General features: G+C 36.1%; 6 protein-coding genes and 3 long non-coding RNA genes across 15 annotated transcripts; 6 read left to right on the top strand and 3 right to left on the bottom strand.

Moving 5' to 3' along the window:
* On the top strand, positions 2942-7445 carry LOC18789782 (COP9 signalosome complex subunit 8). Its single transcript, XM_007223433.2, has 5 exons — positions 2942-3092; positions 3191-3270; positions 3576-3757; positions 6030-6137; positions 7024-7445. The coding sequence occupies exons 1-5, from the start codon at positions 2967-2969 to the stop codon at positions 7161-7163; spliced, it is 636 nt and encodes a 211-aa protein (XP_007223495.2). The 5' UTR covers positions 2942-2966; the 3' UTR covers positions 7164-7445.
* Positions 19931-26003, top strand: LOC18790293 (solute carrier family 35 member F1). The gene is made up of 11 exons (XM_007223277.2): positions 19931-20444; positions 20794-20888; positions 21690-21747; positions 22326-22520; positions 22681-22757; positions 22962-23044; positions 23364-23415; positions 24450-24518; positions 24749-24835; positions 24962-25023; positions 25455-26003. The coding sequence occupies exons 1-11, from the start codon at positions 20327-20329 to the stop codon at positions 25666-25668; spliced, it is 1110 nt and encodes a 369-aa protein (XP_007223339.1). The 5' UTR covers positions 19931-20326; the 3' UTR covers positions 25669-26003.
* On the bottom strand, positions 28191-35794 carry LOC18792342 (uncharacterized protein At3g49140). Of its 6 annotated transcripts, none has more exons than XR_002269751.1 (12): positions 35593-35794; positions 34823-34946; positions 33987-34218; positions 33703-33805; positions 33540-33604; positions 32796-32912; positions 32054-32149; positions 31251-31404; positions 30801-30910; positions 30376-30525; positions 29032-29101; positions 28191-28394 (listed from the first exon to the last, which is right to left on the bottom strand). XR_002269751.1 is itself a non-coding variant. In XM_020555101.1 (12 exons), the coding sequence occupies exons 1-12, from the start codon at positions 35624-35626 to the stop codon at positions 28362-28364; spliced, it is 1314 nt and encodes a 437-aa protein (XP_020410690.1). In that variant the 5' UTR covers positions 35627-35794; the 3' UTR covers positions 28191-28361. The 6 variants fall into 6 exon arrangements, 4 of the variants coding, with proteins under 4 accessions (XP_020410690.1, XP_020410689.1, XP_007223038.1 ...); XM_020555101.1 differs by having other exon boundaries at positions 29032-29127; XM_020555100.1 differs by having other exon boundaries at positions 28191-28646; positions 29032-29127; positions 33987-34206; positions 35593-35793.
* Positions 39332-41721, top strand: LOC18790840 (protein FAM136A). The gene is made up of 3 exons (XM_007225924.2): positions 39332-39528; positions 40035-40172; positions 41335-41721. Exons 1-3 carry the CDS (start codon positions 39400-39402, stop codon positions 41527-41529), a joined length of 462 nt encoding a protein of 153 aa, XP_007225986.1. The 5' UTR covers positions 39332-39399; the 3' UTR covers positions 41530-41721.
* LOC18788930 (F-box protein At3g07870) lies at positions 45811-46386 on the top strand. Its single transcript, XM_007224369.2, has one exon. The coding sequence runs from the start codon at positions 45811-45813 to the stop codon at positions 46384-46386; it is 576 nt and encodes a 191-aa protein (XP_007224431.2).
* On the top strand, positions 46553-49684 carry LOC18788150 (protein ROOT PRIMORDIUM DEFECTIVE 1). The gene is made up of 2 exons (XM_007222374.2): positions 46553-46983; positions 47551-49684. The coding sequence occupies exon 2, from the start codon at positions 47656-47658 to the stop codon at positions 48934-48936; it is 1281 nt and encodes a 426-aa protein (XP_007222436.1). The 5' UTR covers positions 46553-46983; positions 47551-47655; the 3' UTR covers positions 48937-49684.
* Positions 49961-51541, top strand: LOC109946650. The gene is made up of 2 exons (XR_002269749.1): positions 49961-50978; positions 51156-51541. It is a non-coding gene; the product is annotated as an uncharacterized LOC109946650 (long non-coding RNA).
* Positions 62105-64212, bottom strand: LOC109948780. The gene is made up of 2 exons (XR_002271257.1): positions 63308-64212; positions 62105-62725 (listed from the first exon to the last, which is right to left on the bottom strand). It is a non-coding gene; the product is annotated as an uncharacterized LOC109948780 (long non-coding RNA).
* On the bottom strand, positions 65904-68593 carry LOC109946553. Of its 2 annotated transcripts, XR_002269682.1 has the most exons (5): positions 68312-68593; positions 68047-68120; positions 67527-67599; positions 66816-67062; positions 65904-66716 (listed from the first exon to the last, which is right to left on the bottom strand). It is a non-coding gene; the product is annotated as an uncharacterized LOC109946553 (long non-coding RNA). The 2 variants fall into 2 exon arrangements; XR_002269681.1 differs by having other exon boundaries at positions 67527-68120.

Below are 71333 nucleotides of genomic sequence, written 5' to 3'. Positions count from 1 at the left end.
ATATTTAATGCCTTAATTTTGCTACAGCACAATTATGTCAAGTTGGTAATTGAAAAACAAACACTCGTTAATTGCGATTCCAATTTGCAAAAATCAAATGCCTCATTGGTAATTTCCAAACGACCTCTCCCATTTGATATTTCTCTTTTTCCATTATTGATCCGAACCAATCCATATGCTCCCATTTTTAATAAGATTCCGGCTAAAAGCATACAAGTACTGTAATGCACATCTCCATGAGTGTCTGGTAACCATGTATGTAAGGGTATGATCGGTGATTTGACAGCAAAAGCAATAAGTACCTAAAAGTAAAACAATGGATTTTATTGTACTTAACCATTCTAATCACACAAAACCTAAGGGAAATATTATTAATATATATACACATATCATTGCCAAATCTCGGAATACAAAATTATAGAACGCCTTTGTCCATAATAGTGTAATAGTAGTCCTTAATGTTGTAAGCCTTTGTGTTTATAAGGATAAATGCCCAATTTTATTTCTTCAAGGTCCACTTACCTTAACATTGTACTAGGGGTCCTTTCCTTCGTAAATTAGCGTATTGCAATATTAAGGATTAGGGTGGACCTTAAAGTTGTAACAGAGGTACACACTCTTGTAAATGCTAACCCAAATGTTGTAATTTATAAACTTAAGGATACGGTTTAGAATATTATGGAACACCTTTTTCTATAATAGTATAACAATGATCCTTAATTTTGTAAACCCTTGTGTTTACAAGCCTAAGGATCCATTTATACTCCTTCAATACTTACTTTAGCATTGTACTAAGGGTCCTTTTCTTTGTAAATTAGGGTACTAAAATATTAAGGATTATTGTGGACCTTAATGCTGTAACATAGGTGCACAGTCTCGTAAATGTGTACCCAAATGTTGTAATTTACAAACTTAAGAATCCATTTTACAAGTTTATTACATCCAAATTATTTTAATACGAATCCTTAATGTTGTGATGTGTTTACCAAAATAAAGACCAAATTCATCTCCAAGGTCCACTCTTGCCATAACTTTGTAATTGAGATCCTTTTCGGATGTAAATTACGATATTACAAGTATATGGATACACTATATCAATTTATGGAACATTGATGTCCAAAAGATTGTAAATTGTATCTATAATCTTGTAATAGGAGGAGTTTACAACATTAAGGATTCATATTACAGTGTTTGCACATAACTATTCCATAACATTATAATGGCTATCCTTAATCTTGTAGATTACAATATTTGGGTTCGAATTTACGCGTTTTTGCACATTGATTACAACATTAAGATTTACTTGAATCTATAATATTGTAATAGCCTAATTTACAATTAAAATGATCTCAATTACAATATTTTTGTTTGGTGGACCTTAAATAAGTAAAATTATTCCCTATTCTTGTAAAAACTAGAATTTACAATATTAAACACTCATGCTACAGTATTTGGGACTTGAGAGTTCCATAACATTGTAAATGTTATCTCTAATCTTGTAAAAACAAGGGTTTACACCATTAAGCAATCATATTATAGTGTTTGGGACATGAGACATCCATAACATTATAAATTGCATCTGTAATCTTGTAATAACATGGGTGTATAACATTAATGACTTATGTTACAATGTTTGGCACATGAAAGTTCCGTACCATTGTAAAGTAGATCCTTAATCTTGTAGAATACAATATTTGGGTTCAAATTTACGAGATTTTACATCGTGATTACAACATTAAGCCACAATATTGTAATAGCTTAATTTACAATGAAAAATATCTCAATTACAATATTAAGGTAAGGGTGGTTCTTGAAGAAGTAAAATTGAGTTCTTATTCTTGTAAAAATCAAGGTTTACTATGTAAGGACTCATGTTACACAGTTTTGGACACGAGAATTCCATAAACTTGTAAAGTGTATCCCTAATATTGTAAAAACATGAGTTTACAATATCAAGGACTCATATTATAGTGTTGGGCACATCAGCATTTCATAACATTGTAACGTTTATCCATAATCTTGTAGATTAGAAGAATCAGGGTCGAATTTGCAAGCTTTGACATTGTTATTACAACGTTAAGGTCCACTTTGGTCGATAATATTGTAATAGCCTAATTTACAATGAAAAAGATCTAAATTACAATATTCAAGAATTGTTGGACCTTGAATAAGTAAAATTGCTTCTTCTTCTTGTAAAAACAAGGGTTTACAACCTTACAGATTCATGTTACATCGTTTGGGACATGAGTGTTCCCAAACATTGTAAAGTTTATCCCTGATTTTGTAAAACCATGAGTTTTGAAATCGCCAATCAAGTAGTCGGTTTTCGCAAATTGGAATGGTAATTACGTATTATATGCTTGTTGATTGCCAACTTGACGACGCTGAGTAAAAGAAAAATAGGCAATTGATGGGTATCGATCTGACAGTTGATAAGTATCGATTCGGCAATTGATGGTAAAGCATTCTTTTTTGTATCAAAGGCAATTGCTAACTTGTGAAAATCTAATACTTTGTAACTTTATTTATGTCAATCTGTATGACCTAATACTTTATATTTGTTACAACTTGTATTTATTTTACCTTTAATCAATTCAAATGTTTCTTTTGGTAAAATCAACTTGTATATATAATATTTAAACTAAAAATTAACTTGATAAAATCCATGTTCTTTGATTGTAAATTATTTGTTGAAATAACGTTTATGTTTATATTTATATTTTTCTACTTTATGCACATAAAATTGTAAATGAATGGGAGATATATTTGTATAAATAGTAATCAAAATAAAGATAAGATGTTATCTTGATTACTTAAACTTGAAATGTAATATCACTACAAATAAATAAAAAGTTGACATGTAAAAAAAAATAATAATAAAATCTCTAAATTTAAGTATTGAGGTGAAGAATTACAGAGTTTAAATAGAAAATCTCTAAATTTATCATTCATAAATTTTGAACTTTATGCTACACAGCAACAAAATACAGAGAGCAAACAAAGCAGCCATGGATTTCTCTCTCCTATCAGAGGCCTTGACCTCCAAATCGTATGAAAAGGTCGCCGATATCTGTGACGAGCACATGCTTCAGGTTTGATTTGGGTTTCAATCCATAAAGAAAAAGTTCAAAATTTTCTGTTTATATTCTCACTCGCTTATCTGTCTCTGTCTCTCTCTCTGATCGTACAGGTCGCAGCCGAGGGCGTTGCTTTTCAGGACGACTGGCCCTACGCCATTCATCTTCTCGGTCACATTTACGCTGGTGATATGTGTGTTTTTTTTCCTTTCTATTTTTGTTTCATTTTAAATATTATGATTTACTCTTTTTTAATTCTTCTTGCTCCCCAACCCTATACCTCTATTTTAGCTTAATCTGCTATATTTTTTCCTGATGATGGTTTGAAGAGTAAAATATTGCTTTGCCATTCTGGGTTTTGATGAGATTTTCTACTGCAATTTTGCATTTTATTGTTAATGTTGTTTTGCTATTTGGGGCATCCTGTGTTAAATCTGATTTCGTTATTTTTGTTCTACATTTATTTAGAATTTGATCTGTCGGGTGGTAAATATGCAGTAATAGTATGCGGTTTCTTTGGAAATCAATGCCTGCCACTCTCAAAGAGGGCAATCCAGAAGTCATTGCTGCTTGGAAAATTGGCCAGAAGTTGTGGATGCGAGACTATGGGGGTGTGTATGAAGCTATTCGTGGGTATGATTGGAGTCAGGAAGCTCAAGGTCTTGTTGCAGCCTTTTCAGGCAAGTTTGTCTAGATCACAAAACAGTATTGTCTATGTTTTGTACATGTATGATAATATGTTTTTTAGATTTATGAAAAATATATCCACTCCAGTCAAAAGAGTGATATTGTTCAATGGTCAAAGAATGCTGAAGAATAGATTGTTATAGAAAGTACACCGTAGATCATTGGTAAACATTACTTAACATTAAACATGAGCCTTTTACGCCTATGCAATTCACAATGTTCTAAATTTGTTTATTTATTTCATTTATCTTGGAAGTACTAAAAAAAAAGCGTAGGGCTAGTCCGCTAAAGTGGGTTTAATAAGCCGATTTATAGCTAGCATGTTTTTGCAAGCTTTACAAAGTTGGAATATGTCAATACCTATCATGCCCAAGTATTTGTAGACGGTCCAAGGATTTGTTGAGAAGGAGCGAGGCTCAACATTTATTCATTAAGGTCAAGAGCTCCTAAAAGTCTATCATACTGTAAATTGATATATGAGTTATGAGCTTTAGGTTCACCTCCATTAGAAGAGGGTCACTTTTTCTTTAATCTTTTTACAATGTGTGCCCTGTTGAAGAAAGCTTGAGGATAAGTAGTAGGAAACTTTAAAGCTAGATTAGAAGGGAAATCTTGAAATTTTAGGTGCACACAGTTGAGGACCATGCCAGTCATAATACTGTCGTGTCTATGTGCCAGTTATAATACTGGAAATTTAGTAGTACTGTGCCTCTCTGCTTTGTGGGGGGTTGGGGAGATACTTTAATCCTATCCAAGGACTTAACATATCTGGCTGTCATGCTCTCAAATACAGGAATTTGATTTTGATTGGATGGCCATTTAGTTTTAATGATTTATTCCCAGTCCCCCAATCAAAAATCATTCAAGAACAAGGCGGTAACTTCTTTCCCTATCTTTTCCCTGCTGTCTCTCTCCTCTCCGTCGCTCTCTTTTCTCTGTCACTCTCTGTATTCTTTGTTACTCTTTCTCTCTCTCTGTCTCTGCCGCCGCCGCCTCTCTCTCTCTCCCCCCCCCCCCCCCCCTCCTCTTTTCTGCTTTTTTTTCCCTTTATTCGTCCCGGTTTCACCACGAAACCAACGGAACTGAGCCGATTTCTCAGCGAACTGAACCCTTCAGTTGTTGTGAACGTATTGGTCGTTGCATATAATGATTCTAAGAAGGAAATACTAAAGAACAAGCGCAATCTGACTTAAGACACAAGTTGTCAAATTAAAGATTTCAAAGACAATAATTAGTGTTTGATTGTGCTATTTAACAGGAGATAGAAAAGTCTACTGAATGGTGCGTTTCTGTTGGTTTGTGTAAGGGCTTCACTGCTTTAGTCTTACTTTTTTGGTATCCTGTCGTGTGGTTCTTTGGTAGGAATCATAGTTTAATAAATTGTACCACCCAAGCCCATAGTCTGACTTCAAATATCATTGGTTGTCTGTCTTATCTTTCAACTTTTATACATATTGAAAGCTGGTGTGGCCAAGATTGGATTATCTTCTGTTTGGCTAACCTTGCACAATTAAGGGGATGGTCTCCTGATTGCACATAAAAAGTATAAGTATGTTAGTGATTGTCTACTGAGAGGTGTTTATTTACAAACTTCTCTCTATATTTTTCAACTCACTAAGAGTTCCTTTTATCCATTATCTAGCACTTCGTTAATTGAATTGTCATATGCCAAGCCTTTCATGTCTTCAATGTTACTAGAATTAGTTAGGTGATATCATTGTTGCCTGTTCTAGTTCCTTCTGTAAGGTTCTTTCCAAAGCACAACGTTGTTGATGCTTAATAAAGTGCTATCTTCCAAGATGAAGACCTTCATGCTGTCTTTAGTATTTTTTTTTTATTATGTCTCTGGGATGATGATTTAGCTGTTCAAGCCATCGGACAGTCAGGATGAGGTTTATTTCATTGTGTCTTTATACAGTTCCTTTATTGATCTAGCAGTGGGAAGTGACAGTATTTACTCTTGTTTCAGTGGAGAAATATGTCTAAGCACTTTCCAATCTGGACCCAATTGTCCAGTTCAATATATCATGTCATGCTTATAAGTTCTATGTGGATGATTTGCATAACATAATCTACACTTGAAACTTTAGCTGAATTGAAAATATAAACATCTCTATAGTTTTGTGATAATTGTTGATTAGGGGATCAACACTCAAATAACTCTGTTTCCTTCTTTTTCTGGTGTTTAAGGGAGCTTTTAGAGTACTAATTCTTATGTTTTATGCACTTCTTGCCATCATTAATTGTCTTCTGAACTTCTTGCAGATCTTTACACAAAGAATATGTTTCAGCTCCTGCAGTCTGCCTATTCTACAATAAGCATCCAAGACACAGCTCTCTTCCTTGGAATGAGCGAGGATGATGCCACAACTTGTAAGCTTCTGTTTTCACTATTGTATATGTTCCAAATTGCTCTGGGGGTTAAGTTTCTTTTCTGAAAAAATGAAAAACAAAAATCTTAATGCTTTGCCCCGATAGTAACCTATTTTGTTCCTCTGCACATTAAGAAGATAGGGAATTGCCAAAAAAAATCAAAAAACCAAAATCTTTTTTGTCTATGAGAAAAGATAGTAGATGTGTATCATTGGGAAATTAACCATGTTACAGTTGGAGGTATGGCCTTTTTGAAGTATATTCGTCCTGAATAAGTAGATTCTCTGTAAAAAGGCTCCACTGCTTTAGGAGGGGTAATTTTTTAGATTTACAAACATAGGAATTTATTATCAAGTATGATAAACCAGTTGAAAAGTCACTAAGAAGCGTCAATGGATGATTGGAAAAAGATTAAAGGCAGCGGCAGAGTTGGCTTTGGTGTAATTTTGTTCCTACCTAATCATATTGTCTTGAATGAGCCCTAGCTGTCATATTAGAGTGGCAAGTAAATGTCTATGTTATGGTGGATTTGGGTGTTCTGTTCATACTGTTGGTCCAATTAAAATATAAGAAGAAAGGTGTACCTGCCTATATTTCGGAGAATTTGGATGTAAAATCTGGGAGAACTTCAGGAACCTTGATTAACTACATTTTTTCATTGCCTTTTCTTATATTCCCTTTATAAAACAGTTTTTTTTGCTTTGAAGGTTACCAAGTCTTCGATGACTGGACTTGATGACGACGCTGCTTGTCATCAATAATGACGTATTTCCTTAATAAAAAAGAAAATAATATTTTATTATTTTTTCCATTAATTGCGTACTTATGCTTTTAGGCCTGTTATCATTTATGTTGCAAATTCTTGAGATTTGGTTGTCATATGCAGTTGTACAACAGCAAGGTTGGGCTGTGGACCCTGCTTCTCAAATGCTTACCGTGAAGAAGCAGCCCATTGTTACAGAGCAGAAACTGGATGCCAGTAAATTGCAGAACTTGACAGAATATGTATTCCATCTAGAGCATTGAAGTAGCTTTTAAGAACCTGAGCTGTGAATTGTCTTTTCAGTCAGCTGCATACTTAGATCATGTTTAGAAGAGTAAACTGGATCTCAGATTTTGTATTTATGCAACACTAAGGGTTCCGAAAAGGTAAATTGCACAAACAAGTTGAGAACATCATCATGTTATCTTTGTGTAGCCAAACCCTGATTGCATGCATCTCTTACAAGTTCAAGTCTTTTGTAGTCTAGAGGGGAGGAAACCTGTTTTAGCAAGTAAAGATTTGTTCTTCTAATTGCCTTGTTTTCATGTAGTATGCTTTCACACCTGCCCTCAAATTTACTACTTTTTAGACATGTTATCTTTTATTTTGCACGACGGAGACTGAGTTCACCGATTACTCGGATACCTGGGATTGGTACTGGATGGCTAACTCTTTGAGGAGGAAATTGCGATGTATGCATTACCATTGTCATGTAATCTTTTAAAAAATTGGGAGACTTTAGAAAAGCCCAAAGGAGAGAGAAAAATTTTAAAAGAAGCCAAAATGGACAAATTTGCCCTTATTTATTTTTTGATTTCCTAAGGAATCCTTTACATTTGCATGTCTTTGGTTTGAAAGTTGAGAGGTTTTTCTGTCTTTTTTAAAAAAGCTTTGGCTTTTTCCAAAAGTGAAAGTTTTTTTATGGGTAAAACCTAAATTTACTTAAAAAATTTGCAGCAATTGACAGAATTCACAGCTTGGTCGTAGAATGGATTGGTTCATCGTTTACGCTATTATATTGCCTTTTGATCCAAATTCAACACGCCTGCCTGCTTGCTTGGGGAGATTTACAATTCTTCCTAACACGGTTTGGTAATTAAGAGCCTGCCACGTGGCATGTTTTAACTGGATAACATATAACTCGGAATGCCACGTTGCAACGTCCCGGAGCTTTAAAAGGTTTAATTGCTTCCCAAGAAAGAAAGTTCCCTTTATGATACGATTACTAATCACATATCATTAACTTAACAGCTGAGGTTAATTACAATAATAATTAATTAGTCTAACAACAACAGGAAGTTAAATTGATCAGATGCTCCTCTTCCTCTTCCTCTTTCTCTTATTTTCCTTTGCTGCAACAATGACAAGATTAAGAGGCTCTATCAACTTGTACAGTTCCGAAATTGACCGGAACCTTTTCTTCCTCGGTCCGAAACTCACTTCCTCTTCGTCTTCGTCTTCAGCGAAAAATGTAGGCGGAGCTGCTCTGCTTTTGACATCGCTTTCTTCTTCAGTGCTGCCGCCATTGCAGCACGACGATCCGCTGAGTTGTACGAGAAGCTCTATTGCGTTTACTTCCAACTCTGAGAAGAAATTATTTGAATTTGGGATCATCAATGGCTTCTCTCTGCTTGCTGCTGCTGCGCCCATTTTTAACATTAATTTGTGTGTTTTATAATTTATGTTCTTAATAATAATAAATTAGTTGATAATCGACGATCGATGATGAGCGATGAGAAGAAGTTGCAGGTGCCGTTTGCTTTATATAGACACTTACACACACGCATAGGCAGAGTAAGTCGGCGTTTGTTTGTAGCGTTTGAATTAGGATTTCCTAGTTGCACAAGGAAAAATGCGAAATGACCATTTTGGCCCTGGGCTATTTCGGTCCGTAACACTTGTCGGACCAATGAAATGCCTTGTTCAATCAATCAAAGGTGGCGGTTTGTCTCAAGGCCAAGTCCGTCGGTTAAGAGTAACTCCAGCGGTTTCACCGAGCCTTGGGCTGGGGGAAAATTTTGCCAAAATTTGTTTCCAGCAAGGAGCTCAAGCCCGAGCTGGGAGTGGGTCCCAGCAATCTGGGCTGGTCCGAGGGCAAGGTTGGCCCGAGCTCCAGCTCTCGTTTTGGTGCTGTGCACTACAGTACCGCTACAGTGCTCACGTGCTACAGTGCCGCTAAAGTACACGTGTCGTGCTCTGGGCTCTCCGATTAGATTTTTTTCTCCAATCCAACGGCAGTCAATTTTTGTGCAATAAAAAAAATGAAAAAAATAAAATTTAAAAAAACCAAAAAATTACTACCTTTTTTTTTTTCTCTATAAATACCAAAATTTTATCCGATTGAGATATGAATTTTATAATAAATATTGACACGTACGAACCCAAAAATTTTATCCGAAAATATTATCCAAATTAATTGTTTAGGTAAACAAATTTTTGGAAAAAACAAAAAAATGAATAGTAATTGCCCTTTGCCATAGCAATGAGTGGAAATACACAATACTATTTGCAAGGGCAACCACTATTCACGTGAATAGTAGCTGCCCTACCTCCCCCCTTGCCATGGCAAGGGACAAATATGTGGAGTTGCTCTAAGGGACAAGAAAATGTTTTTAGGGTTATGTTAGGTCAATTCTTACCTGCGGCTGAGGTACAACAAAATGTTTCTGTTTTTCGAGAGATACACAACATAATGGGGAAATTTTGGAAAGTACCCAAATTAATGTTAAAAGAGTTAGACTTTTCAGATTTGTTGCAACTTGAGGGGACTTCACACCTTTTTTCTAGGGATTCGAGCAATTGAAATCCCTCGAGAAGGTTCGAGGAAGCCTGCCTCAAGTAACTATATTTCTAAATCTTGAAAAAAGTTGGTTAAAAGTCATGAAGGTGTTAGAGAAATGGTTAGTTCTCCCAATTTCTCAACCAAAATATTTCTGAAGTGTAAATATCACATAATTGTAATATTGGATTGAAAGAGCTAACTTGTATGGTATTCTACCATGAATGAATTTGTAACTTTTTGAGGAGGAAATTGTGATGTGTGCACTACCATTTATGTTAAGTAAGTAAAATTTAACAAAATGCACCAATTGAGATAACTCACTCAAATATGATTTTCATGTAAGTTTGGAATGAGTACTTACAAGAGAGTAAGTCAAGTATTATATCCTACAATTGTTTTTGCCTTCTAACTCAACATGTAGGGGTGGGCACAATTGGATCAAACTATCCAACCCGATCATAGTGGGTTGGGTTGGCCTAAAAATGAGCGGGTCTTGGGTTCAGAAAATCATAAATCGCTATGAATGGATTGGAACAAAAACTTAAAAGTATGCTTAATTTTGAGTTAACCCGATCAAACTGCCCAACTCGATCACAAAAAGTTTGAGTTGAGTTGGGTTGTCTAATAATGAGTGGGTCTTGGATCCAAGAAATCATATATAAACTGCTATATATCGAGTTAGGTTACAAGTTGAAACTAAAATCGATCCAACTCAACTCATGTCCACCCAATCAACATGCGCGCTTGCTTGGAGATTGGAATTGTTAACATGGCTTGATAATTACAATCATGAAACCTCGACTCATTGGCAACTTGCATGTTCATAGAAATTTCTACCCTGGATTTATTGGTTATAACTTATAACCACTAGAATAATACACGTGAATGAGATGAGCCAGTGTTCTCAAATTGGGTTGAGTCCGTTAGGAAAAATTTCGCACAAAAAAAAAAAAATTGTACAAACTGAATCTAACTAATGATGAAAGGAAATCAAACGATAACCTTAAGAGAACATTCTAGAGTCCACCAAGAAAGATGAGAGAGCTCGGATCCCAAATGTACACACTTTGTATTTTACTATTGGTTTATGCCTATCAAGCTGCTCTTAAATTCTTTCTTCCATATGTTCTATATCAGTCCCCTCCGCTTCAGAAGAACTCGACCTATGTTCATGGTACAAAGCCTCATTATCACCATGGAACTCATATAAGTCAGCAACATGCAGGTACTAGAAATCCCCATGGAATATGGAAGATTCACCACATAAGCATTATCATTGATGCGCTTAAGCACCCAGTATGGACCATACTTCCTTGGCTTCAATATATTGTAGGTACCAATTGCACCAGGAACACCATCACAAAGTCTCATTCCTTAAATACCTTCACCCACCTATGTTTGTTTGTAGCTGCTTCGTATTCGGCATTAGTTTGCTCCAGCTTAATTTTAACCTCAGTTTCACAACATGTACTTCTTCTGCCATATTCTCACCTGCTACAGTTACACCATGGCTTTGAATCTTAACATAAATAAAATAAAATTGTAAAATAATCATTTACACCCACTTTACATTACCTGATTGTTCACATAAAACCTTGATCACGAGGTAGTGAAAAAACTAGGCCGTGAGGAGGTTTTTTGCATGGCCGAAAATTTATTTGATTAGAATCAAATCTTGTACACACATCATTTACGCATATTCTATTCACACCAAATTTGTGACTTGGTGGTGACATGCGTACGCACTCGACTAAAGAAGGAACAAAACTCCTCCCATCGATTGAAAAGGGGGAACAATCACATTCAATTGGACTATAAAATTCAATTTAACTACTCAAAATTATAAGTTAATTTGACAAAACTAATAAAAATCATATAATAAAAAAGTCCAAACCTCCATCAACATCTTACGAAGTTCACAATCGTACTCATTCATCAACAAAAGAGAAACCAAAAAGTTCATCATGATCTCACAAAACCAAATAAGTCCCCAACTTAATAAAAAGTAAGCACAAGTAAATCCAAGTCAACCATTATAAAACCAACCACAAAGAAATATTAACAACAAACTACACATTCATCAAATAAAATCCCACAATTTCAATGAGCTCTTATGCTTCCTCATTCATAGCTTCAATCAAAATACAAAGAGATGTTCTCTGTTTCACTGACAGACTCTTGAACAAGAACCCAACCATGTATAAAAGAAAGACATTACAATTATTTCAAAGAGAATGGGAACCTAACCATAAGAGAAAACCCTTTTTTATTATTTTTATTTAAAGAGAGTCATTAAATATGAGAATGTTATATATTCTTCATTATTATCAACCTCCTCATCTTGAACGGTGACTCTTTTAACTTCATTATCTTGAAGCTAACTACATAAAAAAAAATTAACATATAAGAGAAGCAAGAGAGAAGATAACTTTTTCCTTTTAGTCACTAACTCGCCGAGAAACAAGAGAGAATCAAAAAAGGAAGACGACTATGAATGAGGAGGAATGAAGAGTGTCGAAGGAGTTAGGGTGTAGTCATGTAGCAATGAAGAGCGACTCTACGTAACATGTGTGTAGGAAATAGTGAATCCGAAGACAGGAATAACAATACCATCTTTGGTCTATTGCCAATCATCAACTTTTAAAATTCAATGATCTCCACACCCATCCTTGATTTTCCCCTGAAATCTCCTCGTTTGGGGTTTGAGACCCGATAGGATTCTTACCATCCCAAGTAGAATTCAAATCTATTTGCACACAACGGCCCGAAGCTTAATGGAAATATAGCAAGTTTTTTTTTTTTTTTTAGTAGTTGGTTGGAATCATGGTGACCTCTCTTGGTGCATTTTCAGTAATTATTTTTTTAATAAAAGGTTTAATTGCTTCCCAAGAAAGGAAGTTGCCTATTGAAATAGTGATCGTTGATATATTATAATATTTGCCTCTCTACAAGCGCTCCCGCGATTATGCATCATCTGCAAAAAGGTTGAGGTTCTAATGTTATGTAGTATGGCAAAGTTATGGTTAAACTACACAATAATTGCTACCTTTGCAGAAGTAAAAAATTAAATGAACAAAAAAAAACTGAACATAAAAGTGGAAAGAAAAAATAGATCAGCCAATTCTTAATGAACAAAAACAAATATGTAAATTCTTAAATTAAGGAAAGAAAAGCTACATGAATGTTCCTTTTTCTTGCTACTGGCAATGGCATAAATGTTTGTAAATTAATTATATGTAGCAGGCAGTAGGACTTCATATGGTCTTGAACAACATGCATGATGATGGCCTTCAATCTCTTCCAAAATTCAATGAAACAATACAAGAAAACAAACAAAATAAGCAAGCTAGGCTTTGAATCACAACATATAAGCCCTTTCACATGTTATAATTTCTGAAGAAAGAACAACAATGCAATTGGATTGAACCTTTTAACTATTTTGATTCTTTTCCTTCATCTTCTCAGAAGCCAAACAGAGATTTGCATCTACAGTTTCCTGCAGCAAACTAAAATCAAAGGCAATTAAAAAAAAACAAACTATAATCAAAGGCCTAAATAAAATCGAGAGATATTATAATCCTTACTTTTAATTTGAAGAAAAGGAACATCACCATATAATCTTGTAATATAGAGAGAGGATAAGGCAAAAGAAAACTACTCAGAGAGGATATTTGAGTTATAAAGGAGGTTATGGAATTGATGGAGTTAGAGGATAGTTATGAATTTTTTTGTTTTGGGGGAGTTTTCGTCCAAATTTTTTTGGTGAAGTCTGTGACCTCAATTGTTTTTGGCCTTACTTTATAATAATAGAGATAATTGTGATATTAATTGACCAATTTTTCTAACCGAAATAGAAAATGAAGAAACCAATTAAAGAGTGAAGCGAAGAGAGAAGGTTCATCCTCAAGAAAAGTATGATATAATAATAAATAGATATCATTCACTTAAAAGGTGAGGCTAATTACAAGAACAACAACCACTTGGAAGTCTAATTAATTTGACATAATCTTCCTCCTCTTCCTGTTTGTTTCCTTTGCAACAATAACAAGATTAAGAGGCTCTGTCAACTTGGACAGATCCAAAATCGATCGAAATCTTTTCTTCTTCGGTCCGAAACTCGCTTCCTCATCATCTTCCATTTCCTTTCCTTCATCTTCAGACGCTAAGGCCTTGTTTGGTATCCTACTCAAAAGAGTAAATTAAAAAACTATGATTCTTTTTAAAAACATGAGTTTTCAAGTAGTGAATTTAAGATCTAAAAACTTGTTTGGTATTGAACTCCAAACTATTTTTAAGATCTAAAAAAATTGAAATTAAAATCATAAAATCATAAACCCTAGATTCCCAAATTGAAATTAACAAAAGAAAAGGAGAGAGAGAGAGAGAGAGAGAGAGAGAGAGAGAGAGAGAGAGAGAGAATGTGGAGAGGAGGAGGAAAGAGAGAGCGTGGAGAGAGGGAGACGCGAGAGAGCGTGTGGAGAGAGGGAGGAGAGAGAAAAAAATATATAAAATCTCACTTTTTGTGTTTTTAATAATGGGGTGTTTTTAATTTTTTCTTGGATTTGAGTTTTTAAAAATAGGCTTACCAAACGGGTTTTTGTGGTTTTGGACTTAAAATCTATTTTTGAGTTTATAAAATTGGATCCAAGTAGAATATCAAACAGGCCTTAATGTTTTGTATTTGGAGAACGATGACCGCACCTAATCATTATGATGAGAAGGAGGAGTTGCTCTGCTTTTGCTTTTGCTTTTGCTTTCTTCTTTAGTGCTGCCGGCATTGCAGCACGATGATCCGCTAAGTTGTACAAGAAGCTCTGTTGCATTTACTTCCAACTCTGAGAATAAATTAACTAAATTTGGGATCGTCAATGGCTTCTCTCTGCTCTTGCTTCTGCTTATGCTGCAGCTTGCTCCTGCTCCTGCTGTTGTTGTTTTTGATTTCGCTATTTTTAAGAATCAATGACAGATATTTGTTAATTATTTAATTATTTATTTATGTGTTTGAATTTGTTTTCCTGCTTGGATTAGGAGTTCTTTACTTTTCCTACTTGCATAAGGAAATATGCTGGAAGGTGGGAGCCGGTTGGTCCTCAAGGTGTAATGACCATTTTGACCCTCATTTATTATGACCTATAAGAGCTCACTGGACCAATGCCTTGTTCTATGTGCCACTTACCACCCCAACAACAAAATGATTTTTTTCTTCTTCTTTGGAATAGACAATAATGGGGAATTCTCTTGTATGGTTTTTAATAGAACAACCATAATTTCATTAATATATGGGCAAATATATACAAGAGATATACAAGAAGAATACATCCCAAATAGAGGTTCTTGCATACAATAAATCAAAAAACTAAATTTAACAACACAGTGAGTGATAAACATTATAAAATGAAACCCAGCTACTCAGTGATAATAGATAGAGGATAAAAAAAAAGTCTTTTCAGATGTTGAGGCCTGAAAAATCCAAGGTTGGGCCCAAATATATTTCCAGCTTAGTACGACACTTAATTAGAAAAGAAGTCCAATTTGGGTACGCAAGAGTTTGTCGTGTATGCTTGCACGAGTTATGATCCATGCGCCACGCCAAGTAAAATTGTAATCTGCCACGCAGAAAGGTAGTAACAAGCCTTTAAAATGTACTAGCTCTATGAACCCGCGCTTATTATCCCGTCGAGTGCCATTTAGCCCAGCCATAGCCCATTATAATACGGCAAAACTCGAGCACAAGCACGCCAAATAATACGCAACACCAAGCGAAAAACCTTTACTTTGGCACCAAGTCACGCTACAAGCTTAAGTGGGCTGTGGTATGGATGGTTACGAGTATTTACGGGGCCCATTAATGGTCCAAGAAGTAGAAGTTTTGGGCTGCTTGGGAGCACAAAAACTCGAGCCTATTTCTTGAGCCCAAACATATGGGTAAGCATGAGAGAGAAAAAGTGGCCCATGACCTTAGGAAGTGGCCCAGCATCTTGAAAATCTCCAACACATTACTAGAGCCAAATCCAAGACAAACCATTGTTAAAACCAAAGGAAATTCACGTGTGCAGGCAACTGGGAGTAAAACACCCTTCAGACCAGCACCTTTACCAATTTCTTTCCTCTACCAACTCGTGCCAGAAAATAAGAAAGAAAATGAGGAGAAAGCGTTGCCAGAGATGGAAGGTGCCGTAGAGACCATCTGCAGGAAGACTTTAGAGCTCCAAAAAATCTTGTCCCAGTGTGTTTGGATTAAGGAAATTTCATAAAAAAAGGGTTGACTCAAAGGAAGTAAAGGGAAATGGAGAAGAAGACTTGGCAGAATTGGGATAACCAACTAAGGTTTCTTGGTAAGGAGCTTCCAATGCCTATAAAAGGGGACATTTTCTACCCAGCAGAACAACACATCCAAAGCGAGCAAGCATCCTCACTCACTGCTAGAACCTTCAATTTCAAGCCCTGTTCTCCTATCTTCTTCTCTTCTCTTTTGGCAAATCATCCAGAGCACGACCAAGTAATCGTCAAGCTGCTAGAAAGTCTTCTCAAGCCAACCATCCTTTCATCCTCCTCTCTTCCCTCAACAATTCTTCCCACATTTCCCTCTCCTCTAGCTTTGAACCTTTGTTTCTCATAAGAAATCCAAGCTTTCTCTATCTAATACTAAACTCATGAACGCTCAGCTCCCATGCCATAAGCTTCTCAAGCCAAGCCATAATATTGATCTGTAAGCAGTTGTTTGTCTTATTGGTGAAAGAAACCAAAGTGCTTCCTAAGACTCCATGAACTTTTCGAAGCACTCTTGGGGCCTAATTCTTGAACTCAGGCACAGGGGCAACTTCATCCATTTGCTCTTTACAGCAGCCCAGGCCCATCTGTAGCTGCTGGAACAAAAAAAGCCCCTACAGCAGAACTAGTGCTTCATAGAGATCATAAGAACAAAATATTTTGCGTGAATAGTGAACCAGAAGCACTAAAAGCGAAAAGGCCTTATTGCTCAACATCTTGAAGGAAACATGCATCTAATGCTTAGGAAATGAACTTTAGCCACAACCTATACAACAAAAACATTCTAAATGGCGGATTCATTTTGTTTATACTAGTTGAGATAAACCTTTTTCATTTTAAACCATATCTTTGCCTAGTCTCTTTGAACACAAATAGAAAAGGAAAAAAAGGAATAGATTTTTACCCTTGATGACCTTTTCTTTGATTTCTAAAAAATGAACACCTTTGTTGGAAAGGCCTTTTTTTTATCTTGATTTTGACTCCTTCACTTTAAGGCTCCAAAATTGGAGTCCTCTACCTCACCACACCAAATGCTCCTAGAGATGAAGAGAAGGCAATCAAGAAGTATAGATGGTAGTCTACTCTTTGATTGGATCAATTTTTGGTTAATGGAAGATGAGATACAAAGATGATCACTCATCAACTAAAGTAGGAAACCAAAAACCCTAGCTAGGTTTTCTCTAATACTTAGTTTATATAGGACAACACAAAAAGGAAAGGGGAGAGCTCTTCCTTAGTTGCCAAATTTTTGGTGGGTATTGGGGCTCCATTGGTCCATGGGTCATGTCATCTTATGTCACTTATCCCTTGGGCTCAATAGACTTTTGGGCTATTTTGTCCATTTCCTTTTTAAATCATATTTAAAAGCACAATCCAATATTTCTATATGTCAATATTAATTCCATAATTAATCTTTTAATTATAATTTAACTATTAAATTATAATTATAGCCTTATTTAATTGACCCAATCGAACTATTTGACTTTGGTCAATTGCTCTGGTCAACATGTTGACTTTTGACTGTTGACTTTGACATTTGATTATCAACCATTGACTTGTGTCTCCTCATTTCATTTCTCCTCATTTGTACCTCTAATAACATTATTTGAGTGTGCAGATCCATAGGTTCCCTTTAGCAAGGTAGTGGGTTGACTCAACTCCTCAGAGATGATGTACGAATTAAATTCCACAATTTAATTCTTCCTATTAATAAAGGTTAATTGAAACCTTTTAGGACATCCACAAACCATGGTTGTCGCCTAGCAGCAAGTCATGGTTATCCGAGCTAAATGAGACGTTGTGACAGAACCTATTCAAATTGGAATGACCGTGCAATTGAATCCTTCTCTTATGTCAATACTCCTTATTCACATTATTAGATCATGAAATCCGATTGTCAATATCCTAATATGAATCATTCCTTTTATATGATTATCCTAGTAAGATTTGAAGACTTCTTCTTTCAAGTCTTATACACTACTCTGCGCAGAGATTTGACCAATCATATCTTGGAGTATTCTCTCTCCTTTATGAGAGTAGAGATTCCTTGTTGTACATTCATTTGCTTCCATGACTCTATTGAGAATCCTGATGAGCACCTTTAAGCTATGCCTAATTCAGGATGACTGTATAGTGCCCTCAAAGATTAACAACATAGCCACAAAACATCTATGATGCCTCAGGTCTAAGGATTAGTTTGTACCATTGCAATTTATGAGTTCTAGCTTGACATGTGAGTAAAGACTTTCATGCTGTAACTCATGTGTTGGATCGCGTTTAATGTACTTGTTCTTCTACAAGCACCTACATACATATCGATGTGTCTCTACACTTAATGACTTGAGACCTTGCCATTCCCTACATATAGAGACGATACTGTGTGTACTGGTCTTTGCGGAATATTGACGCCCAATCAATATTCCTATGACCAGGAACATATTCATGATTTAGGGATGATGAGAAGTCTCCATGTCTGCAATCTCATTACATAGCTCTCATATCTACTTGTGTATTATTTGGACTTAGTTGTTCTACATATTAAAAGATAATATATGATGATTTAATGTATAAAACAACATTTCTTGTTTATTGATAACATAATATGTCTTTTATCAAAGATGCCTTTAACTCTAACTATTGCATAATTAGTTGATTTTAAGGGCATATTTCTAACAATTCCATGCATAGTGGACATCCAAGAGGGAGTATTGTAAATCCATGTTAAGATGGATGTCCACCATATACCCACCATACTTACTTCTCCCACTATACCTTTGTGATGTGATTGAAACCTACCACTTATGTAGTCAACTATGTATTTCCTATGCCTATAGATAGGCACAAAAAAATGAATGAAAAACACAAGAGATTAGATAAGGAGGAACTCATAGTTGAGCTCTTGAAATTGTTCTTCCATTGTTTTCTCCTCTTCCAAATTTCTCTCCAAAATCTTCTTCATTTTATAACATTTACAACCCTATTCCCAGCACCCAACTATGTTTTTTCTTTTGAAAAAAAAAAACACAACTATGATTCAATTGCACACTCAACGTCAACCCCCAACAACCAACTCCAAAAAGAGGCTTTCTGTCCACTCTTTTGTAATGATTTTTCAATTTTGGGGGAATGCAACTTTTCCTTTATGCCCCACTATGGACCACGGCCACGGACCAGCGCATCTTCAGGGTCAAAAAGGGAATTGTTTACATCAATCTTTTGCTCCAATCCTCCCCTCTGGTCGTCCTCTGGTTTATAGGGGCCCCACAGTTTACATACATGATAATGCATGCTTTTTAGTCGATATCACCACATCAAACTACTTTAATGATATTTATTTATACAAGACACTGTAACTGTTCGTCAGCCTGGTGGAGCTAGTCAAACATAAAAAGCAAGCACAATGTTTTGCTCTCTATTGTTTTGACAAAACTTGCCTTTTAATATAAGAATGTTTTTAAAAATTATTAAAATATTTAGTAATTTAATACAATATCATTAATTCTTTTGATTTCATAATGAGTTTCAGACTTGGGTGCCGTGAGGAGAAGGGGGAATCCACCACCACTTCGGTGAGAATTCATTGGCTCATTATGCAAAGCAAAAATAAATAAGGTACATGGAATGCTTGAGCTACAAGACTCTTGCTCAGTTATTTTTTTATACCTATGAGTCCTTCCTCAATTCTAGTCATTAAAGATTCTGAGTTTTCAATCATGTACTTTTTAATTAAAATAAATAAAATAAAAAAACTTCCTACAACACATAATATTATCTCGTAATATAATTTGTTCAATCTTCAAAAATTATTAAATTATAAATCCTCTTATCAGTTGCCAACTTGCCACTATATTCTGTGCATATGATTGTGTAGCAAAAGCTAAACGATAAATAGTTGGAAACAAAAGGACATAATGAAAGACTTAAAAAAATGCTTTTTTTTTTTTTTTTTGGTTTGAAATGAAAATTATTTACGAATCAAAATTGCTAGGCATTCCCCAAAATTCGACGGCTGGAAACACAGTCACAAGTGCAATGTAGAATTTAGGAACTCAGCTGAGCCGTTGGTTCAATATGGATTGCAGCTATACCTCGATTTCACAGTCCCTTTCACTCATCCCACCATCTTCCTAAGGCCCTTTGAGTTCTTGGGTCATACGCAAACATCAAACCTGCTATTGGGTGTTTGAAATTTGAGCAAATTCTATCCCTTTGGACCTCACCAACACTCGAGAGTGTATTTCCTATAAATGGGTCTTTGAGTTTTTGGCTTTTCACCGTTTTGTTCGGCGTATCTAGCCTTTCACACTGTTGGGTTCTTGCAAAACCTTTGAACTTAAGGTTGTTCTTGGATTTTTGTTTATTTATTTAACGAATATGATGATGTTCAAAGAGTTTTGGGTAAAGAAGACATTGGTAGGTCTCGGGTTGGGCCAATTTCTCTCGCTTTTGATCACTTCCACTGGCTTTTCATCCTCTGAGCTAGCCAAAAAAGGTTTGATTGTCTTATTATTTGTTTTTGTGCTGTATAGACTTTTATATTTATGGATGATTGCAGTGTGTAATTTTAAACTTCTGTAAATGCGAATAAGTAGTTGTGTGTGCAATGAGTGTAACAATATGATCAGTGTATGATTGCTAATGAGGGAAGATTCATGTTGTGGAATTATCTTGTTTCTATATTTTAAATTCTAGTGAAACTCTTCTTATTGTGATGCGTATAAGGTTGTCGAATCATGTACTCTTCTTTTCACTAAATTGTTTGTTGTGTTCCTTGTTCATTTAAAATATAAGGTCTTTTGAAGAGGACTCTGATTTGATAATTCATTTGGTGGTTTTTGTAGGAATTAAGGCACCTACTTCGCAGTCTTTTCTGAACTATGTGCTCTTGGCAATTGTCTATGGAGCTATAATGCTTTACCGAAGGAAACCACTTAAGGTTGTCTTTTGTGCCTCTATATGATTGCCTTTTCTCTTTATATAGTTGATATGATTTCCTTTTCTCTTTATCTAGCCAAATGGATACAATTTGATTCGAGAGACCTATATCTGACTACGTTTTAGTATTCTTAAATTTTATTGTATTGTAGTTTGTTAAGCAGCAGACTCAGAAAATGAATGTAGTAAAGATCAGTGTTATAAAAAACGCACCTCACTCCCTAAGCTTTGAGTTTTTGCCCCAAGGCACATTTTTTTAGCAGTTTACACAAAAAGCATATGCTTTTTGGCCAAGGGGATTTGTTAGACCCTGTAACTGTGACTCCTTTGAAGGGGATTTGTCAGAATTAGTGATTGTGGATAGTGCAGGTATAATTAACCAAATGATGATTCTTGGTAGTAGAAATGAAATTACCAAAAATAAGTGATATAACCTGCCCATTGGGATGATTTTCCATGCATCGATGATTGTCCAAAATGATGCATCACAAGCATATAAAACTTGTTTGTTTCCTGGTAAGGGGTGCCTTCCAGTGACACATGAGAAACTTGACTGATTTTAGTTGGTGGACGTTATGATTATGATGTCTGTCAAATGGTTTTGGGTTTTGATCTGAACACTGATGTTATTGGTTTAATTTAAGAAAGAGCTAATTCAGCTGGCTCAAAAGTCTAAAAAATGAACCTTAAAGTATTATTTTACGGCAGAATTATGAATGTAACCAACCAAAATGTTCTTAAATCATAAACATAAAAAAATGTATAAAGGCTTGTTCTTTATCTCATTTTGGAATATGTGCAGGCTAAATGGTATTACTATGTGCTTCTGGGAATGGTAGATGTGGAGGCCAATTTTCTAGGTATATATTTAACTACTCATATTTCGGAAATGTATCTCATTATTTTGAGTGAACTTATATCTTTTTGTTTTATCATTTTAAATTGGACTGGTATTTTGCAACTTGTGGAATCCTGAGGATGCATTCCTTACTTTGGAAAATTGCATTGGTCTTTTGTTCTATGCAACACCCTTTTTAAAAATGATATTTATATTATCAGTAATCTCACCCCCACCCCCCAGATTAAAAATATAAAAAAAGAAGATAAATTCCTGGCTCTCGTCACTGCACTTTATTATGACTGCCATTGGACGGATTACTTGAAAATGAAGAAATTCAGTAGTGAAAGATCTGGAAAACAAAACAACATCATATAAACAGAAATTTCCAATGCAACCACTGAATTAGAAGTACAGTGATACTGTAGTCAATCCTAACATGCGTTCTGCTTATTGAATTAAGGAACTGGATAACTGCCATTTCTTTAGTCTTTACCTATAAGAAGAGTTTCTGTTCGCCTTTTCTTGGTGCTAATTTGAAGATAAATTTGTTTGCTACAACAATTTCATTTTTAATAATTGATATCATTTGTTCTGCAGTGGTGAAGGCTTATCAATATACATCTATAACAAGTGTAATGCTGCTGGATTGTTGGTCTATCCCATCCGTTATGCTTCTTACGTGGGTTTTCTTAAAAACAAAATATAGATTTAGAAAGATAACCGGGGTGGTGGTTTGTGTTGCTGGCCTTGTCATGGTTGTTTTTTCAGATGTTCATGCAGGTGACCAAGCAGGTAAACAACATATGTCTAGTCCAATGTAGCTTTTTATATTTATCTTGGTTTGGTTGGTTTAAAACTTCTAACAGTAGATAACTAAGTTGTTGGTAGAGTATCATATGTATGTCTTTGTTGAGTGGTTTTCTGATGTTATATGCACCATTATGGCTTGTAGGAGGGAGCAACCCCCGTTTAGGAGATGTACTAGTAATTGCTGGTTCTACGCTCTATGCTGTTAGTAATGTCAGTGAGGTAAGTAAACATACAATCTTTCTGGTTTCCAGGAATGACAAAAAATTTCTTAATATGACAATGAGGTTGAAGCTTGTGCCTATTTCCATTATCATAGATCATGATGTGATATCTACTAAGCAAAGGGTTAACATGGGGAAAGTCTTCATAAAGATGCTACTTCGCTTTTGCATAGTTAATTCTTTATTCCCATTTCTTACGCAGGAGTTTCTAGTAAAGAATGCCGACAGAGTTGAACTCATGGCCATGCTGGGCTTTTTTGGTGCCATTGTCAGTGCTATCCAAATGTATCCTTTGGTTTTGGACCTAGGCATCTAATATTTACAAGAACTATGACTTCTTGGTGAACTTGTGGACATCTGGGATTTTTTTTAGTTGATTATGTTGATTGTTTTCAAGGTGATTCTGTGGCTGGAGAAATTGCTTATGTGGGGTTTTATTTGATCATTTATATTTACAGCTTTTAATGAATTACTTTACACCTTGATTGCCGTAAATTGTGCTTTGAATGTCATAATACAAAGAAGTTATCAATTGCAAAGTAGTATTGAGTGTTTTATATATGCGATTCTGTTTTCAAGTTGTAGCCCTTAATGATTTCTATAGAAGCATACTGGAGCGCAATGAGCTCAAATCCATTCACTGGTCAGCTGGGGCTGTATGTCTCTCTCTCTCTCTCTCTCTCTCTCTCTCTCTCTCTCTCTCTCACTCTCTCTCTCTCTCTCTCTCTGGTTGCTTTTCTACAAATTGTACGTTGCTAATCTCTGTGGTTGATTTTCTACAAATGGTTCAATGTCTATCCCTTTGGCAGAGACAATTTTCAATTGAAGTTGTCTCTCTCTCACTTAATGTGATAGATCCTGAGAAACTCATTGTTGATGGAAGAACTTCACTTGGTTGAAGGTCTTCGTCAACAGGAACACTATGGACTACCTGCAAGAACACAAGGGGAGAAGGTTACTGGAGGGGATACCAATGTGGTGCCTGCCAAATTGGCACTGATGGCTAAGTTAGTCTAGCTGGTGTATGGAGTAGTTTTTGCAGAGTATATATGATAGGCAAACTGATTTATATAGAGTTGACCATGTGAGAGGCCATTGTCGGTATGGGGACCAGGAGTACACTGCTGTCGTCTGACACAACTCTGCGATGTACATTCACTTTTTTATGAGGAGGCACATGGCCCCAACCATGAAGTAGGGGTCAATCAGCTGATCTGGACCAGTACAGTCATCTCGGATTGTCACAAGCTGGTTCTCGATAGCCGATAATCATTCTGCATTTCCCTCCACTGGTTAGATTGCACTGATCTGACCTAGCAGAGTAGAACCCATTGGTCAAACCTTAGAATTTGGTGTGGGCTGTCCCTAGGCTTGTTGAGGGATTTGTGGGTTGCTCAGACTACCAATAACACATATGATAGGTTCTGATATCATATCTCTACAATCCAGCCTATATGTACTCTAATACTAGATTAATGAAACCATGTATGACGGAATTTATTCCAGAGGAGAAATACTAATAGTTTCCTTCACCTTGGATTACATAAAGCAGTTGTTTTTTTTTTTTTTTTTTTAATTTTATAAATAAAGAACAAATTTTTTGTATAAATAAGAAATTTGAACATTGATGATGACGACTTACAGATAGTTATGCTTGCATTTGACATTATTTTGTCCATGTTAATGCCAGGCACTTCCTTTTGTTGGATTTTCAGTGGCCATGTTCCTGTTTTACTCATTTGTCCCAGTCTTACTAAAGGTACGAGGTTTCTAACAGTTGATGTGTGCCCCTATTTCTAACAGGGATGAGTTGTCAGAAGCTTGGTGTATGTGAACATTAATCTGTATTTGCTTTTCGAGTCTTACGAAAATTCATTTATAAGTTTTTTAGAAGAAAAAATAATGATAATTCATTGCAAAGAAAATGAATATTCTGTTATGTACTATTGTTATAGAACTTTATGTACTGAATTTTGTTTGTCCTTGCAGACTAATGGGTCCACAATGTTAAACCTCTCATTGCTGACCTCAGACATGTGGGCAGTCTTAATTCGCATTTTTGCTTACCATGAGAAGGTCTGTAAGCTAATTGTATTGGCATCATTATTTTTCATCATGAAAATCCATCATGAAAAATTCAGTCATCTGTAAGTTCTTTATATAAAATGTGCAATTGCCTTTCTAAGCCAAGAATCGTCTCAGGTTGATTGGATGTACTTTGTGGCCTTCGCTGGTGTTTGTGTTGGGCTTGTTATTTATTCAGGGTACGTAGCTTTTATTCTCTTTGGAGTTTCTTTTTCTTTCTCGTGGCTTGTGAATGAACCTCCTAAATGCGAATAGCTCAAAGCTTGTTTTTGTACTTTCGAGCATGTCGACTTGCACAAACAACCTCACACTTGACATAATTACAGCTGCTTGCATAATTGATCTAGGAAGTAACTAGGCGGAATCAGATTTGTGACAGGATGTTGTATTATGGGATTTATGTTGACTAACTTTGGTAGAAGCCTAGTAATTACACTAGACCTCAGCTTGAAAATAAAAACAAATAAAAAAAGATTGCTGCTTGCCACTTGTTTGGTGCTGTGATTCATAGTTTTTGTTGAACATGAGTATTTTTCTTTTTAATCTCCCTCTTATGCTAGCAGACGCTAATGTATGCTTCATTATGCATGGTCCTTTACATTGGGTACAGGGGTGACAAAGAAGAGGATCAACAGCGTGCTGATGTTGCGGATGAAGGTGCAGAGCGAAGTAAACATTTTGACGAGGAAGCTGCTTCAGTAAGTCGAGGAACAACAGTGGCCGGGAGCTCAAAAACAGGGGATAGCAGCAAGCATGAGATTACAGAAGGAGAAGTCTTTGACAACAAGAGCGTAGGAAAAGATGTTCAAGGGAGGAAATCATGATTAAGAATTTGCTTGTTGAAAATTCGATGGCCTTTATCTACGTTCCTGACTAGAGAAGATGATGTTCACTGCGGTAAAGGAAGTAATGTTGGCTTCATGGCATTGTTATTTGAACAAAAATTTGAATGATGGCTGTTTGAGGCATGAAAATTGTAAATGCACAATTTATTTTTCCCGCAAAATTTTGTTATTTTTAAGGTTTTGGGAATATAATTATTATTTGGTAGGTAGGTAGGTACGTAGGTTTTGCATTTTAATAATATGAGTGTTAATTTTCATGTCTTAATCTTTGCAAAAAATCACGCAAATCCAGAAATATTTGAACTATTTGATTAGAAGGTAGTCATTTAAGTGTTCCTTGAAAAATTGTCTATTTATTTCATCATAACTAAATGTCTTGATAGTTTACAGTTTACCTAATTTTTCTGAAAGATGATCTAGAATTTAATTAGACAGTTTAGATCATTGAAATTAAAATGGAGCAGCCTCAAAAACTTATTTGTGCAAGCCCATTCTATCTGAGTTCAATTCTCCTGTATGCAAAAACTAACAATTGAAGAAAAAGAAAAATACCTAACAGCCATTAGAACTCACGCCCACCCAATTCCGTCAACCACCCTGATAATATTACAATAATACATGTTTATTTTATTTCCCTTAACATTTATCTTTCAAAGCAATTACAATGAGTAATTAAATAATCTTATGCATTTATATTTTCACTTGGTCAAATTGGTTTAATGTCATTTTATTAACTTTGATCAATGACTTCCTATGTAGGCTTGTATGTTGTGAAAATTAACTCAATTTGCATGCCAAGAAGTGTTCCACCCAAAGATAATATGCTAGTGGCCAATTAAAGAACTTCAACATATCCATGAAGCAATGATGATGAAGGAAGAAGTGCAACTAGCACAAAAAGAAAAGAATTGAAAAGAATGCATGAAGTGTCACACCCATGCCAAAAGAAGAAAGGAAAAGAAGTATGGGATGGAAGCAAACAAGAAGAAATTGAATTCACATGCTTGTAAAAAGTCATCCAGTCCAAAGAAGCTCAAATTCAATGCATATTATCTAAAAAGAGGATGAAAGTCACAAGGAAAGGAAGAAAAAGAGAAAACAATTCAACAATGGAATTGATTCCAACCACACTAACATAGGCAAGATGAAGTGGAAGTTAGGTATTGCATTAAAATAGGAATGATGGTGTTGGAATCCATCATGATGTTTCTCCTTCTTAGCCCTATAAATAGAGAAGTCTTCAAGCTTCAAAACATACCAAGCTCACAATCTTCTCTTGAGCTCCCTCTCCTTCCTCCAACTCTTCTAGTTTTAATTTCTTTAGTTTTATTTTATGGGAAACTAACTCCCTAGCTAAGGCTAGGGAGAAAGCTTTTAATATGAGTATGTAATTTTTATTAGTCTTATCCAAACTTAAGCTTTAATGTGAATTTGTAGTTTTTCTTTTTAATTAATTGATGAATGTCTGATATTCTATTTCACGGGTTCAATCATGTTTTTCCCATTGTGTAATAAAAACTTTCATGCTTTTAAAGGAGAAGAGAATTACTAAAGATTAATAGAATTTCGATGAAGATTAATTTTTGATATTTTGTTGCCAATGGTACAAGTTATGCTTAGAATACTTCTAAAGGAAATTAAAAAGAGCTTTAATTATTTTGGACAACTACAATGGAAAATATTTTGTGGATCAAATTAATAAGAGTTGCATGCTTATGTTAAAAGTGGAACCCCAATGCCTTAGTGTTTTAATCAACGAAATTTTCTTTAAATCAAATCCTGTTTAAATCTACTTCTCTATCTTAATTGTTCTTCTGTTATTCTCTTTACAATGCTCTCTGTGAATACGACACTTGGACTTCCGAGCTACACTGCTATATGACACCTTTGCTTGGGTTTTGCAAAGTGGTACAAATCACATCCCACCTCCCTGGTCCCACCCCCCGGTGCAACGCAACCTCTCTCCTCCTTGTCTTCGGCAAGCCTCTTCTCTCCGTTTCCCTTGCCTTTTTCTATCTATATCGTTCTACCCCTTGATTCTAGATCCAGATCTATTTCATTCCCTCCCGATCCACCTCTCTATTTCAAAATGATTATAGAAGTCGCTTGGGCCAATTAGAGCGTGAAATCCCAAATACGAACCTATACTGCCCTCATTCTTCATCATATCGAAAATCAACACCCCCAATCTGATCAAAATCAAACAAAGTTTAAAGCTTTGCATATTGTTTTATATGGATCCACAATCAAGATTAAAACCTGCTCTTCTAGCTGCTTCTTTGAAAGAGAGAGGGATGGTTTATATTATGTTGTAAAGAGAAAAACGTGCAAAACCAGTGAAACATGACACAAAAATGAATTTCGGTTCGTATATTTACAATAGCATTAACCAGTTAACAGAAGTTGACAGAGGGGGCACATTAACACCCAAAGTTATGGGTGTCAAATTGCCAATTGTTTTCATTGGCGGTATTTGTGCAATTTTCCCTAAAACATACAAATAAGCAAACAATTTCTTTTCTCAAAACGAAACAATACAAGGCAGCTTGTTAATACAGCATCACTAAAATTGTGAAATTAGAAGTACATTTCCAGGTCAAAGGAGCTACAGATTATCATGTTCTTATTGTCTATCACCAAACACATTCTAGCAGAAAGAAGATTCTCTCCTATCAAGCTTGCAAGCTTATTGTTTCTTTCCAAAACTGTTTAAAACAACAAAGAAAAATGAAAAATGATCATCTGTACAGGATCAAGGCTAACGTACAAATAAGTAAATGCCCCCTCATTCAAGCCTGATGTTTATTCTGAAAATATTCCTTCCCAGTAGCACAGTGAGAGAATTAGTATAACTCGACGCCCCTAAAATTATTCCCCTGACTTTTCAACTTTTTACGGCGAGAACGTGGGAACAAAAGTTGCTGAATCTGTTTTTCAGCTGCAACTTCAGATGTAGCCTACATGTACACAAAATTCTTTAGTTATCTGTAAACCTAAGTTGGCTACTTTCGACATCAACCAGGACTACAACCCACTGCTTGATGCACACGACTAATTCTATGGACTTCTGTCTGTATCTCTTAAAAAAAAAAAATTCAGATAATGTATATGAATGCGCATGCCTCCCTCGAGAATAATAAAAAGGGTCAGGAAAGTAGTGACAAAACATCGCACACAAAGTAAGGACAAAACAGCATTCTCTCATCCCACACAGCTATGATCAAGTGGATGTATGAAATCACAACTGTTAAAGTCTACTGCATTAGTCCATATTTAGAAAAATAGCCCAACTTGGCATGCTTTTTAACTTCACAGAAAATAAATGCTTTTTAAACTGCTTACCCGGACTTTGAAGGGAAAACGATGAGTTTGTACTTCCAACCCTGAGAAGACTCTAACATCCATTCCAAGACTGTCAACCCCAATCAAATGAGCTCCCTATGAGAGAGATATTACAAGACCAGCTCAATTCAATTCAATTCTTTTAATTTCTTTAGAGGGCTGATATATATACATGATAAATCAACAGAACTAGAAAGAAAGAAAAAAGACTTAATATTTCAAATGCAGGTAAATCGAATTTCACTACACTAATAAGACAATTTGATCATTCATTCCTATCATAAATACTGTATTAGAGAATAACTATTTACATAGGGTAACATCTTCTTAACAGATATATGGCCTTAATGACATGTTATGTTGTCAAGGAATTCTTAGATCATCCTCTGGTTCGCCTGTAAAATAACAGCAATAGACAAAATGTCTACCGTTGTGGCTGCTTGCAGCTATTGCAAATCAGAAGGAAAACCCAGACGCATTAGTTTAGAGGCCAAAAGACTTAGAATCCCTTACTAGAGCCTTGAACAAAGAAATTTATGGCAAGAAGATAGATTGTTGAAGGAATAATAGAAGAATGGAAGCATCCACTTTTCATTCGCCTTCGCGTAAGGTAGATCCAGTCTGGTAAAGATGGATTATACGTCATTAGTCATCCTAGCATATGTCAACTGACATCTCAGTTTACTTCCCTACATGATGAGGACAATGGAAGCAAAGTCAAAATCCTGAGGAAATGAACTATCTGACATGACGTCCACTATGAATGGTCTCAGCCATAATTCTCTGAGTATCGGTCAGATTTACGACCAGGTTATAGATTCTGCTTCACCGAGAGCAGTTGCAAGATCCATAACCAAAGAGAGAACTTCAACATCAACCACTGCTACATTCTCTTCGGCTGGACCTCGGCTTCTATTAAATATATGTGCTTTGGATTATTAAAAAATATCGGCACTGAGCTCAAAGAAAGTTCTATGCTGTCAAATGCTCAAGGATTCCTTTCAAGCCACAGGCTACGAAAGAGGTACTGCCTTCGACATGTCACATATCTGCTTGCTAGCAAGCAAAAACTGTTTCCAGCCAGTTAACTCATTCCTATCACTCTTAGGCAACTCAGCTGACCTATTATGGTATACTTGATCCAAAAGATTCATCAAAGTCCAAACTCATGATGTTGTAGGCTTATGATATAAGGGCTTAATTCCCTACATACTTAAACCCTACACAGTAAGACACATGACTTCACAACACAAAAGAGAGACATCCTAAACTTTAGAAATGAGTATGGAGATAAAGGAGCTGCATATAACTTTAAGCATACAAAATAAATAATCAATTAGTTACCTCAACATGAAGTCCTTTCCTTTTGCATAAAGCTTTAAGAGCAACATCACACCTAATGCCTCTTTCATTGAAGCGATCTACAATTTCCAAGGTAGCGTTTACAAGAACATCAGGTTCTGCATCTTGAAAATCTTCCAAACTAATTGTAGACTGCAAATATCAGAAAAAAAAAAGAAAAATATTTATAAAAATTAAAGAATTGCGACATTTTATTTCTTATTAAAAAAAATTGAAGTAGAAAGTTTGTAAGGAAAAGGCATGTATTTGTGCACAATTGCCTGCATAAAACATAAGAAACATTTTCTGGATCTTTACTTTTAAAGACTTTAATATAGGCAATACTCTTAACACAACTGTTCCATTTAAAAGCACTTAAGGAAAAAAAAAGGGTAAAAGTTAAATAGATGGCAGTAGAAAGGACATGCCTGAACACCATATACAGAGAACAACTCTATTCTCATTATCTCCAACCTGTAGAGAGTAGAGCAGGTCTTGATTCGATCACTTTTGGAACTAAGGCTCAAACTTTTTCCATCTAAACAAAATGTTAATTTTAGGTCAACTAGAAATAGCCAACATGCATATAACCAGTAATGTCAATTACAAAAATAACTAGGTTAGGACAGTAACAAGATCTTCCCCTCATTGGATTTCAACAGCTGACTGATTGACTATTATAAATGAAAATAGACTTGACTAATAATATAGAAAGTAATGAGCATACATATCCAATATATGTCAGAAATCGAAAGGAACATACAAACTTGCACGGTTAAAAAAGGGGGGTAACATTACCACCAACCAAGTTGCTTGCCAGCATGATCCAGTTTTTCAATCTCAATTAGTTAAGCATCCCAGGATGGAACACAAAATACCTTTCCAGTCCGAGTTGTATCCATCGCTATCTTCATAATGAAATAGTCTTCTTACATAGAATTCTTCATCAGCAAAAGCAGGTCTGAGGCATCCTAAAATAGAGACGCCATTTGATGGATGATCCATTTTTTTATGGTATTCGATGTTGATGACCTGCAACAGAACATGCCTAAAATAAATCTTTCCATAATATAAGATTAATATCTAAAAGATCCACATATTAGAATTTTTGTTCCCATTCCTATATCCTATATTTTTGCTTTTGATCAGAAAACCCTATACCATATATGGACATATGTTTCCAACATCGAAATTTTTAACTTTAGTTCCAAATAGCCAACTTGGCCCAGCTTCTGAAAAAGCTTCCCCCACCACAGTAGCATTTATGCAGTCATTCTCTAAAAAAAATAAAAAAATAAAAGAGCTACAGCATATGGATCTTAAAGCAAGATATTGAAATTACTAATTTTATTATCAGAAAACCGCTTCCTAAATTTATACAAAAGTGACCACCCGAGATACATGGCATTACCAACATTAATAACTTTAGAACAGTATGCCAATGCCCTTTGGGCCTAGTGGCACCTCCAACTTAAGATTAAAGGTGAAGGCTGAGTTGAGGTAATGCCTCCACATTGTAAAAGATGATTGAGTTAATTACATACGACTGGCTATTAAAAGCAGTGATCAATATCATGCAATATAAATTTATTCTAACCCCTCCCTCAGAGATAGCTGGGTACTCACACTCATGATTAAAAAAACGTTTCAAAAATAAAAGTTACATACATCAAATAATCACCTTTGTCAAGCACTTCGCGAAATAAATAGGATGAATCGAGCTAGAAGTATCTGGCAACCCCCAGTCTAGAACATCAGAAACTTCAGATTCTACAACCTATTTTAACCAAAAGAGGCACGTCAACTTGAACATGGATAATTACGAAGGTAATGAGAAAAGTCTAGGATGAAAGATGGTGGGACGGGAGAGGAAATTAAATAGGGAAAAGAAAAGAAAAGAAATCTATAATGTTCAATGTCAGAATATGTGACCAAGAGATAGTAATCCAGAAAATAAAACTTCTAAGTCATCAAAGGAAATACGTGGTTTATAAGTGGGAAAAAGTTACCCATCCAGTCTTATTAAAATTTATATGGTCTTTGGCAGGATACAATGTCTACCCGCTTCCCTCTTATCTATATAAACATCGAATTGATAGTGAAATAGAAACTCTAAAGTATTTAAAAGTTTACTTAGCGTTTATTTTCTCCTAGTGGGAAAGGATTTCCTTGCTAATAATTTCGAGCCCAAGGCCTCTCAAAAGCACCAAGATGAGGCTAGGAATTTCTTTTGCATATTTTTCATATTTTTTTACCATCTTTGCCTATTTCTGGTCTGCAGACCAACAAAGTAATAAAATCTAATATCTTTTCTTTAACCTAATCACTGTTATTCCATCTATGTTTGTTGAACCTCCAAATCCAATCTCAAATAAAAGAGAGACTGTCATATTCTTCTAGAAAACAAGATTGCCTTTACTGACCTCGAGATAATCATCATCAAAAGGGATTTCATCACTATTTCCACCACCTAGAATGTTGAACTCACCAGCTATTCTTCCATCATCATATGTAGGGATATCCATCCCAAACAAAGCATTCTGAGGGCAAACACTCATATTAGAAATCAATTTAACAATTAGCACAAAAGCATAATAAAAGAAAAAGGATATAAAATGAAAAAATAAGTAAACAATATCAATTACACTAAAGTCTTAACTGTCTAAGCTGATACAGATGTCAACATACAAATGTTCCCACACTACTGTACTGCTTTGCTGCAGTCTAAAGTGCTAAATACATCCATGAACACATTAAAATATAAATATTGAAATCCAAACTCATACTGTCATAGGATTAGCTCATTTTCATGCAAATGCCTATGGCAGTCAATAGAAAATTAAAAAAAATTACTCTGATTGCATGCAAACTATGTTATTTGAAAACCGAAACGAGCAAATGAGCTACAGAGAGAGAGAGAGAGAGTAAATATTAAATTGTTGGAAACTTATTAACAAGTACCACAACAGAAAGCAAGAAAGAGCAAGAGAGAGAGACACAGAGAGATTGGAGGATATGACACCAAAAATGGGCACCCATGAAAAGTTCACAAAATCACTTAATCCTTTTTCCCCTTTCCAATGTAAATGAGGGCATTGCTTCTAAACTTAAACATCTGGAATTAAAATGAATGGGAAGAAAAAGTATTAAAGCAACCAAATCCTCACCACAGGGTTACTTGCTGCAGGATCCTCTAACAAGTTTGCATCATCAAAAATTTCAAAATATAAATCTACAGAAATAATTAGATTAACAAGATGGAATCAGAATCAAGAATAAAGTATACATAAAAACATTGACTTATGCACTTCAGAATAAACATCAAAAGACCTCCATAGTCGTCGATAACATATTCAAAATCAGCCCAGGAAATTTGTTCATGTGGTTCACAGTGTATCTTCCCCGGGAACACCAGCAAAGCACTGCAGTTCGCCTAAGGCATAAAGGAAACTTTTAACCATGCATGGTAATAACACCAAGTACATCAATTGTGGATGCTAGCTAATTAGTCCCACAAAAAGATACTTGCAGGTCATCATCCATGTGCCAACTGACTGACTTTTTTGGTACTCAAATTTTAAAATTAATAGAACAGCTGTATCAAAAACAGACACCTCAACTGTTGTTCGTGCTATTTCAGCAGAAGTGAGTTTGGTGTCCCGGACCATTTTGCAGACTTTCACTTCTTCAAGAGGATGATAACCTTGGTTAGTAATATAACTAGAGGAATCAGGAACAGAATCTGAGTAATCTGCAGCAACCAAAACTTTGGAAAGGCAAAGGTCATGTCCAATAGACAGCCAGTGGAATTGGGTTGATCCAAGTAAAGGATTCCTGCAATTAAAACTATAATAGAAAAAATAAACTTTTGACTTAACAGAACATAAATTTTGTAAAATAGACTTTGAATTCAATCTAAAATTAATAGCTAAAAAAAGGGGAAAAGTGAAGGTAATGGTTGGAAAAGAAAAAAAATATCCCAAGTCAAGTTACCGCACACACATCTTACTCATAATTCCATAAATTTTTTTCGACGAAAATAAAAATTCCTATAATTTTTATGTAGAACATTAAATTCCTCATGTCTAATCTGTAAACATCATACCTGAGTGCAGTGATCACATGTAGGAAAGGAGAAGAAAAGAAAGCTGAGAAACTCTACATTCACCCCAATAAGAATTGTATGTGCACCCAAAGTTCTAAGCAAAATACACTCATGTTTTTTAGTCGGTGCAAAAGGTTAATCACGTTCATTCAAGCAGAACTATTTTCATCTGAAGGAAGGTATTCTTTTCTTTCCCTCCCTTACTCAGGCAACCGCTAATAGTTATCCTATTAAAGGCATATCATACTCAGCACAGACTAAACCCAAATATTCCACATGTTTTGTAGAAATAATAATGCCACGATATATATTGATAAGATCAATCAATTTTAAACTAAAGTACACCTTACGCCTGGAAGATCAAGGGCTCTTCGACCATCAGAAGGAGGTTTCATCCAACTGTTCGAGATCCCATGTGTTGTAGAACAACAAACCCTTTCTGCATGGCATGAATGGCAATGAGAAGAACCTGAAAAATCCATTTTAAAAATTTTCAAAAGAAAAAAAATGTCACGAGCGCTGCAAAATTGAAGCTTCCAAGCAGGAGGAGCTAATGGAAACAAAAACCCACGAGGCTAAAAGACAAAAATTAAATAAATCAATAGTCCAACATAAGATTAAAACTAATTGCCAAGAAATTTAAAGGAAAACTAGAGGAAATCAGCAAGAAATCGAAATTTCAATAATATAAACTTATTCTTCATTAAAATCTGAATATTACAATTATCTTTCTTTTCTTTTATCTTTTTGTTTTTGCTTGTATATGCTCACAGTAAGGGTGAAATATGATAACCAAACCAAGAATCAACTCATATTCTCATCAATTCTCAGTCCCCGTAACTAGCACTTGCAATCAATCATTTTTTTGCATGTGGGTATTTCTTCAACAACTATGATCCTTCAATAGAAAGCTGATACAACCACTCAAGCCAAGCTTTTTCTAAGAAAATTGTGACAAAAATCCAAATGGGTTTCTGCCAAGGCATGCAAATCAAACTGGGTATTTCCCATATTGCCGTTTCATCGACTCTCAGCTCCCAGTAAAGCGTGATCCCACTAAATTAAAATAAAAACAGAAACCCAAATGGAAAGAAAGTCATATGATCGTGATTTACCGAAGGGAAGAGAAGTAGCAGCTGCAATTGCCATTAGAGACGGAGAACTGAGTGATGGAGGATGTCGTATGATGAGTATCGATGTCGTTGTACATTGGGGTGCTTTACAGTGTGATTAGGCCCTCCACATGTTTCTGCTAAGCATTTTAACTAGCCTCTCATCTCAATAGGTTTTTTCTTTTGAAAACATAAAGGGGAGTTTATCATATATTCCAGCATATTCAAAGGGAGACAAACCGGTCCATATTTCAAAATTAGGCAAAAGACGCGTAAATTTTGACATTAAAAACTTCATGAATTACATAAAATGCCACGGGTATCAAATACATGCGAGCGAGGCCTGCTATGAATCGGTTCAGGATGGTAGAGGGCTCTTCCATTAATCGTACTGAAGTTTTTCATAAGCTAATTTCTCTTTCATTAACCGAATATTATGACATTTACCCTCTATTTGGATGAAGTAATTGAAAATTACATAGAATTGTAAAATGACAGAATTTATATTTCCATCATTTTAATTTTTGGCAACTGAAGATTTCAGTGTTTAGATTTATGCATGTCGAATTTTGTAAATGACAGAATTTTGTAAATAGCACTATGGAAATTGTGAAATGACGCCTATATTTGTGGAAATTAAACTCGGAAATTTGATGCCCTAATTTCCACGGTTTTTTCCTCACGTCATTTAATAAATTCCACGCTTAAGTTGTCAAATAAGGGAATTGTCAATTTCTCTTCTTAAATTCCCGACTTTTAGCCAAATTCTAAGTTATTTTCCTTCATCCAAACGAAGGATAAGAGAGACAAATATTCGATTTGGGTTGGTTCGGTAGGTCAATAGCACCGTTTAACAAAAAAACATACTAATTATTTGGAAACACAAGTTTCTGAACAAATATTTCAATTCTCCATGTAAAATTTTTTATTTTTTTTTAAAGTCTAATTTGTTCAAGTATGAAATCAAATAACCTAAGAAACATAAAAAAAATACATACTAAAATAGCAAATAATGTTACAAAATAACATAAAATTAGTTTAAATTGAGATGTCTTACATGTAGTATTTAAATGATACTGCAAGGAAAAAGTGTCATTATGAGAGTCACATTCATAATTTACCTACAACATATGCACCTAGGTTCAAACTAACAACATAAACTAAATGAATTAAACAAAATCTAAAACAGAAAAAGTATGATGGTCTATAACAATTATTTGGAGTAATTATGTTCAATATAATTTCCATATCACAGAAACCCATGCGAGTATGAATTTTCTAAATAAAGCATAGATAAACACATAAACAAGGAAACCCATATTATTTATCTATATATATAAAGCAAAAGGCAGAGAATGGTGAAATATTCAAAATACCCGAAAATGCCCTTGGTTAATGCAAACATTAAGAATTGAAATTATTAATTAAATGAGGATAATATGGTAAATTCATAATTTTTCGTATTAAAAAAATTAAAATTAAAAGAAAATTCAGATAATGGGTCCTATTTTTATGGAACACAAATATCCATTATCTTTTTTAATTCTAAAATAAATTTAAATTTTTTTAAAAAAAAACCTCTCACATGCGCGGAAGCGCGTGCAGAGAGGCTAGTGTATTGTAAACACAAAACCTTCATATCCATCCACTAATAAGTTGACACACATATTAGTATTTAAATAATAAATTAATTATAAATATCAGTTTCGTATGGATTTTCATCGGGTTAGGGGTATTTTTACCCAATCTTTGAACTAAACGTTTCGGTACAGATCATATCAGAAGAATTAGAAATAAAATAATAATAATTTAACCACTGATACACGAATTTTTCAGTTGAGATACCCACCCCTAATGTCAGCGTAGTGGAGTGGTGATTGAACCCAAAACACTATCTGGCACACACTTGGATTATTTATTCTTTTGTTCTAGAAAAACCCATAGCATATTTATAAAAAAAAAAAAAAAAACAAAGGATCTCAGCTACAATTTAAAAAGGCTTTTTTATTTCAAATCATCGCAAAGATTCGTAAAACTATTACCCTTTATCTTTAAGCTTTTTTTGTTAAATTAATGGTCCTTAAGGTTACTCTCTCCAATTTGATGAAGATTTTATTGGATTGTATTTGAAAGAGTTACGTTGAAAGACGGGTGAGTCAAAGGATAACATAGGTTCCTCTCCATACGAATCCGAGCTATTAGACATGTCAGGTCCACTCACAAACCCATCGAAGCACGCTTCTCGACCATGTCCAGGGCAAAGGTCAACCATTACCCAGCCGATCAAAAGACCTAGGCTTGTCCCAAATGCTGGTTTGAGTTAGGATCATGCAAGAGCCCCTTAGTTTCGTCTCTAGTTCGATCTCGTCTTGGCACCCTTAACCATGTTGGATCACTATCCACTTCATTTCCGATTGTCACCATTGAGGATGTCGACCCTGATAATGAGTCCATTCGTTATAGCGACATCAAGATTTGGAGGCTTGCCTTCAGAGGTCGAACTAGAAGCACCTTACAACGAGTGAAGGGCTATTGCACGATCCTGAGGAATGTGACATCGTTCTAGGTTGCCTTCTCCATCCTAGTGACATTAGGGAATGGAAAGACTTGGATGATCATGACGTTGCATTACTGCAGGGGCACCGCTTAATTTCGGTATGCTTTAATATTGTTTGACTTGTTTACTAATTTATGAAAATGTTTTGCTGATGGCTGAACTTCGTTTGGTGGAGTTGTCTAGGGCATAGAGGTGCAAGGATGAACTTGACCACATGATCAAGTCTCACAAGCAATTAGAGCAACAAATTAAAGCGAGACTAAATTGACGAAAGGGAAGGATAAGATTTCTCACCACTTGGAGATCTACAGACCTGAGATCAATTTTATGTTATTTTATTTTGTTGTATAATTGATTTTATGTTGTAAATTTTATTATTATTAATTTTATTGTGAAATTATTATAAATTACTATATTAACCATACCACATTATTAAAATTGATGGAATTATGGATGAAGATGACGATATGGGAAAACTTGGTCAAGGAGCAATGTGGGCCACTTTGTCTTTTAGGGGCAATGTAGGATTTGACTATTGTTTCAGGGATTCTATTTAGCTCTCCACCGTGGATTTACCGACTCAACCGGAGATGCACTTATGTTTTTACATAGTTAAAAAAAAAGAAAAAAAGAGAGGCTAAAAGTCACTTTTTGTCCATGTAGTTTGGCACTTCAACCACTTTTGATCCTATAGTTTCAATTCCGTCAATTTTGACCCTGTAGTTTCGTATTTGTAGCAATTCTAGGACTAGTTAGTATTCCTGTCAATTTCTTTGACAGTGCAATGAGCAATTTCATCAACCCAAAATCCTTGAGCATAGAAGCTTGTCTGAAACTCCCCCTAATTTCATATCAGGGCTTGAAATTGGTCATTTAGATTTAAGATTCTTCAAAAATTGGGATTAGTGGTTGAATTTCGAGCCCTAATATGAAATGGGGAGAATTTCAAACAAGCTTTTACATTCAAAGGTTTTGGGTTTACGGAATTGCCTCTTGCATTGTTAAAAAAATTGTCAAGAATACTAACATGTCCTTGAATTGCTACAAATACAAAACTACAATGGCAAAATTGACAGGTCAAAAGTATTTGAAGTGTCAAACTACATGCACCAAAAGTGACTTTTGGCCCAAAAAAATATTAATATATACAACCCCCCAATTTTGTTTACATTCATATATAACCACCCAAAACCCAAAACCCTAAATACAAGGCTCTCATAGCACACAACCAAAGCCCCGAATTCACAGAGAAGATGAATCACATAGCAGCAATGGAAGAACAATTGGTATCAGAGAGAATAAAACAAAAGCTAAACCAAGTAAATCTTGCTGCCCAAACCCATCTCTCTCCCGTCCAAGACCATGTCAATTTCACCCTTCAGGTATATATATTTGATGAGCATGTAATCGTTATGTTTTTTTATTGGTTTTCGATGGATTTTATTATAAAAGTGTCCTTTGTATGTTATGGATTCGACGTTACTACTCCATTATCAGCTGTCTGGTAACACCAAAAAGATGGTTATGTTTTTGTTATTGAGCTGCGTTTGGTTGCTGAGAAAACGTAGTAGGAAAATTGATAGATTCAGTTTGCAATTTGATTACTGATGCTAGAGGAAACAGAAAATCATTCAAATTTGCGGTCTGGGGCTTCCTTTTATTCTTCTTCTTTTCATTTTATTTGATTTTATCAGTCTTTGTTGTATCCAAATATCAAAAAGCTGAACCAAAGAAACCCAATATTTGATTCTTAGTTTATAATATACTAAGCATTAATATGGTTTCCTGATTTTCTGCTAAGACTTGGGATGCGAACTTGGTGATACATTGCCTCTGTGATCACTGGTAATATTTTTCCACTCACATTTTAGTTGATGAATTTTTGCAGCAAGCCTACTTCAAATGTGCATATGAGTGTTTTGATAGGAGAAGAAGTCAACAAGAGATAAGCAATTGTGTCGAAAATTGCAGTGTTCCTGTTGTGACTGCTCAACAGAGAGTTGAGGGTGAGATGGCCAGGTTTCAAGTAAGTACATTTTTTTCCTGCATCTCTCAGTGGTGAAACTCCTTCCATTTTCTAGCTTATTATGTTTTGAAGTAATGCATGCTATAGGAGGTCTCTGTCTAAGATCTTAGGATGATACTTGACAGATAAATGAATTTGAAGGAGAGGAGTATATTTATGTGTGTGTGTGTGTTCCATTATGATTTGATTTCTGATTCAATGAGATATTATCTTGTTTGTTTTTTATTTATGCAACCCCATCTATATGTTCTTGTTGTTTCTCAATCCTCTTGATATAAGCAAAAGCAGAAACAAACTTTATGAAATGATGTCCCAGTAACAGTGTACTGTATTTCTTTCTTTATCAAACCTTTAAATATCGACTACTAGGTTGCAAATGCTACTTACATTCACCTGCGTCTCAAAGCTAATTAGGAAATCAAACAAAATGTGTAAGAAAAGTGAAAGTTATAAAGCATAGAGTTTGCTCAACTTTATGGGTGAAAATCGTAAAGAAAATATTTCAATGAATCAACTTCAGGATTGTGAGAATCTTTATACAAACAGTAGGAGGATCCTTAATCTAATTATTGGCTAAAGAGCTACCCTTTCCTCCCCTATAACTAACTCTTCCGGGTGATAAGCAGTGTTTTCAAAGGCATGCTTTGATATTTATCAATCAGCATGGTGCAGGTCATTGAACTCTTTCGTTATTTTTTAGTTTAGTGCTGAATTTCTTAGTGTCATCAAATTAATTGAAAGTGCAATGAAAAAGTTGAGTGCAATATTTTAATGTTGTCAATGCGTGCCCTCATCAATTACAGAAGTTTTTCATTTTCAGCTCTGAACTGAGTTATCAATCATGCCCTTAGTTGTGTGACCCTTAATACTGCTGATGAGTGTATGGAGAACATAATCTGTTACATAGCATATGTAATATTATCAATTTTAATTTCAAAGTTCAGAGGTGATTATGATGATGATCTCACATCCTCTCATAAGCAGTGTTTTCTATATTTGTGTTCACTTTATTTTCCTGAATATTTGTGCTTCAATTTTTTTTTAAAATCTTAATACTTGGTGACGCATAAACCAGATACAATTATGCACACTGAAGTATGTTTTCAGGTTGTCATTCTAGCAAACTACTTCTTGCTCATGAAAATTCTTATGTTGGATGCAGGAGAGGTTGAGTAGGGCATTGATGGTCTGTCAAGACAAGCATGATGTAGCTAAGCAACAAAAGGCCACAAATACACTGAACAATTTGGAGTCATGTGTTGAAGAGGCAACCCAAGAGAGCATAAAGACACTGCCACATCTTGCCGAAACATTGAAGGCTTCCTTGTCGATCAACAGTTCAGTGAGTAATAATTAACCTATCAGCCCGTGAGAATTGATAACGGATATCAAATTTTTTGATGCCTGAAGGCAAAGAAACAGTCATCTACTTTTTTGCAATTTATCTTTTGTTATGGGGAGGCAACCCCTGAGACCCGTCTTGTCGATCATGAAATGCGGTGTGCATAAATGGAAGTGAAAATAACTAGACATTTGGTTCATCTCAAAATTGGTTTGGTAGAGCGCATTTGCACCTCTAGATTACTGATTTAGTTTTCCTGCATGCTGATTTATGCAACAAGAGTAAGCTGGCACTCTCTTAAGCAAGCAAGACTAGGTCACCATTATAACATAAATGAGAATCTAGCAATTGAAATTCCCGTAAAGTACTATAATATGATCACCCACTAACTACAGTATTGAAGGGATACTTGGTTGGAATGATTCTAAGGAATGTCAATAGTCGTTCAATTTCCCAGTTGGACATGGCATGCTCTGTTTTATATTTCTTTATTTACAAGGGGCCTAAACCAAAAAAAATTCTGTATCCATGTGGTATGCTGACGTGGTTTGTTGAATTCGCTCATTGTAACACATGTACAATTGTGTATCCGATACATCATGTGGTATATATATATATATATATATATATATATATATATATATTTTAGAGAAATAAACAGATTCATTCAGATCCAAACACTATAGAGGCAAATACAAAATATACATGAAGAACATTGCCCCGGAGGAGGGTTCTTGCAAACAATAAACCATACAAATAAGCAAGACAATACAATTAAGTTTCTTCAAAAAAAAAAAAAAAAAAAAAAAAACACTCTCAAGAACATATCATCTTCCTGGTCACTAAGCTTAAAGAAAAACTTCTGGGCCAGTGGAGGATTAGACTCATCTTGTAATGCCCCAATTTTACTATTTTACTCTCGAATTACCAAGAAGCAGGCCAAATAGCAATGACGGCAAGAGAGGCAACAATGTTATTGTTGGGACCAAGAGTAGAAAATGAGCCCGTTAGAGCACTTCCACCCATTTGTCATGGTAAAGGGCTATTACTATTCACATTAATAGCGGCAGCCCTTGTAAAAGGCTTGTGGTGTGGGATGAGATATGAGTAGAAGATTTGTATAGAGTTTTGGTGTGGGAAGTGAAAAATATGACTAAGTATTTATTTTAAAAAAATCTGAAAATTTTAGTACTTTTAAAAAAAAAAATTTAGATTTTAAAAAAATTTTTGTTGGTTGCTGATGTCAGCAAACCCAGGCTTGTGCAAAGGCTAGTTGTGCCTGAGGGCCAGCCCAGGCTTGTGGGCCCCACACCCAGCTCGGGTAAAAGTGGCCTGCTGGAACGCCATTTTTCATCTTGGGCCTCCCCTTGCCCCAGCCTGAGCGCAACGGTGTAGTTGCTCTTAAGAACCATTTGGGTTTTTGATGAGTTTTGTGCAGAAGATTAGGTCCAAGGGAAGAAATACGTGTTGGAGTTGACCAAGATATGGATCCAAGTAATTTCAGCTCAAACCTATCTCGTCCCTTATTTAAAAGATTCGACATTTTACTGTCCCATGCCTAAATTTTTGGGCTGGGCTGGGATGGGCTGACGTTTCAAATGTCAAGGCTTGGGTCCACACAATGGGTCAAGCGTAGACAGTCTTGGTTGGTCAGGTCGATTCGAGTCTTTTTTTATTTATTTAAAAAAATCATTTATAAATTTTTTATTACAAAGGAATGCGAGCATCACCATCAATCAATGGGGATTTAGAGAGATTGAGAAAATTGGAGCTTGAAATTTGAGAGAATATAAAGGAATAAGAGCACCGCCAAAGGAATTAGGATTGAGAGAGATTGGAAATTTTGAGCTTGAAATTTGAGAGAATAAAGCTTGACTAGTTAGAAAATTGAGTAAAAAACTATAGTATTTATTTCATTCATAGGCAGATTGGGTCGGGCCTAGAGGGGATCAACAGTTCAGCTTGCGGCCAGGCTTATGCTTTCAAACTCTTAGCCCAAACCCTACCAAATCTTAGAACATGTTGGACTAGGCCGAGAGAACGTAAACAATGAGTTGAGCCGGACTTTACCCCATATAGTCTCAAGCTACCCAATTAGGCTCATGAGCCGCAGGCCAAATGACGATTGCTAGGTAGCAATAACAATAATGAGCATAGACTTAATCACATTGACAAATCAAGAGATGAGTTTTTTGCACAATTAAAACCATTGACTTAATCAGGTTGTTATTTAACTGCAATCATTATGTATTAGGAAACGATTTAGTATGTAGATAGGTAATAATTCACTGAATAGGTTGCATATTATATGGATTTCAAAACACATTAACTAGACCATTGCGTCTCAGTATTAAAAAGCAAGAAAAAACCATTACCTTGGGGCTGTAATCTGTCCCTATATGGATCAAACAAAGAGAAATAAGCAAAAGATTTAAGAAACAAAGGTTTGGAGTAGATATTCATGAATCCAAATATGATACATTTTCTAAGTCTAAAATTCGTGCAGGCCCCTTGTTAGCTAGCTCTCAATCCCATCCTTGGTGTGGTGTTGAAGAGCCACACCTTAAATCTAACACAAACTCTCCAGGCAACCTCACCATTACCCTCATGAAGAATGACCAACAGTGGTATCAATCCAAAACAAAAGTTGGTGAAGACTTTCTGAGAGTGAATACTGTAGAAAACAAGACATGGTACAGATGAAGAAACATCACACAACATGTTCAGTTTGGACACAAACAAGTGGAGGCTTGGGTTTCGGTTGTGTTGGTGTTTTTGTTGGTACGAGCTCCAACACGAACATCTAGCTTTAGAATCACCAAGAAGCATGACAAAATAGCCATGATCGCAAAAGAGGCAACAATGTTATTGCGTGGATTGGATTAGAAAATGAGATAGTTTTTGTGTGCAACGTGTAGAATAAGATAGTTTTTTTTTAAAAAGGAAAAGCATATATATTGTAAGTATAGTTGGTTTTCTTTTTGCCAAAATAGAAAAAAAAAAGAAGTAACAATTTCATTACCATGTCTTTTTTAGTTATTATACACACTAAAAACACTTCTGATAAAACTTCACCAAACACTTTGACTAGTAAAAGCACATTAGAAACGATTTTTTTAAAAGTACATTAATACCAAACTAACTATAAGGGCTCGTTTATGACTGCTTCTTCTGCTCATGAGTGCTTCTAACAAGAGTGCTTGTATTAGAAAAATCTTGAGTTTTCATAAAAAAATCCAAGTGCTTTCTAGAAAAACACTTTGGAGTGTTTCCTAAAGAAGCACATAGCAGTGCTTCTCCAGAAAGCGTTTTTATGATCCAAAAACGCTTCTAAACTTTTTTGTCAAATGCTGTCAAAAGCACTTTTATTTGTCATAAAGTGCTTTTAATCTTTCTAGAAGCACTCTCAAACAAGACCTTATTTGGATTTTTGATGAGTTTTCGAGTGAAAATTGGGTCCAAGAGAAGAAATAAGTGCTGTAGTGGACCAAGCCCATGCCCAACTAAATACACTTTTCCCACAGCTTTTCGTTTGATCTTCACAGCTCGTGAAGATTTCAGTCGGTAAACCAAGAATGAAGCCCATGAAAAAGTCAAGGTCATGATGGAGCTGCGGGAAAGTCAAGCTCGAGATGAAGCTTGACAGCGTCGTCAAGGCAGAGGACATGTGGGTTCTGAATTTGGGGCAGCAGTGCGAAGGGAGAGAGAGGAGTATATTTTTTGCGGGAATGTATCAATAAAATAATAAAATAATAAAATATGAGTATATTTTTTTGGCTTTTTATCACAAATAGTCCTTAACGTTTACAAAATTATCACAAATGGTCCTTAAGGTTTTTTTGTGACATTAATAGTCCTTAACGTTAGGGATTTTTATCACAAATGGTCTATGTCATTAGAAATTCTGTTAAGTGTATGATGTGGAAGATAAGTGGAGCCCATATGTCCAATCACATAGTGACATGTGGATCAAATAAATAAATAAATATTTTTTTAATGAAAATCCATTTAGCCTCTCTCTCTCTTTTTCCCTCTGCCCTCTCTCTCTCTCCGCCCCAAAGATACCTGCAACTTCCACAGGCAGGGTATAGTCATGGACATCCTCTTAAGGCTCTCTGTCAAGACCCTCTTCAGCTGCAGGTGCGTGTGCAAGGCGTGACTTTTTATAATCTCTGACCCTCAGTTTACTCATACCCATGCTTCAAGATCACCCTTTGGCATCTTGATCGAGACCTTCCTCCCTCCCCCTCTAACAAAACCAATGGAACTTTATTTTACCCATCTGGAAGTAGAAGCATGTGCTGCTCCTGGTTCAGATTGCAGCTCGAGGAAATAACGTTTTCTCCCGAAAATATTCTACAGCCAGTTGACGCCGCCATGCCAGAATTTCGCTTGATAAACTCATGTAATGGTCTGCTTTGTTTTGGAGCTAATGAAGGCTTTCTCCTGTTTGTGTGCAACCCTGTTTTGGGGGAGTACATCACCATTCCACCTGCTAATAGAAACGACAAGTGGCTTATTGTTGGACTTGGTTTTTGCATTGGGACCAATGTGTACAAGGTGTTTCAGTTGAACAACCCGGACACTGAGGCTGAGATTTACACCATTGGCGCAGGAGGAGCATGGAGAAGCATTGGACCCCCTCCTCCTGGGGATTTTAATAACTTATTGTTCAATAATTTTCTTCATGGAGCTGTTCATTGGATTCCCTATGGTGGTAGAAGTACAAGTTCCCAGGTTATACAATCTTTCGACTTTGAAAGAGAACAATTTCGGCCATTATCACTACCTAGTTTGCTAGCAAAGAATGAATTTCTGTATAGTTTGACATTGGAAGTGCTAGGCGGAAACAAAATAGAATTTTTATTTTAAAAAAATTATTTATTTATTTATATTTCATCCACATGTCACAATGTGATTGGATATGTGGACTCCACTTATCTTCCACATCATACACTTAACAGAATTTCTAACGGCAAGGACCATTTGTGATAAAAAGTTATAACGTTAAGGACTATTAATGTCACAAAAAAACCTCAAGGATTATGCGTGATAATTTTGTAAACGTTAAGGACCATTTGTGATAAAAAGCATATTTTTTTTTATAGAAGAAAATAACTTTTAAAAAAGATTATTAAAACAACGATACCCGCCGAAACCATCCACCGCCTCCTCCCAGACCTCCCAGCCACCATTCCCAACGATACCCGATCACTTCTCCGACACATACCAAAATCAAGCTTAACAAAGCTATTGGGGACGTGAGATCCAGCTGGTTTTGAAGCCACAGGAGGCGCGAATGTCGAAATTGGGGACGAACTCGGAGGGTAGGCCTTGGTAGGCTGCCCAGCAGGATTCGGAGGCATTGCGTGGGGGGTTCATATGGCAGCCGTCACATTGAATGCATTGAGAAGTAGTCTTCTTCTCCAAAAAAAATTTGTCTCGGGTTGTTGCTGGTTTCTTTCAAAGGTTAGTTTCTTCTTTTTCTTGGTCTTTCATTCATTATTATTGGGTTTGATTGTCGTTTGCAGTGGCAACAAATACAAATTCATCTGGTATGTAGTGAACTGGTGGGTTGGTTAATAATTTGATTGTTGTATAATCTATTTCTTCTTGAATGCTTGCTGTCGTATTTCGTCCTTTTAGTCAGCACTAGCATAACTATAGCTTTATATCATTTTCGCCTGTAAGATGTTCGATAAAATGTCTAGCTCAGATTGTGTTCTAGAGCAATGCCATTTTTGTTGTTTTTCAAGCAGATAATTTGGGAAGCTAATTGCTGAGGTCGTTTCTCTTTTCTTTGTTTTTTTAAGGCTGAGGAAAGATGGAATTCTGTTCCAATTGTGGCATCATTAGACATAAATCAATATTTCTTATTTAAAAAAAGAAAGAAATTGTCATTCCCCGGTCCAGAATTACTTACTTTATTAAGTTCATGTATTTGATGGCTTCCTTCCTTCTCATATGACAAATGACAATAGTTGTTTTGTGGGAATGTTTTGTTGTTTATTCAAGTGTTGATTTTTCCTTTTGCAGTTGTACTGTTTGGGCACAAAGTCTTGCCCTTTAGGCTACCAAAACACACAATGTAATGAAATGTAAGAATGCTGCTGATCTCATCTATATTTACCAAGAAGAATTATGGTCTGGTTTTTTCTATTTGTTAAAGTTGGTGGGTTTGGTTTCCTCCGTGGGTGTCAGCACGGATTTAATTACCAGCACAAGCGTGGTCTTGTGAATGTGAAGTTGAAATGGGTGAAAGATAGGGGATTGGATGCTGTCGTGACTGCTGAGAGAGATCTCAAAGCTGCCTGTATTCTTGTTTCCATTATCTCATCCTCACCTCAGTGCTGCCTCCCCATATACCGTCTCTCTTGCCATCGTGGACAACTCAGTCTTCCTTGTGATCTGAAGCTCTCCACTTTTATTAGGAAATTTCCTTCTGTTTTTGTTGAGTCCCACACATTTTGGAGTGGAGGTGCTCGTGTCCCATGCTTTAGCTTGACTCCTGAAGCCCTACAACTCTACCATGAGGAACTCAATGTCCTTCAGCAGAATCAGATGGATCTCATTAATAGGCTTCAAAAACTGCTCATGCTTACCCAGGGTTGGACCCTTCCTTTACAAACCCTTGACCAACTGAAATGGGACCTGGGCTTGCCATATGATTACCAGCACTCAGTCATTCCACATCACCCTGACCTATTCTCTTTCATCCGCCTCCCCGATGACCGTGTTGGCTTGAAGCTCTTATCCTGGGATGAGGACCTCGCTGTCTCCCAATTGCAAAAGAATTCTGCTATACAACAGAAGGAAGAAGATGCAAGAAGTGGCTGTTTAGCTTTTCCTGTTGGATTTACGAGGGGTTTTGGATTGAAGAGAAAATGCATGGAGTGGTTGAAAGAGTGGCAGACCCTCCCTTATACTTCGCCGTACTCTGATGCCTCTTATTTAGACCCTCGTACAGATGTATCGGAGAAGAGGATTGTAGGGGTTTTTCATGAGCTTCTTCAACTAACTATACACAAGAAAACTGAGCGTAAGAATGTGAGCAACCTTCGTAAACCTTTGGCCCTACCCCAGAAGTTCACTAAAGTGTTTGAGCGCCATCCAGGTATTTTCTACATTTCAAAAAAGTGTGCCACTCAAACTGTCATTCTAAGGGAAGCCTATAACCATCAACAACTCTTGCAAAAACACCCCACTGTAGATTTGAGGGAAAGATTTGCAAGGCTGTTAAGAAAAGGGCTCCTGGATAGGAGCAAAGGTTTATACAAGAAGAGTAAAGGTGATGGTGTAGAAGTGGATCCACATGTTGATGATATTGGTAATAACCAATCCAGTTCCGAAGAGGAGTCAGTTAACAAATTGTTTTATGAGTACGACTCTGATAAACCAGACGAACCTAGGATTCAGTTGTGAAGGGGGTTGGGTCCAGAGAGGACTAATATCTTCTGGACACCATATCTTGGATTAATCTCATGATCATCAGCGAGCTGAGAAGATGGGTAGCAGTGGATTCTATGTACAAAGAACATAATTGTGCAGTTGATTCTGAAACTGAATTATGATGATCACAATTAGGTTGATGAGTAAGAGGATGAGGATGAGGATGGTGGTGTAGTTGGTTGATAATACCATTGGTGGGATTGAAGATGAGTTTGGTATTACTGGTAGCAGATGCGAGTAAAAGTAAAAGGAAGATGACCATCAAATCTTCTAGCCTTATCCCTGTTTTCAAGGGCCCAACAAACCAGACCTGAGAGACAAATCAACACTTAATTAGAGACGAAGAAATTTGAATTGAACAAGAAAGTTGTGTGATTGTTCAAAATAGTATTTCTGTGAAGTGGATATTGGCCAAGAAGCAACAACAAGACGGTATATTTAAGGTCTTTCTTACAACGGCTTTGGGCAGTCAAGAGTTGAATGAGTGATTAAGGATTTGTAAGAGATGAGTGAAAGTGAGGTTAGAGTTATAATATATGGGATTTGGTTTTACAGTGGTTATATTTTCCATTATTATTTCTCTTTATAGTTTCCATTATTATTTCTCTTCTCTTTGCTGCCACACAAAGTTGATTTTTATTTTATTTTGGTAAAAAATATCATATTTAACATGACCATGGAATATTGGAGACAGCAGTAACATCCCTCGTGAATTGTATCCTTTCTGCCATTCATCCTTTAACTCTCATATTAAGTTTGGCTGCATGCTTTTCCTTTTATCTTCTTTTGCTAACATGGTATCGTTTCTGCAGCATTCTTGCTATGCTTTAATAGCTATACATATGCAAAATATGTTCGCTCATTCATTCTCCTTTAGGCTAGGCTTATTTGATCTTTTTATGAATGATTCTTTTTGTGGTAAAAATACGAGTTATTTAATTACTTTGTACACTAGTTTTGAACTGATATGATTTTACCCCACCTCTGTTTTTGCAGTCCAGATATTTCTTATTTTGTCTAACCAGAGGTCTTCTGCTGTATTGGTAGTCATTAGAAATGAAAAGCACCTGCTTCTAATTTTGATTTTCCTGGTCGTTACTTCAAGTGCCACCACCATGTGAAAATTGAAATCAAGACATACCAATTCATTAGTGCCTATAGAGACTCTAAAGAAAGGATTTATGCATGTGCTCATTACTGCCATGGCAGAAAATAATGTTGATAACTTAAATGCTGGGGAAATCAGTTATATATACACTGGTGATTTCCACTATTTTTGTTTCCTGATAGCTGTTTATATTCCATTTTTATGCTCTACTGTATTGAAAAAAGAGCAAAGCCATCATTCTTCTTTTCAAGATTGAGAGAACTGATTTTAAAAGGGGTTACTGCTAAAGTATAAATAAATGGTTGATTATCATGCTTCTGTTCTTTAAGTTTTTGAAGATATAGATTGATTATACTTCATATGTATTCTGCAAATTTGTATCCTATCAAGAGTAGGCTGAAATCTACTACATGCCTTGGAATCGGAAATTGAGTTTAATTCAATGTCATTGTGTCCTGTGCGGTGTGTCCTGTGTGGTGCTGTCTTAAACTCTTCAGATAGTTGTTATTCGGACATTTACCGATCAGACAGTTTCTTGTCATTAGACATTTACTGCGAATGCAAAATTTTGTGCTAGCTTAACGTTAGATTTGGACAAGTGATTATAATCCTCCATAAAAAAAATTCATGGAGAGAAAAAGACCATGATATCATTTTCGTGTTGCCATGAACCTTTTTTTTTGTTTTTTGGTCTGGCGGACAGTTTTTTTTGGTTTATTATCAATCACAAGGAGAGTACTGTGCAGAACATAGTAGTTGATAGTTACACTAAACCATGTGCTCCCTTTAGGACAGATGTATAATTTCAACCTGGTTTGTCATATACCAGCATTCAGTCATTCCACAATTTCACTGAAATGGGACCCGTTGTCTTCTTGCTCACTATAATGCGAAGTTCATTGGCAAGGTATGATTTAAATTGAAAATTTCTGTTGGTTATAGTTTAAATAGCTCTGCTGATAAGATGTTTGATATAGTGTCTAGCTCAGGTTCTGTTCCAGAACAATGTCATTTTCATCATTTTCCAAGTACAACATTGCGGAAAGCTATTTATGAATTATTGTTGTTTGTTAATTTGTTTCAGACCTGAGGAAACCATAGGAATCTGTTTCAGTTGTGGTATAATTACAAACTAGGCGTAGAAGGCCATGTAAGAGGTTTGCAACTGGTAATTCAAGAGTGAATCTATTAGAAGTGGATGGGCCTTCTCAGAACTCAAACTACGGATTTTAATTTAATTTTAGATAGAAGTTGCTTTCACTGAAGCTTTGATTCTCATTGTTTTGCTAAGATAGTGGCATTCAAGACGGCTATATGAAAGTCCTATGCAAGAACTGGGTTTTGTTCACTGTTATTCTCCCTTGTTTATTGCCTGGCTGAACTCCAAATTCTGCTGTAAAATGTAAACAACCTGTTTGATTTTGGATAAGTTATAGATATAGTAGATCTACATTAAAGGCTCTGTTTTAATCAATTCTTCTTTCTAATTCCAAATATATCCTAACTCATAGCTCTTTGGTAATTTCGCTCATATTGAGACGCAATCTAGCATGTTAGATTTTAACTCGAGTTGCATGTACTTTCTCCTTCTGATGATGTTAACTATATTTATTGAGTATCTTCTTTTTATCTTTGAATTCTGGACTCTTCTTACAAGTTAACCTTCACTCTTGTATGATTCTTTGTCATGAACACTACCGGTTTCATCGACTCTCACATTAGGCCCTCGCTGACCCGACTTTACCCTGATGTATATGTAGGGTTTAAACCATGTTTGATCCAGTCAGTTTTAATGAGCTCATGTTCTAACTTTAGGGTTGTAGTTTAGAAAGATAGTCCTCTACTTGTGTTTCGTGCTTTTCGTCATTTACATCCGTACGCATAGACAATAAGCTCTTGCCTTCTCGAGTGGTTTTTCTGGGTTGTCTTGATTTCCTTTTGGTAGCGTGTAAAGCTAGCTGAAAATTAGTGTGTTACTAGCTGATTAATAGCTCTTAGTTGATTTTGTTTATATTTTCCTATTTTGTGATTTCCTATCCTGCCATTTTATTGAGGGATATAAAGCTAATTCATGGGATACTTTGTGGGCCTACTCCGCATTTTATTTCAAAGAGTTGAATCGTATATTTTTCAAGTCTTTATTCATAGATTATTCTTTAAAAAATTTCGACAAATCGTAAACTATCAAGACATTGAAATGTGATGAAAAAACATTAGGCGAACGTGAATGGATGACAAGCAATTCTATGAAAAAAACTAACTATAAATAACCTACTATACAAAATTAGATTTCTCGGGACTCAATAGTTTGTGAATATCCTACTATACAATTTTTAGATATCTCAAACGATATTTAAAAAAAATAAAGTCTCCCTAGTAGGTATACTCCAACGTGAATAGATGACAAGAAACTGTATAACAAACTATGAATAACTTACTATACAAAATTGTAGTGTAGTATCGTAGTACAACCACGTGGTATAGCTTATCTACATGTTATAATATAATATAAGTGGATATTTATTGATACTATTTCTTAAAAGGGGAAGTATCAACCATGTTGTCCACTCATATTATAACATGAAAAAAGAAATAACACGATATTTTCTAGTTACTTTTCCACTATAACAAAACATGCAAAATGAATCTTTTATTTCCTATCCCTCAAAAAAAGACATGGAAAATTGAGTGTCCAACCATTTCTTTATGTGAACTAAACATGGCCGAAGAGGAAAGGGACATAGGCATGTTTGTAATGCCAAAGACATCAATGTCAGTGTTCAAACCAGAGACCCTCTACATCTACATGGTCAAAGAAATCACCCCTACCACTAATAATACGTGGATCAGTTGAATTCGATATAGAGTAAAGTGATCATCATCTGAAACCAAATTCAATACAGAGGATTAAAAGCCAAGACACAAAGGATTAAAAGCCAAATAGTAGGAAAGTACCACAAAGATCCCCTAAATCACTATCATTTGCAATAATTATGAATAACTTGGAGAGAATGAAAGCCTTTTTTTTTTTTTTGGGGGTCTTTTTATTTGGTGCCAATCTCATGGAGTAGGTTTAAGCGTTGAACTTGGAAATAAAGAAGCATAGCTCTATCGTTTGAGTGGGATTTTGCCTCAGTCAAGTAGTAGATGGTTCAAAGTGGCGTATTTTCTTGCAGACATGGGCTTAGCCAACTTGGTTAGAGCGGATGTGCTCCCCACTCTGCACCTGAGTTCAAATCCCCGCTCCATAGTTTAAGTTCGATTAAAGTAGAATTTTGAGTCTTAGAAGTTTAGAACTTAAACATGCATCTTGACCAAGTTTTTAATAAAGCTAAAAAGTTAAAAACCACTTCACCCTTTGACTAGCCACTGTCGAACTGTAATTGTGGAAAAAAGTCGGGGCCCTTTTACTCCATCTCTAATGTAATACATTGAAGAAATATACATGTTCCATGGGCATTCAATCAACTATCGATAAATTACTCAATTAATGTTCTTAGGAACTAGTTCTATCTATCTTTCTATGTTGTTTGATATCCTATTGTTTGAGCCTGGTTGAAATCCGACCATCTCTAAGTTTGCTCCTTCGAATAGTAAATGTGATTTCATTAACAACATAAAAGGGTTTGCTTTCATACCTGTCCCTCCCTTTGATTGCACAAAACCAAAAATGTTAGGATGAAAATGAAAAAAAACTATAATAACGTATGTAGACACTCTTAAGCATTAGTTAGATAAGTATACGAAAGAGTAGGTCAATTTCTATTTTGATAACAACACTTCCATCAACATAATACGGCTTAAATTGCTTGACCTTTTATTTCAATGCCCCTGTAAAACGTCAGCCATCACTAGTAAAATTGCGCGACCAAATTTTTTGGGACGAAAAATAATTCATCACTCAAAGTCACTTTGCGCAACGAAACACACATCACTGCACAAAGTCTCTTTGCGCGAAGAACTTTTACGTGACGACAAAACATCGTCGCTCAAAGTGACTTTGCGCGATGAAACAATAAACTTCGTTGCACAAACTCTTGAGAGACGAAGTGTGTTTCGTCGCGCAAAGTCTTTCCAAAAATAAATATAAATAAAAAATTATTTTTTAAAAATACTTGCATGATGTAATCCAAATATTTCGTCGCCTAAACCAATTTATTTTTGTTTTTTTTATTTTGTATGCATAACACTTTAGAAATTAAAATGTATATATATTTATTAAGTAGCTTTAAATTTATTATTTTAGTTCGGATCGGATTTTTGTTAGAAAAATATATTATTATAGTTCAGATTGGGTTTTTGTTAGAAAAATATATTATTGTAGTTCGGATTGGGTTTTTGTTAGAAAATATATATTTTAAATTGACAATCAAATTAATTCATTGTATTCATATAGGGTCAAGGAGTGTAGCTATTAAAAATCATCAAAATTGAAATTGAAATAACCGTTAAATCGTGATTTTTCATTTATAACCGTCGAAAAGTTTTGTCCTATTACTTAAAATCTGAATGTTTATTTTTTCCGATTTTTGGCGTATATGATCTTCAATTATAAACAAACAAGTTTGACGGTTAGATCGTTGAAACTAGTTTTGTAGAATGCGTATGCCATTAAAACAATATATTCACTAACAATTAAGAGTTTATTTATACTTTGGTTAAATATAACATAAGATTTTGTGGTATCCCCTAGTGTAAATATTTTAAATTGAAGATCACATTCAGTCATTTTATTCATATAGAGTCAAGGAGTATAGCTATAAAAAAATCATCAAAATCGGAGTTAAAATAACCATTAAATCGTGATTTTTCATTTATAATCATCGAAAAGTTTTGTTCCATTACTTGATATCTGAATTTTTTTTTTCTTTTCTGATTTTTGGCGTATATGATCTCGAAGTATAAACAAACAAGTTTGACGGTTGGATCGTTGAAACTAGTTTCGTAGAATGTGTATGCCATTAAAACAATATATTCACTAACAATTAATTTATACCTTCGTTAAATATAACATAAGATTTTGTGGTATCAACTAGTGTAAATATTTTAAATTGAAGATCACATTCAGTCATTGTATTCATATAGGGTCAAGGAGTATAGCTGTAAAAAATCATCAAAATCGGAGTTAAAATAACCGTTTAATCGTGATTTTTCATTTATAACCGTCGAAAAGTTTTGTCCCATTACTTGATATCTGAATGTTTATTTTTTCCGATTTTTGGCGTATATGATCTCGAAGTATTAAACGAACAAGTTTGACGGTTGGATCGTTGAAGTAAGTTTCGTAGAATGCGTATGCCATCAAAACAATATATCCACTAACAATTAAGAGTTTATTTATACTTTTGTTAAATGTAACATAAGATTTTGTGGTATCCACTAGTGTAAATATTTTAAATTGAAGATCACATTCAGTCATTGTATTCATATAGGGTCAAGGAGTATAGCTATAAAAAATATCAAAATCGGAGTTAAAATAACCGTTAAATCGTGATTTTTCATTTATAACCGTCGAAAAGTTTTGTCCCATTACTTGATATCTGAATGTTTATTTTTTCCGATTTTTGGATATATGATCTCGAAGTATAAACAAACAAGTTTGGCGGTTCGATCGTTGAAACTAGTTTCGTAGGATGCGTATGCCATCAAAACAATATATTCACTAACAATTAAGAGTTTATTTATACTTTCGTTAAATATAATATAAGATTTTGTGGTATCCACTAGTGTAAATATTTTAAATTGAAGATAACATTTAGTCATTGTATTCATATAGGGTGAAGGAGTGTAGCTGTAAAAAATCATCAAAATCAGAGTTAAAATAACCATTAAATCATGATTTTTCATTTATAACCGTCGAAGAGTTTTGTCCCGTTACTAGATCTTTGAATGTTTTTTTTTTTCCCATTTTTGGGGTATACGATCTTGAAGTATATACAAACAAGTTTGACGGTTGGATCGTTGAATGGTGTGTGTGTGTGTGTACATATATATATATATATTTTATTTATTTATTAAGTAGCTTTAAATTTATTTATTTTGTACGTATAACACTTTTAATTTGGGAAGAATTTTCTAGAAATGAGTCACTCCATTGCGTAGAGCTCGCTCTCACGAGTTTGTAGACATGTAGTAGGCCCAAATTGGAGTTTTAAAGAAGAAGTTGTGGTCAACAGAAGTGCACTGGCACAACCGTAAATTTGTTGAAGTTGAGTTTAAAAAAAAATCTCTCTTTCTCTCTCTCTCTCTCTCTCTGTCTCTCTCTGTCTCTCTCCATCTTCATTGCCACTTCCGACGACATTTCCAGCGCTGTCCGGCCACCAAATCCGACGCCATAACTTGCAAAACTCTCCTCTCCACCTCCTCTACACGACCCACTAATTTTCTAGACCTAATTTTGAGCCTTCAAGCGACTGGAACATGAGGAAAAATCGCAGTTTTAATGAGCTCATGTTCTAACTTTAGGGTTGTAGTTTAGAAAGATAGTCCTCTACTTGTGTTTCGTGCTTTTCGTCATTTACACCCGTACGCATAGGCAATAAGCTCTTGCCTTCTCGAGTGGTTTTTCTGGGTTGTCTTGATTTCCTTTTGGTAGCGTGTAAAGCTAGCTGAAAATTAGTGTGTTACTAGCTGATTAATAGCTCTTAGTTGATTTTGTTTATATTTTGCTATTTCGTGATTTCCTATCCTGCCATTTTATTGAGGATAAAGCTAATTCATGGGATACTTTGTGGGCCTAGTCCGCATTTTATTTCAATGAGTTGAATTGTATTTTTTTCAAGTCTTTATTTATAGATTATTCTTTAAAAAATTTCGACAAATTGTAAACTATCGAGACATTGAAATGTGATGAAAAAATATTAGGCGAACGTGAATGGATGACAAGCAATTCCATAAAAAAACTAACTATAAATAACCTACTATACAAAATTAGATTTCTCGGGACTCAATAGTTTGTGAATATCCTACTATACAATTTTTCGATATCTCAAACGATATTTCAAAAAAATAAAGTCTCCCTAGTAGGTATACTCCAACGTGAATAGATGACAAGAAACTGTATAACAAACTATGAATAACCTACTATACAAAATTGTAGTGTAGTACCGTAGTACAACAACGTGGTATAGCTTATCTACATGTTATAATATAATATAAGTGGATATTTATTGATACTATTTCCTAAAAGGAGAAGTATCGATCATGTCTTCCACTCATATTATAACATGAAAAAAGAAATAACACGATATTTTTTAGTTATTTTTCTACTATTACCAAACATGAAAAATAAATCTTTTATTTTCCATCCCTCAAAAAAAGACATGGAAAATTGAGTTTCCATCCATTAATTTATGTGAACTAAAACGTGGATCAGTTGAATTCGATATAGAGTAAAGTGATCATCATCTGAAACCAAATTCAATACAGATAGACCGCCAATATTTATTCCCTAATAAACCCAAGACACAAAGGATTAAAAGCCAAATAGTAGGAAAGTACCACAAAGATCCCCTAAATCACTATCATTTGCAATAATTATGAATAACTTGCAAATGTGTAGAAGGTCTGGTCCGACTAACTGTTTTCTCGAACGGAGCAAAATCCAAACGGTTCAGCTGTTCCAAGATCTCATCACCGGACCATTCTCTAGGTCTGAGGCGACGCTCTGTGTTCCCGTCGAACTCTTTATCTTTTTCTCGCCACTCGTGGTCCCATGGCAACCATCTCCGATGACCAAGGTAACAAACTTTTCCCGCGTGCCAACCAGAAGTTATATCTTCCTTGCATACAGGACATGCCATATAACCCTTTGTGCTCCACCCAGAAACCATTGCATATGCTGGAAAATCATTCACAGTCCACATAACTGCTGCTCGCAAAGTGAACATCCCCCCAGTTGATTTATCGTACGTGCGAACACCGTTTGTCCATAAATCCTTCAGCTCATCAACCAGAGGCCTTAAGTACACATCAATTGACCTGCCAGGATCCTCAGTTATCAAAACAGTCATCATCATGTATTCTTTTTTCATGCATTTTCAAGGCGGCAAATTATATGGGAATGCGAAAATCGGCCAAGTGCTGTGGTGTTGGTTTAGAACCCCATACGGGTTGAATCCGTCAGTGGCAAGTCCCAATCTAACATTTCGGGGATCAGCAACAAACTCGGAGAACGTTCGATTGAACTCTTTCCATGCCTCCCCATCTGCAGGATGCCGCATCACATCATCGCCTACCCGTTTTTCCTTATGCCATCTCATGTCTGTGGCAGTATGCGTCGACATATACAATCGCTGCAACCTAGGTTTAAGGGGCAGATAACGCATGACTTTTTGTGGTATCTTAGTCGTTCTATTTTGGGATGTCATTTTGAACCTCGACTCATTACATATAGGGCATGTATCCAACGTTTCATGCTCTTTGTAGAATAACATGCAATTGTTTTTGCAAGCGTGAATTTTTTCATAACCCAATCCAAGACCATGCAACACCTTCTGTGCATGTTTATGATCTTTCGGCAAACAATTGTCCGTCGGAAGCATTCTCTTGAAAACCCCCAAAAAGTAATCGAAACACAAGTTTGACATACGATACTTTATTTTTCCGTGCATTAGCTCCACAATGGCAGTGAGAACGGAAAAGCTCTCGCACCCCGGGTATAACTCTTGGTTGGCATTTTTTAACAGTTTTTCATACTGTTCAAACTCCGCACTGTCTATTGGTGTAGGCACGTCATCTTCCCCTTCCTGATTGATGTTGGTCGATGCGAATGGAAAAGCATCCTGTATAATACCCATGACTTGATCATTAGGATCCACAATAGGTTCAACATTGTCCACTCTTGGGGCATTTGAAGACGAAGTATGGTCTACTTGTTCGCCGTGAAGATTCCAAATGCTATATGTTTCAATCATTCCATTCCTTACTAAATGAAATCCAACATTTTCAATTGTCTCCCACAACGTGTTGTTACACCTCCTACAAGGACAACGGATTCTAGTTGCACCCGGGTTGTGTCTACGTGCAAACTCAATAAAATCATCGATTCCATCCAAGTATTCATCTGCACATCTATTCGGGTTCTGTATCCACCTTCTGCTCATAATTCCTGAAATCACAATCACGACACAACAATCACAACAACTTCATACGAAGTTATAATGTCACCTTATGCCTCCGGTAAGGGCCCTATCCCATTCGGGAATGCATAGTCCTGTCACGTAATCTACGGCTACATGAGATTAGATTTCGACGTGGATTAATTTCGGCAGCATCTCGACACAGTTCTTGAAGTGGGCATAGGTATAAATACCTACGTACCACCCGAAGAACGTACCGAGATGACACCGAAATCTCCACAATCGAAACCTAATCCTGTAGCCGAAGATTATGTGACAACACTATGCATTACCAAACTGTCCAAATAATGGGACAATTCAAGAATTAATTGGACCGCAGTCATGCCTTACGCATCCATGCACGAAATCCAACTAATCTTGAACGGGAAACTACGTGTTACTAAACATAAAAATAAAAGTACGAAGTTAATTTTAATTAACTTCGTACATCACAAATACATTGTGCTACGTCACGCACAATTTCACAATATTATACACATATAACTTCACAAAAAAATTACAAACATAACAAACAAACTTTTACAATAACATACCTTCTCAATCGTTCTCTACTAATCACTAATCACAGATATCCCTAACGAGAACAAAATTAATAGCGTTAGTACGAATTTACATTAATACATTTAAACTAACGACAAAAAATACATATCCAATGAACGTACTGAATTCACAGCAGAGCAGCGGCAGGGGGAGTGAGAGAGAGGAGAGAGAGGCAGAATGCAATTTCTGCATTCTGCCTCTGCAATGGCAGATACTAATATGAAGAAGAAGGACTTTGCGCGACGAATAACTGAATTCGTCGCGCAAAATGCCGTCGCAAAAGGGACTTTTCCGTCGCCCAAAACAACATTTCCGTCGCGCAATTACGTGCCGACATCTGTTTTTTTGCGCGACGAAAAATACTATTCGTCGCACAAACTTTCGTCGCGCAAATTATATTTTTCGTCGCGCTAGGTTTAAATTCCGTCGCGCAAGAACTCACCGGCATTAAACTTTTCGCGACGAAGAAAATCCGTCGCGCAAAAAAAAAAAATATCCACCCTTCATTTTGGCCCCAAAAATAAGTATCCCTTGTTTTCTTACGCGACGGTACATTTTTTTCGTCGCGCTAAGTTGTCTTTTGAGACGAAAACTCTGGTCGCGCAAATTTTTTTACCGCCAAAAAAAGGAGCCAATTTTCTGTCCATCTTTACGCGACGAATGCTTATAATTATCGCGCAATATTGTCATGCGCGACGATTTTTGTCGTCGCGCAAGCTTTTGGCGCCAACAAAAAAAACCGGGTTTTTTTCCATTACCTTAGCGCGACGAAAGTAATTTAGGTCGCGCATAGATTGGTTGCGCGACGAATCTGTTTGTCGCGCTAGTTTTCTGTTGTTTGCGCGACGGAAATTGTTTTTCGTCGCAATAGTGTTTTTTGCGCGACGAAAACATATTCGTCGCGCAAATTGTAAATCGTACTAGTGTTGGAGAGAATGAAAGCCTCTTTTTTTTTTTTTTTGGGGGTCTTTTTATTTGGTGCCAATCTCATGGAGTAGGTTTAAGTGTTGAAGTTGGATATAAAATTAAAACCTATATATTGTTTAATCATTTACGTAGGTTGCGTTTTTTTGCTATAATATGGTAAGGAGTTTTGAAGCCTTGTGGTATCTTAATAAATTTGGTATTGCAGTTTGGTGCCCATCTAGGCAAGTTAATAGTCCACCCAGCTGTAATCACATCCTCCGCTACAACACTCGCAAGTCGACCAATTTAAGTAAGATAATTAAACAAATGGAAAAAAAAAGTAAGATAATAAAACATGGTATGAAATGGCAAAGAAGATGAAAATAAAACATGGTAAACTGGAAAAAAACAAAAGAAAGCAAATTGGATTCAGGTACAAGAGTTTGTTAAGATTTCAGAGGAACGGACCATTGGCTCACCACTAGCAACATCGATATTATCCGCAATTTAACCACTTGTTTAGCGGGTGTGGGGTTTTATACAAAAGGCCTCAATGATATTAGGAGGGGAACAATTTATTATATGGAACTTTCTATTTTGTTAAATTTCCGATGTGGGACTCTTGTATTCTTCAACATAGTTGACAATAATTTGGACAAACTAGCTTGTAGCAGAGCAACAACAATCAACAGTCGGATTGATCATCAACTAGAAATCATACCAACACGCGTGTGCGGTAGAGTAATCTTCAAAGGACAAATGGTGAAAATGTAGCTGGAGTCGTTAGCTGAAAATCTCATGAATGATTGTTGAAAGCTGTTTTGAGTTATTGTGACCAATGCGATCAGTTTGATATATGTTAAGATAGTTTGTGTTATGTGTCTCTCTTCTTATCATCTTCTTTATATACTAATCACTGACCTAACTTGAATAGTAGGTCACTTAACGTGCAAGACTTTTGATCACAACGTACGTAATCCCTATTCAAGCTTTTACATGTAAATCCTTGCTAAATCATATCAAATCACCACAAATTGGCATAAAGATGATTACTACTTAAGAATTTTTTTCCTTCTAATTATGAATCTCCTTAATGGATCAAAAACCATTGGCCTCACTTATTAAATAATTTAAAGCCTTAGTAGGCTAATGTCAATAAAAACTCGATATAGGCTATATATGTTACATAGTTAAGCTAAAAATATAACATTGTTGATTATGCGTCAATGACCAATTTAAGTCATACTAGTGGACCCAAAAAAGAATGGTCATAGCAGCAGAAAAGGGCCAAGTGGGTCTAGTCTAATGGAAAATCTGGTTGCCTACTAATTTGAAACCAATGACCAAATCGGGCGGCCTTTGCAATCTCCTTAACTAATTGTAGCTAATAGGAAAGAACCATGCATGCTGTAAAGCATTATATTGATTGGCAGTCGAAGAAAAAGTAGGAAGAAATGCAGCCAAAGAAATTCCATTTTGAACTGAAACAAAATAGCAATAACAGGTCTAGATATTCAAAAAACATGTATAACAAACTCAGGTCAAAGTAGCTCTTGGTTTAGGTTTTGTTCTACTAATTAAAGAGATCAATGAAGTCCACGACTTCAGTATTTTCAAGACCTGACCTCTCCCTATTCTTTTTCTTTCTTTTTCTTAAATAATTTAGAGTGGGGAGAGATCATGAGCATTCCAAAAAGTCCAAATAGAAAGAGTAGACCCCCGAAAATGATTGCCCGTTCATCAAGGGTTATTGTTGGTGTGGGGGATGTTTGTAGGTGATCATACCAACACGCTGTGTGTCGTAGGACTTGGGTTTCTTTGCCTGAAGTGCCTTCCCAGGAGGACATGTAATGAAACAGTAAATCCAGTGTGCTGATCTGGACTTGGCTGTCTGTTGAAAGCAGTGGTTCTTTGAAGGCCTCCGTAAACAATATATTCATTGGATTCACATATTTTTCATCTTCTGTTGCTTGCTCAAAGCTATCTCCTTCGGATGAAGTCATGCTGTTTAAATCAATTGCATATGCAGCCCCGAAAAGCCCTCTCTAAGCCAACACTGTCAAGAATGCTGGACAAATAATATGGAAATTGTTAGTTGACAGAAGACGGGACTGATACCAATGAGGAAATGTGCATGTAAAAAGGGGAGAATTCCAGTCTGTCTCAAAGGTTTAAAAGTATAGTAGTTTCCGCTATAGGCAGTAAGTTCCATAGTCAAGAACTCAAGCACTTGGAGCTGCAACGTTTTTATCATTTGAATCTAAATAAAATCAAGATGCAAAGTATCTTGTCATGAGATATGAACAAACGGATGCAACTCATTGATGGCATTGTTGTACAATCATTCCAACTATATTGATGAGAGAAATTGCGAGGGACCTTCACCTTCAAAGTTCAAATATGGTCTGACATCAATAAGAAACAATTGTGGCGTAGTTAGGGAGTTCGTTTGCAGGCTTGATGTCTATATGTGCCTATGTGCCCAAACAGAAAACCTACTTTGAAAAATTAAATGAATAGAAACTCATGGGGTATAACAAACTGAACAAAATGATAAGTCATATCTTTGCTGAGCTGTGCTTTAAATAACGGAAAATGAACGCAACTTGCAAGGCACAACAAGAAAATATTCAAGAAGTGGAATACTGACCTACACAATTCAAGCCGACATCATCCCTTTGGGTCTTCATGAGGGCCTCTAGAGACGAGTGCAATAGCTTGGGGCAAAAGGCAAATGAAAAATCAGTTCCATCACCAACCTTTGATGCGTATTGGAGAACAGATACCTTAAATAGAAGAAACAGGATGGCAGTTTAACAAAACCCCTAAGCAGTGAAGCTGCACTTAAAGAATCGCAGAATTGTTAGCAGGGATACATATTTTTTGAGATCAATACGATGCAAGTCTTAAAGATATTGTTGTTGAAAAAGGTTTCGTTAGTAGAAGCCACTGGGTGCACAGATGCTTATCATCGTTGAGACTTCCTTGTAGACTCCAAACCATAGGCATTGAACTTGCATACGAACAAAGTCATGATGCACAAATTTATCCAAAAAGTAACCAAAATACAAGGATCAGAGAGTTTCAGGTATAATAAAATTTGAGGTACCCCTAGCTTGCCCGCTGAAATTTCATTTTGACTGGTAGAGTAGAAAAATCTAATTTGAAAGAAACAGGACAAGAATGACTTGGAGCCCCTAACCAAACCAATTCAGAGGCATAACCCTTTGTTTGATTACCGAAAACTCACAGAATTCATAATTTTCCAAAGAATGTATCTAAATCTTAACTCTCAGAATTCATAACTCTCAGGAAGCAAACAGAAAATAAACATTACCCAAAGTATGTATCTAAATCTTAAAATTGATATGTAAATTTGCAAACAAACAGCAGAGTTTTGATATGAGAAACAGTAGAAGAATGAAGCTCGATTTCACCAAATTCGTCCGGCCGTAACAAGTCATACTACCGAGAAACACAAATCATTTTCTCAGGAAGCAAACAGAAAACAAATCACAACCGGAAATTTTTATCTCAACAGCAACTCCAGAATTCACAGACAAACAAAGAGAGAATGGTGGAAATACCTATAAAGCTGACGGCGACTCCAGGCCAAGGGGCCAAAAGAGAGGCGGTCGGAAACCCTAGCGACGAAGTCGGCAGTACGAGGCACCGGCGGAATCGCAGAGAGCGGACATGAGATGGACGACATGTCGTGCGATGGGGTCGTCGTCGAAAGAAGAGAGAATATGAACGAGAGGCGAGACGAGGAAGTGAGGGTGGAAGGCGAGGAGAGAGCGGAGGAAGGCGGGGTCGGAGGAGATGGCCTGAGAGAACCGAGAGAGGGCGTAGGACACGTGTACGGTGGGAGATCGTGGGTTGGAGAAGCAGAGAAAGCAGACGGAGCCGCCTTCCGCCTTCCGCCTTGCTTGGTTACTAGTCTTCTTCTTCACGGTAGTACTAGCCTCGGAGGAGCTCCCGTTTCCACCATAATAAGACGACAGGGTTAAAACAAATTTAATAATTATTTTATTTCCTCAATTTTAGGAATTATTCTACTACTCCCACTATAATACCGCAATCCAAATCCTAATAAACTTGCCACTCCTTCTCCCCAAAGAAAAATAAATGTTAATTGATTTGGATTGATCAACTCCTCTTTTAAGAAGGTTTTGGAGTCGAGAATGCTATAAATTAATCTTAGCATTGTAGTTTTGTATCCATTAATTTCTCCAGCTATTTATTGCATTTTTGTAGCCATGTTTGCAACTGAAAGTTCAGACGTCAAGAATACAAATCATCTTTGCAAGAAGATATGTATCGCGTTGTTGAGCCTGTTCTTGATTGTTGGTGCTTACACCTGTTTCTTTATCGCGAACACAGGGTACATACAACCTGAATTTAGCATCACCGGTGCATATCTTAATCGATTCAATAATTATACCGAAATCAACCATACTCTCTCCTACAGTCTAGTCCTCAACATCACCCTCACAAACCCTAACAAGAAAGTGGACTTCGAGTCGAGTGACACCCAAGTCATTGCATACTATCAAAATGAGAGATTTGGTCTTGTGACTTTGATCGATAGGTGGAAATCGATTCACCAAGACCCCAAGAACACAACTATTTTTCAGAATGCCCTTATTCAAGGGCGGAAGCCTCTGCTGTATGAGGAACATGTGCTTCCCAATGTTACTCACCATTACCGTATTGACCTAATAATTGCTTTCCATGACAAGATTCAACAATCGTTTGCCGAGGTCACGTGCAACCTAACAGTTCCACTGAATTTTAATGTAACATCTTGTGATGGTTTCAACACAACAAAGTGCTACTATATTCAATTTACACTTGAGCATGACTTGGCTCCTTAATCATTTTAATAATTACTTTCAATTTTCTCCAAGTGCCTTACTTCAAATAGGTTATTTGATTAATGTTTATTTATTTGTTAAGAAAGTTTGTGTCTTCACCAATAAATTCCAGCTCATTCTCTGTTTCTGAATCATATGAATCATCCAACTCATCGTCATCTATATCAAACTGATCTTCAAGGCAGCACTGATATGATTCCCTATTGACCTCCCACTAGCAGTCCATTAAGCCCAATGGCTATGCATATCAAATTAGTACTGCAGCTTGTCAAAGCATTTTTATCCTTTTTTTCGTTTTTGGATAAGATGAGAGAAACCAGATACGAAAGAGAAAGAGAGAGAGAGAGATTTACTAAGACTTAAGATATGTACAAATAGTCAAAACTTAAAAGGGATTTTCTTTTTAAGAAAAGTGAACCATGCTGTTTGGCTCAACCCACAATGTGTTCCCATTATATAAAACCATCTATTTTATAGGTTCCCTTCAAAACCATTCATGTAAAACATTTCCCAAATTGTAGAAAAATGTCGTAATTATGCGTAAAATAGTTTGTCCCAGGATCCTAACCCATACATATATAAATTGAATTTTTCTATGTCAAGGATGTCATTGTTGTAAGAAAAGTGCACGTCCTTCCTAGGGCTACCCAAGGATATATTTTACAATGATCGGAACCATCTATATTTTAGGTCATTCTTCAAGGATTATACGGACTAAAAAAAATTCAGATCAGATGTTGTCAAGGATAATCAAATGGCTAAACAATTTCTGATTTAGCTGAGAAGCTAAAAACTGAATGGTTCTAATCATTGGTTCAATCGTCCAAACCGTATATGTATCACTATGAAAACAGAACCCAACCTTAATAGAAACCCATATAGAGAAACGTATTATTTGATGCATAGTTGCTCAAATTATGATAGATTAACAAGATCGGTTGGTTAAAGAACCTGATGTTCCCGTGGTAATATACCATCTGTCATGAACTTGATGGAGCAACTTTCACCGACCCTTTTGCCATACCTAACTTGAAACCTGACCTCTCTACCTAAATGTAGACCAAGCTCATATGCCACTCGCTTAGCAGTCGCAAGGACTGCCACACGACGAGGTTGAGTAACACCAATTATACCACTTCAGACTCAAGAGAAGCTTGAACCAAAGCCGGCTTAAAAAAGAAACTGCAACATGTCAACCGAAATGCAGAATTAGGAGCTTCAAGGGATCAAGAATATGAAATGCATATAAGCATAACAACAATAATATGATAATAAACCCACCTGTGGAACTTGGGTGGTTTTACCACACCCAGTATCTCCACATATAATAACAGTGGAATGGTCATTAACAGCCTCCATTATCCCCTGCTCCACCATTACTATTGGGAAGATCCTTCCTTGCATTTTCATCTTCCTCAGGCCTTGATAAACGCACTATAGTTGGGGCAATTAGAGACCTCAGTGTAGGAGAATTTGATAATTTAATCGTCCTGCTGAAATTTACATTCGGTGTTTCTTTTACTTTCTCCTTTCCCAAATCCACCCCGAGTCTCCAGTTAGTAACACCAGTCATATATAAATAAATACCACTCAAAACATATAAAAACTTGTACTATCACATTTCTGACTACTGTAAGAAACAGGAACATGAATAGCATGTTGATTACATTGTGCTCATCATTATCCTTGATACCTATCAAAAAATCCAAATGTGATCTTGGATTGCACATCTTACAAGTATTATAAAACCATATTGAAATTTAGAATCTAAAATTATTTGTTTGTTCCTGTTTTTCTTTTCTCTATTGAAGAGCAGGCTGCAGGAGGGAGTATCACAACATATAGAATACATGCCATAAGAGCAACAAAATTTCCTTTTTAAAAAGTATCAACCAATAATGGGATTTCATGTAAGAGGTTCGAAAAATAGTAACATAAAAAGACAAGATACTTAGAAAATAAAACAACTTGTAATTTAACTTCTGCACGCACCTGATTGGTGCCCTTCCTTTTGTTCCTTCTCTTTGCTAGCAAGATGAGGGTGTTGCTATCACCACCTCCCAAGCTTAAACCCAAAAAAAAAAAAAAAAAAAAAAACAAAGATGAAGGTTTAAAATGACCGAAAAGGAGTTTTTTGCCCTTCCAATTTAAACCATAACAAGAGATTCTGTACCATGCAGTACATATTTCATTTAATGGCTGAAGAACTAGATACCTAGGAGAAGTGGCTGAGCCAGTTCAGTTTCCATTGCTTACTCCAAGTTACATGATAGAAATTTCTTTAACAAGTAGCATGTAATTGTAAGTTTTAATTCACTATAGCCCTATTTATATAGCATTTGAGATTAAGATCAAGAAAAAGAACAAAACTTGAGCCCTAGATTTCTGTTGTTTTAGTTTGTCAACCTTATAAACTAACCTAAGGCCCTGTTCTTAGGCAAGTATTTAAATGGGTGTCTTGTAGTTGAAGGAAACTAGCATAGAGGCAAATGAAAAATAATAAAATCCACACCTCAAGTCCATATGCTGTGCACAATTCTCCATGGGAAAATCCATTTTGCTCCTCATTTACTTACTTCAACAAACCTGAAAAATGTTACCACAAAATTTAATCAAAAAATTTATTATGAATAAATAGACTTTTAACCATTCAACAATTTATCAATATAACAAATGCAAATGAATCTCTTTCATTTGTTTTCTGGGGAAGTATAGTGTTGCATACAAACAGACGGGCAGTGATGATGGAAAAGGGCAGAACCAAATTATGAAATTACCAATGAATCTTCTCTTCTTACGCCTCGGTAGTGGAATTTTTTCTAGAATTTCCTTCTCCTTCTCTCCAAGTAGGGCTGGCAATGGGTCGTGTCGTGTCGGGATAATAAACGTGTCAAGAATGCTCGACCCGTACCCAACCCATTTAATAAACGTATTGTGTCGGGTTCGGGTCGTCTTTTATCGTGCGGGTTTCGAGTCATGTAACGGGTTCATAAATAATAACATGCATGTTACAAAACTCACAACTGAAAAAATTTAAATAAAAAAAAACGGAGAGAGGAGAGAAAATATAAGGAAAAGAAAAAAAAAAGATAGAGAGAGGAGAGAAGTGAGAAGGAAAAGAAAAAAAATAACGAGAGAGAGAGGAGAGAAGAGAGAAGGACAGAATTTTTTTTTTTTTTTTAAAAAAGGAGAAAAAACTAAAGAGAGGGAAAAGAAAGGAAAAAAAAAGAGAGAGGAGAGAAAACTAAAGAGAAGGAAAAGAAAGAAAAAAAGAGAGTGGAGAAGATAGACGGAAAGAAAAAAAAACAAAAGAAGAAAAAGAAACATTATAAATATCAAAAGGCATAGTACATAATCACAAAGTTGTATGTAGCATGGTGGATAAGGTTTTTGACAGGACCCGCCCTGAATTTCCGAAAACCATAGACGAATCCTATGGAATTCCCGACATCACCCCGATGCCGGGCCCACTTACTAAAGACCGGAATTTTCTGCCAAAATTTCGGCAGAGTCTCCCTTGTAAATTGATCATTTCCCAAAATTTTCAACCTGCATAAAACCCATTTAATATCCCAACAGGCAGCATGCACAATATAATTTCATACAATTCACAAACTCGGCGTTCGGCCCTCACAAAAACCGAAGCGAAACCAAATTACCCACAAAGCTCTTGAGCCAAATATTGCTTTCAGCAAGGCAAATAATAAACTCAAATATGAATTATGAATACTAAATACAACATACATCATCTAACTTTTCCAATTTCAACATATGAGGTTTTAACCTCCTAACACAATCACATCTATGTCTGCGGCTGCATCTAATAACTTTAGGCTGCCTACGTACCCTCACTGAGGGATCAAGCCACACGTAGTTCTTCCTACTAAATCTCGATTCCAAACACATACAATATCTTTATTCATCTCTCTGTTAATCACATAATCTCCCTATACGTCTGAAATTCCAACGCCACGTATGGGGTCTGTCATCACGCCAGAAAATTATACACCACTTGTGACCTAACAATCATATCATCTCCCTATACACCGAAAGTTCCAACGCCACGTATGGGGTCTGTCTCAACGCCGAAAAATCCTATGCCACGCGAGACCTAACAATCACATAATCTCCCCATACGCCGAAAATTCCAACGCCACATATGGGGTCTGTCATCAAGTCGAATAACCTACGCCACATGTGACCTAACAATTATAGCATCTCCCTATACGCCGGAAATTCCAACTCCACGTATGGGGTCTGTCCTCATGCCGGATAACCTACACCACGTGGGACCTAACAATCACATAATCTCCCCATACGCTGGAAATTCCAACGCCACGTATGAGGTCTGTCATCCAGCAGGAAAATCCTACGCCACGGGTGACTTAACAATCACATAATCTCTCCATACGCCGGAAATTCCAACGCCACGTATGGGGTCTGTCAGCACGTCGGATAACCTACGCCACGTGTGACCTAACAATCATATCATCTCCCCATACGCCAGAAATTTCAACGCCACGTATGGGGTCTGTCCTCACGCCGGATAACCTACGCCACGTCGGACCTAACAATCACATAATCTCCCCATACGCTGGAAATTCCAACTCCACATCTGTCATCCTGCGGGAAAATCCTACGCCACGGGTGATGACAGGACCCGCCCAGGAATTTCTCCGGAGACGGGAGCGGAACCCGTATTTGTTCCGACATCACCCCGATGCAGAGCCCACTTACTAAAAATCGAGACTCTTTACTAAAATTTTGGCAGAGTCCCCCCTGTGAATTGAACAAACCCAACAAAATTCAACCTGCATAAAAATACAAAATAATCCTAACCAGCAGCATGCTTTAAAGCGAATAAACAGTTTACAACAAAATGGCCTCCGGCCTCACAAATCAAACCCTAATAGGGGCGATAACAGAGCATGTCTAAGAACTTCAATTTCAACAAAACAGAGTTCAAAGGGAATAACATGAAGAAAGAGTCCTACGAAGGCTCAAGGCTCTGAAGCGCACGATTCGGCTCTGCTGTGGAGCTCAGTCAACTGCTGGCTGGGGGGGCGCAAAACAGAAAATTGTGAGTGGACAAAAATAAATTCAGTTCAATGTAAACCAATGTAATATAACCCCACCGTTTAGAAAACCATGCAAGAAATCCCATGCATCTCAAAACCATCATACTCAAGTATGTATATATATAAAAATATATATATCCAAACAAATCAATACCAGATGCCAAGTCCGAAATCCATAAAGAACGCTTTACAAAACCCACCATCCAAAACTTATAAATCCCACAACTAAACTCTCGAAAGTGTACCCATTGGCATGACCGGCAAGGAAGTATCCTCACCGAAAAACAAGAATGAATGAATAGATATATAAATATATAATATAAGAGATATATATATAATATAAATATGACCATCACCTAGTTGTACCGGGGAAACAATCCAACCGGGGGATTGTTTGACTAGTCACCCTGGCAGAGTCCTCATGAAGAGTCCTCAATCCACCATGTGACTAGGGAACGAGCCGTCCAACTGGGGGACCAACTCTCAGCCAGCACGTACCGTCGATAACCTCAAAATCTGTACGTCTGTGATCAGTCCTACGTGCGCAGACTACCCAATCAAGGGTCTACAGAAACATCCCGTCAAGGATACCCCAGGTTCCGACAATTCCAAGTATCTCAAGTCTCCGTATCCAAGTTCCAAATCAGGGGAGGTACATAGGGTAGTGCTTATAGCACACCAAACTGACATTCTATACTCACCACTTTCCATAATCTCATCT

The sequence above is a fragment of the Prunus persica genome, chromosome G1, assembly GCF_000346465.2.
Source record: "Prunus persica cultivar Lovell chromosome G1, Prunus_persica_NCBIv2, whole genome shotgun sequence".
Lineage (NCBI taxonomy): Eukaryota > Viridiplantae > Streptophyta > Magnoliopsida > Rosales > Rosaceae > Prunus > Prunus persica.
The sequence above is the reverse complement of the archived record's forward strand: the minus strand, read 5'-3'. Positions and strand labels throughout refer to the sequence as shown.

Excerpts from the sequence above, each read along its gene's own strand:
- LOC18789782 (XM_007223433.2), top strand. The coding sequence starts at position 2,967 with ATGCTACACAGCAACAAAATACAGAGAGCAAACAAAGCAGCCATGGAT. Across the intron at positions 3,093-3,190 it reads GTGACGAGCACATGCTTCAG|GTCGCAGCCGAGGGCGTTGC; the intron begins GTTTGATTTGGG and ends CTGATCGTACAG. Across the intron at positions 6,138-7,023 it reads CGAGGATGATGCCACAACTT|TTGTACAACAGCAAGGTTGG; the intron begins GTAAGCTTCTGT and ends TGTCATATGCAG.
- LOC18788930 (XM_007224369.2), top strand. The coding sequence starts at position 45,811 with ATGTGCTGCTCCTGGTTCAGATTGCAGCTCGAGGAAATAACGTTTTCT.
- LOC18790840 (XM_007225924.2), top strand. The coding sequence starts at position 39,400 with ATGAATCACATAGCAGCAATGGAAGAACAATTGGTATCAGAGAGAATA. Across the intron at positions 39,529-40,034 it reads ATGTCAATTTCACCCTTCAG|CAAGCCTACTTCAAATGTGC; the intron begins GTATATATATTT and ends GAATTTTTGCAG. Across the intron at positions 40,173-41,334 it reads GTGAGATGGCCAGGTTTCAA|GAGAGGTTGAGTAGGGCATT; the intron begins GTAAGTACATTT and ends TGTTGGATGCAG.
- LOC18792342 (XM_007222976.2), bottom strand. The coding sequence starts at position 35,626 with ATGGCAATTGCAGCTGCTACTTCTCTTCCCTTCG. Across the intron at positions 34,947-35,592 it reads TGCTACTTCTCTTCCCTTCG|GTTCTTCTCATTGCCATTCA; the intron begins GTAAATCACGAT and ends TGGATTTTTCAG. Across the intron at positions 30,911-31,250 it reads ATACAACTCGGACTGGAAAG|ATGGAAAAAGTTTGAGCCTT; the intron begins GTATTTTGTGTT and ends CATTTTGTTTAG.
- LOC18790293 (XM_007223277.2), top strand. The coding sequence starts at position 20,327 with ATGATGATGTTCAAAGAGTTTTGGGTAAAGAAGACATTGGTAGGTCTC. Across the intron at positions 22,758-22,961 it reads CTGTTAGTAATGTCAGTGAG|GAGTTTCTAGTAAAGAATGC; the intron begins GTAAGTAAACAT and ends TTTCTTACGCAG. Across the intron at positions 23,045-23,363 it reads ATTGTCAGTGCTATCCAAAT|AAGCATACTGGAGCGCAATG; the intron begins GTATCCTTTGGT and ends TGATTTCTATAG.
- LOC18788150 (XM_007222374.2), top strand. The coding sequence starts at position 47,656 with ATGGTCTGGTTTTTTCTATTTGTTAAAGTTGGTGGGTTTGGTTTCCTC.